We start from the raw sequence: 72,089 nt of genomic DNA, 5'->3' as shown, positions 1-72,089 counted from the left end.
TTATTATAATGGAGTTGATAGTGACAACCATCCACCAGTAGATTTATTATAATGGAGTTGATAGTGACAACCATCCCCATCCACCAGTAGATTTATTATAATGGAGTTGATAGTGACAACCATCCACCAGTAGATTTATTATAATGGAGTTGATAGTGACAACCATCCACCAGTAGATTTATTATAATGGAGTTGATAGTGACAACCATCCACCAGTAGATTTATTATAATGGAGTTGATAGTGACAACCATCCCCATCCACCAGTAGATGTATTATAATGGAGTTGATAGTGACAACCATCCCATCCACCAGTAGATTTATTATAATGGAGTTGATAGTGACAACCATCCCCATCCACCAGTAGATTTATTATAATGGAGTTGATAGTGACAACCATCCCCATCCACCAGTAGATTTATTATAATGGAGTTGATAGTGACAACCATCCACCAGTAGATTTATTATAATGGAGTTGATAGTGACAACCATCCCCATCCACCAGTAGATTTATTATAATGGAGTTGATAGTGACAACCATCCACCAGTAGATTTATTATAATGGAGTTGATAGTGACAACCATCCACCAGTAGATTTATTATAATGGAGTTGATAGTGACAACCATCCACCAGTAGATTTATTATAATGGAGTTGATAGTGACAAACATCCCCATCCACCAGTAGATTTATTATAATGGAGTTGATAGTGACAACCATCCCATCCACCAGTAGATTTATTATAATGGAGTTGATAGTGACAACCATCCCATCCACCAGTAGATTTATTATAATGGAGTTGATAGTGACAACCATCCACCAGTAGATTTATTATAATGGAGTTGATAGTGACAACCATCCCCATCCACCAGTAGATTTATTATAATGGAGTTGATAGTGACAACCATCCCCATCCACCAGTAGATTTATTATAATGGAGTTGATAGTGACAACCATCCCCATCCACCAGTAGATTTATTATAATGGAGTTGATAGTGACAACCATCCACCAGTAGATTTATTATAATGGAGTTGATAGTGACAAACATCCCCATCCACCAGTAGATTTATTATAATGGAGTTGATAGTGACAACCATCCCCATCCACCAGTAGATTTATTATAATGGAGTTGATAGTGACAACCATCCCCATCCACCAGTAGATTTATTATAATGGAGTTGATAGTGACAATACATCCACCAGTAGATTTATTATAATGAAGTTGATAGTGACAACCATCCCCATCCACCAGTAGATTTATTATAATGGAGTTGATAGTGACAACCATCCCCATCCACCAGTAGATTTATTATAATGGAGTTGATAGTGACAAACATCCACCAGTAGATTTATTATAATGGAGTAGATAGTGACAACCATCCACCAGTAGATTTATTATAATAGAGTTGATATTGACAAACATCCCCATCCACCAGTAGATTTATTATAATGGAGTTGATAGTGACAACCATCCCCATCCACCAGTAGATTTATTATAATGGAGTTGATAGTGACAACCATCCCATCCACCAGTAGATTTATTATAATGGAGTTGATAGTGACAAACATCCCCATCCACCAGTAGATTTATTATAATGGAGTTGATAGTGACAACCATCCACCAGTAGATTTATTATAATGGAGTTGATAGTGACAACCATCCCCATCCACCAGTAGATTTATTATAATGGAGTTGATAGTGACAACCATCCACCAGTAGATTTATTATAATGGAGTTGATAGTGACAACCATCCACCAGTAGATGTATTATAATGGAGTTGATAGTGACAACCATCCACCAGTAGATTTATTATAATGGAGTTGATAGTGACAAACATCCCCATCCACCAGTAGATTTATTATAATGGAGTTGATAGTGACAACCATCCCCATCCACCAGTAGATTTATTATAATGGAGTTGATAGTGACAACCATCCCCATCCACCAGTAGATTTATTATAATGGAGTTGATAGTGACAACCATCCACCAGTAGATTTATTATAATGGAGTTGATAGTGACAACCATCCCCATCCACCAGTAGATTTATTATAATGGAGTTGATAGTGACAACCATCCCCATCCACCAGTAGATTTATTATAATGGAGTTGATAGTGACAAACATCCACCAGTAGATTTATTATAATGGAGTAGATAGTGACAACCATCCACCAGTAGATTTATTATAATAGAGTTGATAGTGACAAACATCCCCATCCACCAGTAGATTTATTATAATGGAGTTGATAGTGACAACCATCCCCATCCACCAGTAGATTTATTATAATGGAGTTGATAGTGACAACCATCTCCCAGTAGATTTATTATAATGGAGTTGATAGTGACAACACCCAGTAGATTTATTATAATGGAGTTGATAGTGACAACCATCCACCAGTAGATTTATTATAATGGAGTTGATAGTGACAACCATCCCCATCCACCAGTAGATTTATTATAATGGAGTTGATAGTGACAACCATCCACCAGTAGATTTATTATAATGGAGTAGATAGTGACAACCATCCACCAGTAGATTTATTATAATGGAGTTGATAGTGACAAACATCCCCATCCACCAGTAGATTTATTATAATGGAGTTGATAGTGACAACCATCCCCATCCACCAGTAGATTTATTATAATGGAGTTGATAGTGACAACCATCCACCAGTAGATTTATTATAATGGAGTTGATAGTGACAACCATCCCCATCCACCAGTAGATTTATTATAATGGAGTTGATAGTGACAACCATCCCCATCCACCAGTAGATTTATTATAATGGAGTTGATAGTGACAACCATCCCCATCCCCAGTAGATTTATTATAATGGAGTTGATAGTGACAACCATCCCCATCCACCAGTAGATTTATTATAATGGAGTTGATAGTGACAACCATCCCCATCCACCAGTAGATTTATTATAATGGAGTTGATAGTGACAACCATCCACCAGTAGATTTATTATAATGGAGTTGATAGTGACAACCATCCACCAGTAGATTTATTATAATAGGGTTGATAGTGACAACCATCCACCAGTAGATTTATTATAATGGAGTTGATAGTGACAAACATCCCCATCCACCAGTAGATGTATTATAATGGAGTTGATAGTGACAACCATCCCATCCACCAGTAGATTTATTATAATGGAGTTGACAGTGACAACCATCCCCATCCCCCAGTAGATGTATTATAATGGAGTTGATAGTGACAAGCATCCACCAGTAGATTTATTATAATGAAGTTGATAGTGACAACCATCCCCATCCACCAGTAGATTTATTATAATGGAGTTGATAGTGACAACCATCCCCATCCACCAGTAGATTTATTATAATGGAGTTGATAGTGACAAACATCCACCAGTAGATTTATTATAATGGAGTAGATAGTGACAACCATCCACCAGTAGATTTATTATAATAGAGTTGATAGTGACAAACATCCCCATCCACCAGTAGATTTATTATAATGGAGTTGATAGTGACAACCATCCCCATCCACCAGTAGATTTATTATAATGGAGTTGATAGTGACAACCATCCCCATCCACCAGTAGATTTATTATAATGGAGTTGATAGTGACATACATCCACCAGTAGATTTATTATAATGAAGTTGATAGTGACAACCATCCCCATCCACCAGTAGATTTATTATAATGGAGTTGATAGTGACAACCATCCCCATCCACCAGTAGATTTATTATAATGGAGTTGATAGTGACAAACATCCACCAGTAGATTTATTATAATGGAGTAGATAGTGACAACCATCCACCAGTAGATTTATTATAATAGAGTTGATAGTGACAAACATCCCCATCCACCAGTAGATTTATTATAATGGAGTTGATAGTGACAACCATCCCCATCCACCAGTAGATTTATTATAATGGAGTTGATAGTGACAACCATCCCACCAGTAGATTTATTATAATGGAGTTGATAGTGACAAACATCCCCATCCACCAGTAGATTTATTATAATGGAGTTGATAGTGACAACCATCCCCATCCACCAGTAGATTTATTATAATGGAGTTGATAGTGACAACCATCCCCATCCACCAGTAGATTTATTATAATGGAGTTGATAGTGACAACCATCCACCAGTAGATTTATTATAATGGAGTTGATAGTGACAACCATCCCCATCCACCAGTAGATTTATTATAATGGAGTTGATAGTGACAACCATCCACCAGTAGATTTATTATAATGGAGTTGATAGTGACAACCATCCACCAGTAGATGTATTATAATGGAGTTGATAGTGACAACCATCCACCAGTAGATTTATTATAATGGAGTTGATAGTGACAAACATCCCCATCCACCAGTAGATTTATTATAATGGAGTTGATAGTGACAACCATCCCCATCCACCAGTAGATTTATTATAATGGAGTTGATAGTGACAACCATCCCCATCCCCCAGTAGATGTATTATAATGGAGTTGATAGTGACAAGCATCCACCAGTAGATTTATTATAATGAAGTTGATAGTGACAACCATCCCCATCCACCAGTAGATTTATTATAATGGAGTTGATAGTGACAACCATCCCCATCCACCAGTAGATTTATTATAATGGAGTTGATAGTGACAAACATCCACCAGTAGATTTATTATAATGGAGTAGATAGTGACAACCATCCACCAGTAGATTTATTATAATAGAGTTGATAGTGACAAACATCCCCATCCACCAGTAGATTTATTATAATGGAGTTGATAGTGACAACCATCCCCATCCACCAGTAGATTTATTATAATGGAGTTGATAGTGACAACCATCCCCATCCACCAGTAGATTTATTATAATGGAGTTGATAGTGACAAACATCCACCAGTAGATTTATTATAATGGAGTTGATAGTGACAACCATCCACCAGTAGATTTATTATAATGGAGTTGATAGTGACAAACATCCCCATCCACCAGTAGATTTATTATAATGGAGTTGATAGTGACAACCATCCCCATCCACCAGTAGATTTATTATAATGGAGTTGATAGTGACAACCATCCCCATCCACCAGTAGATTTATTATAATGGAGTTGATAGTGACAAACATCCACCAGTAGATTTATTATAATGGAGTTGATAGTGACAACCATCCCCATCCACCAGTAGATTTATTATAATGGAGTTGATAGTGACAACCATCCCCATCCACCAGTAGATTTATTATAATGGAGTTGATAGTGACAAACATCCACCAGTAGATTTATTATAATGGAGTTGATAGTGACAACCATCCCCATCCACCAGTAGATTTATTATAATGGAGTTGATAGTGACAACCATCCCCATCCACCAGTAGATTTATTATAATGGAGTTGATAGTGACAAACATCCACCAGTAGATTTATTATAATGGAGTTGATAGTGACAACCATCCACCAGTAGATTTATTATAATAGAGTTGATATTGACAAACATCCCCATCCACCAGTAGATTTATTATAATGGAGTTGATAGTGACAACCATCCCCATCCACCAGTAGATTTATTATAATGGAGTTGATAGTGACAACCATCCCCATCCACCAGTAGATTTATTATAATGGAGTTGATAGTGACAACCATCCCCATCCACCAGTAGATTTATTATAATGGAGTTGATAGTGACAACCATCCACCAGTAGATTTATTATAATGGAGTTGATAGTGACAACCATCCCCATCCACCAGTAGATTTATTATAATGGAGTTGATAGTGACAACCATCCACCAGTAGATTTATTATAATGGAGTTGATAGAGACAACCATCGACCAGTAGATGTATTTTAATAGGGTTGATAGTGACAACCATCCACCAGTAGATTTATTATAATGGAGTTGATAGTGACAAACATCCCCATCCACCAGTAGATGTATTATAATGGAGTTGATAGTGACAACCATCCCATCCACCAGTAGATTTATTATAATGGAGTTGACAGTGACAACCATCCCCATCCCCCAGTAGATGTATTATAATGGAGTTGATAGTGACAAGCATCCACCAGTAGATTTATTATAATGAAGTTGATAGTGACAACCATCCCCATCCACCAGTAGATTTATTATAATGGAGTTGATAGTGACAACCATCCCCATCCACCAGTAGATTTATTATAATGGAGTTGATAGTGACAAACATCCACCAGTAGATTTATTATAATGGAGTAGATAGTGACAACCATCCACCAGTAGATTTATTATAATAGAGTTGATAGTGACAAACATCCCCATCCACCAGTAGATTTATTATAATGGAGTTGATAGTGACAACCATCCCCATCCACCAGTAGATTTATTATAATGTAGTTGATAGTGACAACCATCCCCATCCACCAGTAGATTTATTATAATGGAGTTGATAGTGACAAACATCCACCAGTAGATTTATTATAATGGAGTTGATAGTGACAACCATCCCCATCCACCAGTAGATTTATTATAATGGAGTTGATAGTGACAACCATCCCCATCCACCAGTAGATTTATTATAATGGAGTTGATAGTGACAAACATCCACCAGTAGATTTATTATAATGGAGTAGATAGTGACAACCATCCACCAGTAGATTTATTATAATAGAGTTGATATTGACAAACATCCCCATCCACCAGTAGATTTATTATAATGGAGTTGATAGTGACAACCATCCCCATCCACCAGTAGATTTATTATAATGGAGTTGATAGTGACAACCATCCACCAGTAGATGTATTATAATGGAGTTGATAGTGACAAACATCCCCATCCACCAGTAGATTTATTATAATGGAGTTGATAGTGACAACCATCCCCATCCACCAGTAGATTTATTATAATGGAGTTGATAGTGACAACCATCCCCATCCCCCAGTAGATGTATTATAATGGAGTTGATAGTGACAACCATCCACCAGTAGATTTATTATAATGGAGTTGATAGTGACAACCATCCCCATCCACCAGTAGATTTATTATAATGGAGTTGATAGTGACAACCATCCACCAGTAGATTTATTATAATGGAGTTGATAGTGACAACCATCCCCATCCACCAGTAGATTTATTATAATGGAGTTGATAGTGACAACCATCCCCATCCACCAGTAGATTTATTATAATGGAGTTGATAGTGACAACCATCCACCAGTAGATTTATTATAATGGAGTTGATAGTGACAACCATCCACCAGTAGATTTATTATAATGGAGTTGATAGTGACAAACATCCCCATCCACCAGTAGATTTATTATAATGGAGTTGATAGTGACAACCATCCCCATCCACCAGTAGATTTATTATAATGGAGTTGATAGTGACAACCATCCCCATCCACCAGTAGATTTATTATAATGGAGTTGATAGTGACAACCATCCACCAGTAGATTTATTATAATGAAGTTGATAGTGACAACCATCCCCATCCACCAGTAGATTTATTATAATGGAGTTGATAGTGACAACCATCCCCATCCACCAGTAGATTTATTATAATGGAGTTGATAGTGACAAACATCCACCAGTAGATTTATTATAATGGAGTAGATAGTGACAACCATCCACCAGTAGATTTATTATAATAGAGTTGATAGTGACAAACATCCCCATCCACCAGTAGATTTATTATAATGGAGTTGATAGTGACAACCATCCCCATCCACCAGTAGATTTATTATAATGGAGTTGATAGTGACAACACATCCACCAGTAGATTTATTATAATGGAGTTGATAGTGACAACACCCATCCACCAGTAGATTTATTATAATGGAGTTGATAGTGACAACCATCCCCATCCACCAGTAGATTTATTATAATGGAGTTGATAGTGACAACCATCCCCATCCACCAGTAGATTTATTATAATGGAGTTGATAGTGACAACCATCCACCAGTAGATTTATTATAATGGAGTTGATAGTGACAACCATCCCCATCCACCAGTAGATTTATTATAATGGAGTTGATAGTGACAACACATCCACCAGTAGATTTATTATAATGGAGTTGATAGTGACAACCATCCCCATCCACCAGTAGATTTATTATAATGGAGTTGATAGTGACAACCATCCCCATCCACCAGTAGATTTATTATAATGGAGTTGATAGTGACAAACATCCACCAGTAGATTTATTATAATGGAGTTGATAGTGACAACCATCCACCAGTAGATTTATTATAATGGAGTTGATAGTGACAAACATCCCCATCCACCAGTAGATTTATTATAATGGAGTTGATAGTGACAACCATCCCCATCCACCAGTAGATTTATTATAATGGAGTTGATAGTGACAACCATCCCCACCCCAGTAGATTTATTATAATGGAGTTGATAGTGACAAACATCCCCATCCACCAGTAGATTTATTATAATGGAGTTGATAGTGACAACCATCCCCATCCACCAGTAGATTTATTATAATGGAGTTGATAGTGACAACCATCCCCATCCACCAGTAGATTTATTATAATGGAGTTGATAGTGACAAACATCCACCAGTAGATTTATTATAATGGAGTAGATAGTGACAACCATCCACCAGTAGATTTATTATAATGGAGTTGATAGTGACAACACCCCATCCACCAGTAGATTTATTATAATGGAGTTGATAGTGACAACCATCCACCAGTAGATTTATTATAATGGAGTTGATAGTGACAAACATCCCCATCCACCAGTAGATTTATTATAATGGAGTTGATAGTGACAACCATCCCCATCCACCAGTAGATTTATTATAATGGAGTTGATAGTGACAACCATCCACCCAGTAGATGTATTATAATGGAGTTGATAGTGACAACATCCCCATCCACCAGTAGATTTATTATAATGGAGTTGATAGTGACAACCATCCCCATCCACCAGTAGATTTATTATAATGGAGTTGATAGTGACAACCATCCCCATCCCCAGTAGATTTATTATAATGGAGTTGATAGTGACAACCATCCCCATCCACCAGTAGATTTATTATAATGGAGTTGATAGTGACAACCATCCCCATCCACCAGTAGATTTATTATAATGGAGTTGATAGTGACAACCATCCACCAGTAGATTTATTATAATGGAGTTGATAGTGACAACAATCCACCAGTAGATTTATTATAATGGAGTTGATAGTGACAACCATCCCCATCCACCAGTAGATTTATTATAATGGAGTTGATAGTGACAACCATCCCCATCCACCAGTAGATTTATTATAATGGAGTTGATAGTGACAAACATCCACCAGTAGATTTATTATAATGGAGTAGATAGTGACAACCATCCACCAGTAGATTTATTATAATAGAGTTGATATTGACAAACATCCCCATCCACCAGTAGATTTATTATAATGGAGTTGATAGTGACAACCATCCCCATCCACCAGTAGATTTATTATAATGGAGTTGATAGTGACAACCATCCCCATCCACCAGTAGATGTATTATAATGGAGTTGATAGTGACAACCATCCACCAGTAGATTTATTATAATGGAGTTGATAGTGACAACCATCCCCATCCACCAGTAGATTTATTATAATGGAGTTGATAGTGACAACCATCCACCAGTAGATTTATTATAATGGAGTTGATAGTGACAACCATCCACCAGTAGATTTATTATAATGGAGTTGATAGTGACAACCATCCCCATCCACCAGTAGATTTATTATAATGGAGTTGATAGTGACAACCATCCCCATCCACCAGTAGATTTATTATAATGGAGTTGATAGTGACAAACATCCACCAGTAGATTTATTATAATGGAGTAGATAGTGACAACCATCCACCAGTAGATTTATTATAATAGAGTTGATAGTGACAAACATCCCCATCCACCAGTAGATTTATTATAATGGAGTTGATAGTGACAACCATCCCCATCCACCAGTAGATTTATTATAATGGAGTTGATAGTGACAACCATCCCCATCCACCAGTAGATGTATTATAATGGAGTTGATAGTGACAACCATCCCCATCCACCAGTAGATTTATTATAATGGAGTTGATAGTGACAACCATCCCCATCCACCAGTAGATTTATTATAATGGAGTTGATAGTGACAACCATCCCCATCCACCAGTAGATTTATTATAATGGAGTTGATAGTGACAACCATCCACCAGTAGATTTATTATAATGGAGTGATAGTGACAACATCCACCAGTAGATTTATTATAATGGAGTTGATAGTGACAACCATCCCCATCCACCAGTAGATTTATTATAATGGAGTTGATAGTGACAACCATCCCCATCCACCAGTAGATTTATTATAATGGAGTTGATAGTGACAAACATCCACCAGTAGATTTATTATAATGGAGTTGATAGTGACAACCATCCACCAGTAGATTTATTATAATGGAGTTGATAGTGACAAACATCCCCATCCACCAGTAGATTTATTATAATGGAGTTGATAGTGACAACCATCCCCATCCACCAGTAGATTTATTATAATGGAGTTGATAGTGACAACCATCCCCATCCACCAGTAGATTTATTATAATGGAGTTGATAGTGACAACCATCCCCATCCACCAGTAGATTTATTATAATGGAGTTGATAGTGACAACCATCCACCAGTAGATTTATTATAATGGAGTTGATAGTGACAACCATCCACCAGTAGATTTATTATAATGGAGTTGATAGTGACAAACATCCCCATCCACCAGTAGATTTATTATAATGGAGTTGATAGTGACAACCATCCCCATCCACCAGTAGATTTATTATAATGGAGTTGATAGTGACAACCATCCACCAGTAGATTTATTATAATGGAGTTGATAGTGACAAACATCCCCATCCACCAGTAGATTTATTATAATGGAGTTGATAGTGACAACCATCCCCATCCACCAGTAGATTTATTATAATGGAGTTGATAGTGACAACCATCCCCATCCACCAGTAGATTTATTATAATGGAGTTGATAGTGACAACCATCCCCATCCACCAGTAGATTTATTATAATGGAGTTGATAGTGACAACCATCCACCAGTAGATTTATTATAATGGAGTTGATAGTGACAACCATCCACCAGTAGATTTATTATAATGGAGTTGATAGTGACAACCATCCACCAGTAGATTTATTATAATGGAGTTGATAGTGACAAACATCCCCATCCACCAGTAGATTTATTATAATGGAGTTGATAGTGACAACCATCCCCATCCACCAGTAGATTTATTATAATGGAGTTGATAGTGACAACCATCCACCAGTAGATTTATTATAATGGAGTTGATAGTGACAACCATCCACCAGTAGATTTATTATAATGGAGTTGATAGTGACAAACATCCCCATCCACCAGTAGATTTATTATAATGGAGTTGATAGTGACAACCATCCCCATCCACCAGTAGATTTATTATAATGGAGTTGATAGTGACAACCATCCCCATCCACCAGTAGATTTATTATAATGGAGTTGATAGTGACAACCATCCCCATCCACCAGTAGATTTATTATAATGGAGTTGATAGTGACAACCATCCACCAGTAGATTTATTATAATGGAGTTGATAGTGACAACCATCCACCAGTAGATTTATTATAATGGAGTTGATAGTGACAACCATCCACCAGTAGATTTATTATAATGGAGTTGATAGTGACAAACATCCCCATCCACCAGTAGATTTATTATAATGGAGTTGATAGTGACAACCATCCCCATCCACCAGTAGATTTATTATAATGGAGTTGATAGTGACAACCATCCACCAGTAGATTTATTATAATGGAGTTGATAGTGACAACCATCCACCAGTAGATTTATTATAATGGAGTTGATAGTGACAACCATCCCCATCCACCAGTAGATTTATTATAATGGAGTTGATAGTGACAACCATCCCCATCCACCAGTAGATTTATTATAATGGAGTTGATAGTGACAAACATCCACCAGTAGATTTATTATAATGGAGTAGATAGTGACAACCATCCACCAGTAGATTTATTATAATAGAGTTGATATTGACAAACATCCCCATCCACCAGTAGATTTATTATAATGGAGTTGATAGTGACAACCATCCCCATCCACCAGTAGATTTATTATAATGGAGTTGATAGTGACAACCATCCCACCAGTAGATGTATTATAATGGAGTTGATAGTGACAACCATCCCCATCCACCAGTAGATTTATTATAATGGAGTTGATAGTGACAACCATCCCCATCCACCAGTAGATTTATTATAATGGAGTTGATAGTGACAACCATCCCCATCCCCCAGTAGATTTATTATAATGGAGTTGATAGTGACAACCAATCCACCAGTAGATTTATTATAATGGAGTTGATAGTGACAACCATCCCCATCCACCAGTAGATTTATTATAATGGAGTTGATAGTGACAACCATCCACCAGTAGATTTATTATAATGGAGTTGATAGTGACAACCATCCACCAGTAGATTTATTATAATGGAGTTGATAGTGACAACCATCCCCATCCACCAGTAGATTTATTATAATGGAGTTGATAGTGACAACCATCCCCATCCACCAGTAGATTTATTATAATGGAGTTGATAGTGACAACCATCCCCATCCACCAGTAGATTTATTATAATGGAGTTGATAGTGACAACCATCCCCATCCACCAGTAGATTTATTATAATGGAGTTGATAGTGACAACCATCCACCAGTAGATTTATTATAATGGAGTTGATAGTGACAACCATCCACCAGTAGATTTATTATAATGGAGTTGATAGTGACAAACATCCCCATCCACCAGTAGATTTATTATAATGGAGTTGATAGTGACAACCATCCCCATCCACCAGTAGATTTATTATAATGGAGTTGATAGTGACAACCATCCCCCAGTAGATGTATTATAATGGAGTTGATAGTGACAAACATCCCCATCCACCAGTAGATTTATTATAATGGAGTTGATAGTGACAACCATCCCCATCCACCAGTAGATTTATTATAATGGAGTTGATAGTGACAACCATCCCCATCCACCAGTAGATTTATTATAATGGAGTTGATAGTGACAAACATCCACCAGTAGATTTATTATAATGGAGTAGACAGTGACAACCATCCACCAGTAGATTTATTATAATGGAGTTGATAGTGACAAACATCCACCAGTAGATTTATTATAATGGAGTAGATAGTGACAACCATCCACCAGTAGATTTATTATAATAGAGTTGATATTGACAAACATCCCCATCCACCAGTAGATTTATTATAATGGAGTTGATAGTGACAACCATCCCCATCCACCAGTAGATTTATTATAATGGAGTTGATAGTGACAACCATCCCCCAGTAGATGTATTATAATGGAGTTGATAGTGACAAACATCCCCATCCACCAGTAGATTTATTATAATGGAGTTGATAGTGACAACCATCCCCATCCACCAGTAGATTTATTATAATGGAGTTGATAGTGACAACCATCCCCATCCCCCAGTAGATGTATTATAATGGAGTTGATAGTAACAACCAACCACCAGTAGATTTATTATAATGGAGTTGATAGTGACAACCATCCCCATCCACCAGTAGATTTTTTATAATGGAGTTGATAGTGACAACCATCCACCAGTAGATTTATTATAATGGAGTTGATAGTGACAACAATCCACCAGTAGATTTATTATAATGGAGTTGATAGTGACAACCATCCCCATCCACCAGTAGATTTATTATAATGGAGTTGATAGTGACAACCATCCCCATCCACCAGTAGATTTATTATAATGGAGTTGATAGTGACAAACATCCACCAGTAGATTTATTATAATGGAGTAGATAGTGACAACCATCCACCAGTAGATTTATTATAATAGAGTTGATATTGACAAACATCCCCATCCACCAGTAGATTTATTATAATGGAGTTGATAGTGACAACCATCCCCATCCACCAGTAGATTTATTATAATGGAGTTGATAGTGACAACCATCCCCATCCCCCAGTAGATGTATTATAATGGAGTTGATAGTAACAACCATCCACCAGTAGATTTTTTATAATGGAGTTGATAGTGACAACCATCCCCATCCACCAGTAGATTTTTTATAATGGAGTTGATAGTGACAACCATCCACCAGTAGATTTATTATAATGGAGTTGATAGTGACAACAATCCACCAGTAGATTTATTATAATGTAGTTGATAGTGACAACCATCCCCATCCACCAGTAGATTTATTATAATGGAGTTGATAGTGACAACCATCCCCATCCACCAGTAGATTTATTATAATGGAGTTGATAGTGACAAACATCCACCAGTAGATTTATTATAATGGTTTAGATAGTGACAACCATCCACCAGTATATTTATTATAATAGAGTTGATATTGACAAACATCCCCATCCACCAGTAGATTTATTATAATGGAGTTGATAGTGACAACCATCCCCATCCACCAGTAGATTTATTATAATGGAGTTGATAGTGACAACCATCCCCATCCACCAGTAGATTTATTATAATGGAGTTGATAGTGACAACCATCCCCATCCACCAGTATATTTATTATAATGGAGTTGATAGTGACAACCATCCACCAGTAGATTTATTATAATGGAGTTGATAGTGACAACCATCCACCAGTAGATTTATTATAATGGAGTTGATAGTGACAACCATCCACCAGTAGATTTATTATAATGGAGTTGATAGTGACAAACATCCCCATCCACCAGTAGATTTATTATAATGGGGTTGATAGTGACAACCATCCCCATCCACCAGTAGATTTATTATAATGGAGTTGATAGTGACAACCATCCACCAGTAGATTTATTATAATGGGGGTGATAGTGACAAACATCCACCAGTAGATTTATTATAATGGTGTTGATAGTGACAACCATCCCCATCCACCAGTAGATTTATTATAATGGAGTTGATAGTGACAACCATCCCCATCCACCAGTAGATTTATTATAATGGAGTTGATAGTGACAAACATCCACCAGTAGATTTATTATAATGGAAGTAGATAGTGACAACCATCCACCAGTAGATTTATTATAATAGAGTTGATATTGACAAACATCCCCATACACCAGTAGATTTATTATAATGGAGTTGATAGTGACAACCATCCCCATCCACCAGTAGATTTATTATAATGGAGTTGATAGTGACAACCATTCCCCAGTAGATGTATTATAATGGAGTTGATAGTGACAAACATCCCCATCCACCAGTAGATTTATTATAATGGAGTTGATAGTGACAACCATCCCCATCCACCAGTAGATTTATTATAATGGAGTTGATAGTGACAACCATCCCCATCCCCCAGTAGATGTATTATAATGGAGTTGATAGTAACAACCAACCACCAGTAGATTTATTATAATGGAGTTGATAGTGACAACCATCCCCATCCACCAGTAGATTTTTTATAATGGAGTTGATAGTGACAACCATCCACCAGTAGATTTATTATAATGGAGTTGATAGTGACAACAATCCACCAGTAGATTTATTATAATGGAGTTGATAGTGACAACCATCCCCATCCACCAGTAGATTTATTATAATGGAGTTGATAGTGACAACCATCCCCATCCACCAGTAGATTTATTATAATGGAGTTGATAGTGACAAACATCCACCAGTATATTTATTATAATGGAGTAGATAGTGACAACCATCCACCAGTAGATTTATTATAATAGAGTTGATATTGACAAACATCCCCATCCACCAGTAGATTTATTATAATGGAGTTGATAGTGACAACCATCCCCATCCACCAGTAGATTTATTATAATGGAGTTGATAGTGACAACCATCCCCATCCACCAGTATATTTACTATAATGGAGTTGATAGTGACAACCATCCCCATCCACCAGTAGATTTATTATAATGGAGTTGATAGTGACAACCATCCACCAGTAGATTTATTATAATGGAGTTGATAGTGACAAACATCCCCATCCACCAGTAGATTTATTACAATGGAGTTGATAGTGACAAACATCCACCAGTAGATTTATTATAATGGTTTAGATAGTGACAACCATCCACCAGTATATTTATTATAATAGAGTTGATATTGACAAACATCCCCATCCACCAGTAGATTTATTATAATGGAGTTGATAGTGACAACCATCCCCATCCACCAGTAGATTTATTATAATGGAGTTGATAGTGACAACCATCCCCATCCACCAGTAGATTTATTATAATGGAGTTGATAGTGACAACCATCCCCATCCACCAGTATATTTATTATAATGGAGTTGATAGTGACAACCATCCACCAGTAGATTTATTATAATGGAGTTGATAGTGACAACCATCCACCAGTAGATTTATTATAATGGAGTTGATAGTGACAACCATCCCCATCCACCAGTAGATTTATTATAATGGAGTTGATAGTGACAACCATCCCCATCCACCAGTATATTTACTATAATGGAGTTGATAGTGACAACCATCCCCATCCACCAGTAGATTTATTATAATGGAGTTGATAGTGACAACCATCCACCAGTAGATTTATTATAATGGAGTTGATAGTGACAAACATCCCCATCCACCAGTAGATTTATTACAATGGAGTTGATAGTGACAAACATCCACCAGTAGATTTATTATAATGGTTTAGATAGTGACAACCATCCACCAGTATATTTATTATAATAGAGTTGATATTGACAAACATCCCCATCCACCAGTAGATTTATTATAATGGAGTTGATAGTGACAACCATCCCCATCCACCAGTAGATTTATTATAATGGAGTTGATAGTGACAACCATCCCCATCCACCAGTAGATTTATTATAATGGAGTTGATAGTGACAACCATCCCCATCCACCAGTATATTTATTATAATGGAGTTGATAGTGACAACCATCCACCAGTAGATTTATTATAATGGAGTTGATAGTGACAACCATCCACCAGTAGATTTATTATAATGGAGTTGATAGTGACAACCATCCACCAGTAGATTTATTATAATGGAGTTGATAGTGACAAACATCCCCATCCACCAGTAGATTTATTATAATGGGGTTGATAGTGACAACCATCCCCATCCACCAGTAGATTTATTATAATGGAGTTGATAGTGACAACCATCCACCAGTAGATTTATTATAATGGTTTAGATAGTGACAACCATCCACCAGTATATTTATTATAATAGAGTTGATATTGACAAACATCCCCATCCACCAGTAGATTTATTATAATGGAGTTGATAGTGACAACCATCCCCATCCACCAGTAGATTTATTATAATGGAGTTGATAGTGACAACCATCCCCATCCACCAGTAGATTTATTATAATGGAGTTGATAGTGACAACCATCCCCATCCACCAGTATATTTATTATAATGGAGTTGATAGTGACAACCATCCACCAGTAGATTTATTATAATGGAGTTGATAGTGACAACCATCCACCAGTAGATTTATTATAATGGAGTTGATAGTGACAACCATCCACCAGTAGATTTATTATAATGGAGTTGATAGTGACAAACATCCCCATCCACCAGTAGATTTATTATAATGGGGTTGATAGTGACAACCATCCCCATCCACCAGTAGATTTATTATAATGGAGTTGATAGTGACAACCATCCACCAGTAGATTTATTATAATGGGGGTGATAGTGACAAACATCCACCAGTAGATTTATTATAATGGTGTTGATAGTGACAACCATCCCCATCCACCAGTAGATTTATTATAATGGAGTTGATAGTGACAACCATCCCCATCCACCAGTAGATTTATTATAATGGAGTTGATAGTGACAAACATCCACCAGTAGATTTATTATAATGGAGTAGATAGTGACAACCATCCACCAGTAGATTTATTATAACAGAGTTGATATTGACAAACATCCCCATCCACCAGTAGATTTATTATAATGGAGTTGATAGTGACAACCATCCCCATCCACCAGTAGATTTATTATAATGGAGTTGATAGTGACAACCATCCCCCAGTAGATGTATTATAATGGAGTTGATAGTGACAAACATCCCCATCCACCAGTAGATTTATTATAATGGAGTTGATAGTGACAACCATCCCCATCCACCAGTAGATTTATTATAATGGAGTTGATAGTGACAACCATCCCCATCCCCCAGTAGATGTATTATAATGGAGTTGATAGTAACAACCAACCACCAGTAGATTTATTATAATGGAGTTGATAGTGACAACCATCCCCATCCACCAGTAGATTTTTTATAATGGAGTTGATAGTGACAACCATCCACCAGTAGATTTATTATAATGGAGTTGATAGTGACAACAATCCACCAGTAGATTTATTATAATGGAGTTGATAGTGACAACCATCCCCATCCACCAGTAGATTTATTATAATGGAGTTGATAGTGACAACCATCCCCATCCACCAGTAGATTTATTATAATGGAGTTGATAGTGACAAACATCCACCAGTATATTTATTATAATGGAGTTGATAGTGACAACCATCCCCATCCACCAGTAGATTTATTATAATGGAGTTGATAGTGACAACCATCCCCATCCACCAGTAGATTTATTATAATGGAGTTGATAGTGACAACCATCCACCAGTAGATTTATTATAATGGAGTTGATAGTGACAACAATCCACCAGTAGATTTATTATAATGGAGTTGATAGTGACAACCATCCCCATCCACCAGTAGATTTATTATAATGGAGTTGATAGTGACAACCATCCCCATCCACCAGTAGATTTATTATAATGGAGTTGATAGTGACAAACATCCCCATCCACCAGTAGATTTATTATAATGGAGTTGATAGTGACAACCATCCCCATCCACCAGTAGATTTATTATAATGGAGTTGATAGTGACAACCATCCCCATCCACCAGTAGATTTATTATAATGGAGTTGATAGTGACAACCATCCCCATCCACCAGTAGATTTATTATAATGGAGTTGATAGTGACAACCATCCCCATCCACCAGTAGATTTATTATAATGGAGTTGATAGTGACAACCATCCCATCCACCAGTAGATTTATTATAATGGAGTTGATAGTGACAACCATCCCCATCCACCAGTAGATTTATTATAATGGAGTTGATAGTGACAACCATCCCCATCCACCAGTAGATTTATTATAATGGAGTTGATAGTGACAACCATCCACCAGTAGATTTATTATAATGGAGTTGATAGTGACAACCATCCACCAGTAGATTTATTATAATGGAGTTGATAGTGACAACCATCCACCAGTAGATTTATTATAATGGAGTTGATAGTGACAAACATCCCCATCCACCAGTAGATTTATTATAATGGAGTTGATAGTGACAACCATCCACCAGTAGATTTATTATAATGGGGTTGATAGTGACAAACATCCACCAGTAGATTTATTATAATGGTGTTGATAGTGACAACCATCCCCATCCACCAGTAGATGTATTATAATGGAGTTGATAGTGACAACCATCCCCATCCACCAGTAGATTTATTATAATGGAGTTGATAGTGACAACCATCCCCATCCACCAGTAGATTTATTATAATGGAGTTGATAGTGACAACCATCCCCATCCACCAGTAGATTTATTATAATGGAGTTGATAGTGACAACCATCCACCAGTAGATTTATTATAATGGGGTTGATAGTGACAACACATCCACCAGTAGATTTATTATAATGGAGTTGATAGTGACAACCATCCCCATCCACCAGTAGATTTATTATAATGGAGTTGATAGTGACAACCATCCCCATCCACCAGTAGATTTATTATAATGGAGTTGATAGTGACAAACATCCACCAGTAGATTTATTATAATGGAGTAGATAGTGACAACCATCCACCAGTAGATTTATTATAATAGAGTTGATATTGACAAACATCCCCATCCACCAGTAGATTTATTATAATGGAGTTGATAGTGACAACCATCCCCATCCACCAGTAGATTTATTATAATGGAGTTGATAGTGACAACCATCCCCCAGTAGATGTATTATAATGGAGTTGATAGTGACAAACATCCACATCCACCAGTATATTTATTATAATGGTGTTGATAGTGACAACCATCCCCATCCACCAGTAGATGTATTATAATGGAGTTGATAGTGACAACCATCCACCAGTAGATTTATTATAATGGAGTTGATAGTGACAACCATCCCCATCCACCAGTAGATTTTTTATAATGGAGTTGATAGTGACAACCATCCACCAGTAGATTTATTATAATGGAGTTGATAGTGACAACCATCCACCAGTAGATTTATTATAATGGAGTTGATAGTGACAACCATCCCCATCCACCAGTAGATTTATTATAATGGAGTTGATAGTGACAACCATCCCCATCCACCAGTAGATTTATTATAATGGAGTTGATAGTGACAAACATCCCCATCCACCAGTAGATTTATTATAATGGTGTTGATAGTGACAACCATCCCCATCCACCAGTAGATTTATTATAATGGATGATAGTGACAACCATCCCCATCCACCAGTAGATTTATTATAATGGAGTTGATAGTGACAACCATCCCCATCCACCAGTAGATTTATTATAATGGAGTTGATAGTGACAACCATCCCCATCCACCAGTAGATTTATTATAATGGGGTTGATAGTGACAACCATCCCATCCACCAGTAGATTTATTATAATGGAGTTGATAGTGACAACCATCCCCATCCACCAGTAGATGTATTATAATGGAGTTGATAGTGACAACCATCCCCATCCACCAGTAGATTTATTATAATGGAGTTGATAGTGACAACCATCCACCAGTAGATTTATTATAATGGAGTTGATAGTGTCAACCATCCACCAGTAGATTTATTATAATGGAGTTGATAGTGACAACCATCCACCAGTAGATTTATTATAATGGAGTTGATAGTGACAAACATCCCCATCCACCAGTAGATTTATTATAATGGAGTTGATAGTGACAACCATCCACCAGTAGATTTATTATAATGGGGTTGATAGTGACAAACATCCACCAGTAGATTTATTATAATGGTGTTGATAGTGACAACCATCCCCATCCACCAGTAGATTTATTATAATGTAGTTGATAGTGACAACCATCCCCATCCACCAGTAGATTTATTATAATGGAGTTGATAGTGACAACCATCCCCATCCACCAGTAGATGTATTATAATGGAGTTGATAGTGACAACCATCCCCATCCACCAGTAGATTTATTATAATGGAGTTGATAGTGACAACCATCCACCAGTAGATTTATTATAATGGGGTTGATAGTGACAAACATCCACCAGTAGATTTATTATAATGGTGTTGATAGTGACAACCATCCCCATCCACCAGTAGATTTATTATAATGGAGTTGATAGTGACAACCATCCCCATCCACCAGTAGATTTATTATAATGGAGTTGATAGTGACAAACATCCACCAGTAGATTTATTATAATGGAGTAGATAGTGACAACCATCCACCAGTAGATTTATTATAATAGAGTTGATATTGACAAACATCCCCATCCACCAGTAGATTTATTATAATGGAGTTGATAGTGACAACCATCCCCATCCACCAGTAGATTTATTATAATGGAGTTGATAGTGACAACCATCCCCCAGTAGATGTATTATAATGGAGTTGATAGTGACAAACATCCACATCCACCAGTATATTTATTATAATGGTGTTGATAGTGACAACCATCCCCATCCACCAGTAGATGTATTATAATGGAGTTGATAGTGACAACCATCCACCAGTAGATTTATTATAATGGAGTTGATAGTGACAACCATCCCCATCCACCAGTAGATTTATTATAATGGAGTTGATAGTGACAACCATCCCCATCCACCAGTATATTTATTATAATGGAGTTGATAGTGACAACCATCCACCAGTAGATTTATTATAATGGAGTTGATAGTGACAACCATCCACCAGTAGATTTATTATAATGGAGTTGATAGTGACAACCATCCCCATCCACCAGTAGATTTATTATAATGGAGTTGATAGTGACAACCATCCCCATCCACCAGTATATTTACTATAATGGAGTTGATAGTGACAACCATCCCCATCCACCAGTAGATTTATTATAATGGAGTTGATAGTGACAACCATCCACCAGTAGATTTATTATAATGGAGTTGATAGTGACAAACATCCCCATCCACCAGTAGATTTATTACAATGGAGTTGATAGTGACAAACATCCACCAGTAGATTTATTATAATGGTTTAGATAGTGACAACCATCCACCAGTATATTTATTATAATAGAGTTGATATTGACAAACATCCCCATCCACCAGTAGATTTATTATAATGGAGTTGATAGTGACAACCATCCCCATCCACCAGTAGATTTATTATAATGGAGTTGATAGTGACAACCATCCCCATCCACCAGTAGATTTATTATAATGGAGTTGATAGTGACAACCATCCCCATCCACCAGTATATTTATTATAATGGAGTTGATAGTGACAACCATCCACCAGTAGATTTATTATAATGGAGTTGATAGTGACAACCATCCACCAGTAGATTTATTATAATGGAGTTGATAGTGACAACCATCCACCAGTAGATTTATTATAATGGAGTTGATAGTGACAAACATCCCCATCCACCAGTAGATTTATTATAATGGGGTTGATAGTGACAACCATCCCCATCCACCAGTAGATTTATTATAATGGAGTTGATAGTGACAACCATCCACCAGTAGATTTATTATAATGGTTTAGATAGTGACAACCATCCACCAGTATATTTATTATAATAGAGTTGATATTGACAAACATCCCCATCCACCAGTAGATTTATTATAATGGAGTTGATAGTGACAACCATCCCCATCCACCAGTAGATTTATTATAATGGAGTTGATAGTGACAACCATCCCCATCCACCAGTAGATTTATTATAATGGAGTTGATAGTGACAACCATCCCCATCCACCAGTATATTTATTATAATGGAGTTGATAGTGACAACCATCCACCAGTAGATTTATTATAATGGAGTTGATAGTGACAACCATCCACCAGTAGATTTATTATAATGGAGTTGATAGTGACAACCATCCACCAGTAGATTTATTATAATGGAGTTGATAGTGACAAACATCCCCATCCACCAGTAGATTTATTATAATGGGGTTGATAGTGACAACCATCCCCATCCACCAGTAGATTTATTATAATGGAGTTGATAGTGACAACCATCCACCAGTAGATTTATTATAATGGGGGTGATAGTGACAAACATCCACCAGTAGATTTATTATAATGGTGTTGATAGTGACAACCATCCCCATCCACCAGTAGATTTATTATAATGGAGTTGATAGTGACAACCATCCCCATCCACCAGTAGATTTATTATAATGGAGTTGATAGTGACAAACATCCACCAGTAGATTTATTATAATGGAGTAGATAGTGACAACCATCCACCAGTAGATTTATTATAACAGAGTTGATATTGACAAACATCCCCATCCACCAGTAGATTTATTATAATGGAGTTGATAGTGACAACCATCCCCATCCACCAGTAGATTTATTATAATGGAGTTGATAGTGACAACCATCCCCCAGTAGATGTATTATAATGGAGTTGATAGTGACAAACATCCCCATCCACCAGTAGATTTATTATAATGGAGTTGATAGTGACAACCATCCCCATCCACCAGTAGATTTATTATAATGGAGTTGATAGTGACAACCATCCCCATCCCCCAGTAGATGTATTATAATGGAGTTGATAGTAACAACCAACCACCAGTAGATTTATTATAATGGAGTTGATAGTGACAACCATCCCCATCCACCAGTAGATTTTTTATAATGGAGTTGATAGTGACAACCATCCACCAGTAGATTTATTATAATGGAGTTGATAGTGACAACAATCCACCAGTAGATTTATTATAATGGAGTTGATAGTGACAACCATCCCCATCCACCAGTAGATTTATTATAATGGAGTTGATAGTGACAACCATCCCCATCCACCAGTAGATTTATTATAATGGAGTTGATAGTGACAAACATCCACCAGTATATTTATTATAATGGAGTTGATAGTGACAACCATCCCCATCCACCAGTAGATTTATTATAATGGGGTTGATAGTGACAACCATCCCATCCACCAGTAGATTTATTATAATGGAGTTGATAGTGACAACCATCCACCAGTAGATTTATTATAATGGAGTTGATAGTGACAACAATCCACCAGTAGATTTATTATAATGGAGTTGATAGTGACAACCATCCCCATCCACCAGTAGATTTATTATAATGGAGTTGATAGTGACAACCATCCCCATCCACCAGTAGATTTATTATAATGGAGTTGATAGTGACAAACATCCCCATCCACCAGTAGATTTATTATAATGGTGTTGATAGTGACAACCATCCCCATCCACCAGTAGATTTATTATAATGGATGATAGTGACAACCATCCCCATCCACCAGTAGATTTATTATAATGGAGTTGATAGTGACAACCATCCCCATCCACCAGTAGATTTATTATAATGGAGTTGATAGTGACAACCATCCCCATCCACCAGTAGATTTATTATAATGGGGTTGATAGTGACAACCATCCCATCCACCAGTAGATTTATTATAATGGAGTTGATAGTGACAACCATCCCCATCCACCAGTAGATGTATTATAATGGAGTTGATAGTGACAACCATCCCCATCCACCAGTAGATTTATTATAATGGAGTTGATAGTGACAACCATCCACCAGTAGATTTATTATAATGGAGTTGATAGTGTCAACCATCCACCAGTAGATTTATTATAATGGAGTTGATAGTGACAACCATCCACCAGTAGATTTATTATAATGGAGTTGATAGTGACAAACATCCCCATCCACCAGTAGATTTATTATAATGGAGTTGATAGTGACAACCATCCACCAGTAGATTTATTATAATGGGGTTGATAGTGACAAACATCCACCAGTAGATTTATTATAATGGTGTTGATAGTGACAACCATCCCCATCCACCAGTAGATGTATTATAATGTAGTTGATAGTGACAACCATCCCCATCCACCAGTAGATTTATTATAATGGAGTTGATAGTGACAACCATCCCCATCCACCAGTAGATGTATTATAATGGAGTTGATAGTGACAACCATCCCCATCCACCAGTAGATTTATTATAATGGAGTTGATAGTGACAACCATCCACCAGTAGATTTATTATAATGGGGTTGATAGTGACAAACATCCACCAGTAGATTTATTATAATGGTGTTGATAGTGACAACCATCCCCATCCACCAGTAGATTTATTATAATGGAGTTGATAGTGACAACCATCCGCATCCACCAGTAGATTTATTATAATGGAGTTGATAGTGACAAACATCCACCAGTAGATTTATTATAATGGAGTAGATAGTGACAACCATCCACCAGTAGATTTATTATAATAGAGTTGATATTGACAAACATCCCCATCCACCAGTAGATTTATTATAATGGAGTTGATAGTGACAACCATCCCCATCCACCAGTAGATTTATTATAATGGAGTTGATAGTGACAACCATCCCCCAGTAGATGTATTATAATGGAGTTGATAGTGACAAACATCCACATCCACCAGTATATTTATTATAATGGTGTTGATAGTGACAACCATCCCCATCCACCAGTAGATGTATTATAATGGAGTTGATAGTGACAACCATCCACCAGTAGATTTATTATAATGGAGTTGATAGTGACAACCATCCCCATCCACCAGTAGATTTTTTATAATGGAGTTGATAGTGACAACCATCCACCAGTAGATTTATTATAATGGAGTTGATAGTGACAACCATCCACCAGTAGATTTATTATAATGGAGTTGATAGTGACAACCATCCCCATCCACCAGTAGATTTATTATAATGGAGTTGATAGTGACAACCATCCCCATCCACCAGTAGATTTATTATAATGGAGTTGATAGTGACAAACATCCCCATCCACCAGTAGATTTATTATAATGGTGTTGATAGTGACAACCATCCCCATCCACCAGTAGATTTATTATAATGGATGATAGTGACAACCATCCCCATCCACCAGTAGATTTATTATAATGGAGTTGATAGTGACAACCATCCCCATCCACCAGTAGATTTATTATAATGGAGTTGATAGTGACAACCATCCCCATCCACCAGTAGATTTATTATAATGGGGTTGATAGTGACAACCATCCCATCCACCAGTAGATTTATTATAATGGAGTTGATAGTGACAACCATCCCCATCCACCAGTAGATGTATTATAATGGAGTTGATAGTGACAACCATCCCCATCCACCAGTAGATTTATTATAATGGAGTTGATAGTGACAACCATCCACCAGTAGATTTATTATAATGGAGTTGATAGTGTCAACCATCCACCAGTAGATTTATTATAATGGAGTTGATAGTGACAACCATCCACCAGTAGATTTATTATAATGGAGTTGATAGTGACAAACATCCCCATCCACCAGTAGATTTATTATAATGGAGTTGATAGTGACAACCATCCACCAGTAGATTTATTATAATGGGGTTGATAGTGACAAACATCCACCAGTAGATTTATTATAATGGTGTTGATAGTGACAACCATCCCCATCCACCAGTAGATTTATTATAATGTAGTTGATAGTGACAACCATCCCCATCCACCAGTAGATTTATTATAATGGAGTTGATAGTGACAACCATCCCCATCCACCAGTAGATGTATTATAATGGAGTTGATAGTGACAACCATCCCCATCCACCAGTAGATTTATTATAATGGAGTTGATAGTGACAACCATCCACCAGTAGATTTATTATAATGGGGTTGATAGTGACAAACATCCACCAGTAGATTTATTATAATGGTGTTGATAGTGACAACCATCCCCATCCACCAGTAGATTTATTATAATGGAGTTGATAGTGACAACCATCCCCATCCACCAGTAGATTTATTATAATGGAGTTGATAGTGACAAACATCCACCAGTAGATTTATTATAATGGAGTAGATAGTGACAACCATCCACCAGTAGATTTATTATAATAGAGTTGATATTGACAAACATCCCCATCCACCAGTAGATTTATTATAATGGAGTTGATAGTGACAACCATCCCCATCCACCAGTAGATTTATTATAATGGAGTTGATAGTGACAACCATCCCCCAGTAGATGTATTATAATGGAGTTGATAGTGACAAACATCCACATCCACCAGTATATTTATTATAATGGTGTTGATAGTGACAACCATCCCCATCCACCAGTAGATGTATTATAATGGAGTTGATAGTGACAACCATCCACCAGTAGATTTATTATAATGGAGTTGATAGTGACAACCATCCCCATCCACCAGTAGATTTTTTATAATGGAGTTGATAGTGACAACCATCCACCAGTAGATGTATTATAATGGAGTTGATAGTGACAACCATCCACCAGTAGATTTATTATAATGGAGTTGATAGTGACAAACATCCCCATCCACCAGTAGATTTATTATAATGGAGTTGATAGTGACAACCATCCCCATCCACCAGTAGATTTATTATAATGGAGTTGATAGTGACAACCATCCACCAGTAGATTTATTATAATGGGGTTGATAGTGACAAACATCCACCAGTAGATTTATTATAATGGTGTTGATAGTGACAACCATCCCCATCCACCAGTAGATTTATTATAATGGAGTTGATAGTGACAACCATCCCCATCCACCAGTAGATTTATTATAATGGAGTTGATAGTGACAACCATCCCCATCCACCAGTAGATGTATTATAATGGAGTTGATAGTGACAACCATCCCCATCCACCAGTAGATTTATTATAATGGAGTTGATAGTGACAACCATCCACCAGTAGATTTATTATAATGGAGTTGATAGTGACAACCATCCACCAGTAGATTTATTATAATGGAGTTGATAGTGACAACCATCCACCAGTAGATTTATTATAATGGAGTTGATAGTGACAAACATCCCCATCCACCAGTAGATTTATTATAATGGAGTTGATAGTGACAACCATCCCCATCCACCAGTAGATTTATTATAATGGAGTTGATAGTGACAACCATCCACCAGTAGATTTATTATAATGGGGTTGATAGTGACAAACATCCACCAGTAGATTTATTATAATGGTGTTGATAGTGACAACCATCCCCATCCACCAGTAGATTTATTATAATGGAGTTGATAGTGACAACCATCCCCATCCACCAGTAGATTTATTATAATGGAGTTGATAGTGACAAACCATCCACCAGTAGATTTATTATAATGGAGTAGATAGTGACAACCATCCACCAGTAGATTTATTATAATAGAGTTGATATTGACAAACATCCCCATCCACCAGTAGATTTATTATAATGGAGTTGATAGTGACAACCATCCCCATCCACCAGTAGATTTATTATAATGGAGTTGATAGTGACAACCATCCCCCAGTAGATGTATTATAATGGAGTTGATAGTGACAAACATCCACATCCACCAGTATATTTATTATAATGGTGTTGATAGTGACAACCATCCCCATCCACCAGTAGATGTATTATAATGGAGTTGATAGTGACAACCATCCACCAGTAGATTTATTATAATGGAGTTGATAGTGACAACCATCCCCATCCACCAGTAGATTTATTATAATGGAGTTGATAGTGACAACCATCCACCAGTAGATTTATTATAATGGAGTTGATAGTGACAACCATCCCCATCCACCAGTAGATTTATTATAATGGAGTTGATAGTGACAACCATCCACCAGTAGATTTATTATAATGGAGTTGATAGTGACAACCATCCACCAGTAGATTTATTATAATGGAGTTGATAGTGACAACCATCCACCAGTAGATTTATTATAATGGAGTTGATAGTGACAAACATCCCCATCCACCAGTAGATTTATTATAATGGAGTTGATAGTGACAACCATCCCCATCCACCAGTAGATTTATTATAATGGAGTTGATAGTGACAACCATCCACCAGTAGATTTATTATAATGGGGTTGATAGTGACAAACATCCACCAGTAGATTTATTATAATGGTGTTGATAGTGACAACCATCCCCATCCACCAGTAGATTTATTATAATGGAGTTGATAGTGACAACCATCCCCATCCACCAGTAGATTTATTATAATGGAGTTGATAGTGACAAACATCCACCAGTAGATTTATTATAATGGAGTAGATAGTGACAACCATCCACCAGTAGATTTATTATAATAGAGTTGATATTGACAAACATCCCCATCCACCAGTAGATTTATTATAATGGAGTTGATAGTGACAACCATCCCCATCCACCAGTAGATTTATTATAATGGAGTTGATAGTGACAACCATCCCCCAGTAGATGTATTATAATGGAGTTGATAGTGACAAACATCCACATCCACCAGTATATTTATTATAATGGTGTTGATAGTGACAACCATCCCCATCCACCAGTAGATGTATTATAATGGAGTTGATAGTGACAACCATCCACCAGTAGATTTATTATAATGGAGTTGATAGTGACAACCATCCCCATCCACCAGTAGATTTATTATAATGGAGTTGATAGTGACAACCATCCACCAGTAGATGTATTATAATGGAGTTGATAGTGACAACCATCCACCAGTAGATTTATTATAATGGAGTTGATAGTGACAAACATCCCCATCCACCAGTAGATTTATTATAATGGAGTTGATAGTGACAACCATCCCCATCCACCAGTAGATTTATTATAATGGAGTTGATAGTGACAACCATCCACCAGTAGATTTATTATAATGGAGTTGATAGTGACAACCATCCCCATCCACCAGTAGATGTATTATAATGGAGTTGATAGTGACAACCATCCCCATCCACCAGTAGATTTATTATAATGGAGTTGATAGTGACAACCATCCACCAGTAGATTTATTATAATGGAGTTGATAGTGACAACCATCCACCAGTAGATTTATTATAATGGAGTTGATAGTGACAAACATCCCCATCCACCAGTAGATTTATTATAATGGAGTTGATAGTGACAAACATCCCCATCCACCAGTAGATTTATTATAATGGAGTTGATAGTGACAACCATCCCCATCCACCAGTAGATTTATTATAATGGAGTTGATAGTGACAACCATCCCCATCCACCAGTAGATTTATTATAATGGAGTTGATAGTGACAACCATCCCCATCCACCAGTAGATTTATTATAATGGAGTTGATAGTGACAACCATCCCCATCCACCAGTAGATTTATTATAATGGAGTTGATAGTGACAACCATCCCCATCCACCAGTAGATTTATTATAATGGAGTTGATAGTGACAACCATCCCCATCCACCAGTAGATGTATTATAATGGAGTTGATAGTGACAACCATCCCCATCCACCAGTAGATTTATTATAATGGAGTTGATAGTGACAACCATCCACCAGTAGATTTATTATAATGGAGTTGATAGTGACAACCATCCACCAGTAGATTTATTATAATGGAGTTGATAGTGACAACCATCCACCAGTAGATTTATTATAATGGAGTTGATAGTGACAAACATCCCCATCCACCAGTAGATTTATTATAATGGAGTTGATAGTGACAACCATCCCCATCCACCAGTAGATTTATTATAATGGAGTTGATAGTGACAACCATCCCCATCCACCAGTAGATTTATTATAATGGAGTTGATAGTGACAACCATCCCCATCCACCAGTAGATTTATTATAATGGAGTTGATAGTGACAACCATCCCCATCCACCAGTAGATTTATTATAATGGAGTTGATAGTGACAACCATCCCCATCCACCAGTAGATTTATTATAATGGAGTTGATAGTGACAACCATCCCCATCCACCAGTAGATTTATTATAATGGAGTTGATAGTGACAACCATCCACCAGTAGATTTATTATAATGGAGTTGATAGTGACAACCATCCACCAGTAGATTTATTATAATGGAGTTGATAGTGACAACCATCCACCAGTAGATTTATTATAATGGAGTTGATAGTGACAAACATCCCCATCCACCAGTAGATTTATTATAATGGAGTTGATAGTGACAACCATCCCCATCCACCAGTAGATTTATTATAATGGAGTTGATAGTGACAACCATCCACCAGTAGATTTATTATAATGGGGTTGATAGTGACAAACATCCACCAGTAGATTTATTATAATGGTGTTGATAGTGACAACCATCCCCATCCACCAGTAGATTTATTATAATGGAGTTGATAGTGACAACCATCCCCATCCACCAGTAGATTTATTATAATGGAGTTGATAGTGACAACCATCCCCATCCACCAGTAGATGTATTATAATGGAGTTGATAGTGACAACCATCCCCATCCACCAGTAGATTTATTATAATGGAGTTGATAGTGACAACCATCCACCAGTAGATTTATTATAATGGAGTTGATAGTGACAACCATCCACCAGTAGATTTATTATAATGGAGTTGATAGTGACAACCATCCACCAGTAGATTTATTATAATGGAGTTGATAGTGACAAACATCCCCATCCACCAGTAGATTTATTATAATGGAGTTGATAGTGACAACCATCCCCATCCACCAGTAGATTTATTATAATGGAGTTGATAGTGACAACCATCCACCAGTAGATTTATTATAATGGGGTTGATAGTGACAAACATCCACCAGTAGATTTATTATAATGGAGTTGATAGTGACAACCATCCCCATCCACCAGTAGATTTATTATAATGGAGTTGATAGTGACAACCATCCCCATCCACCAGTAGATTTATTATAATGGAGTTGATAGTGACAAACATCCACCAGTAGATTTATTATAATGGAGTAGATAGTGACAACCATCCACCAGTAGATTTATTATAATAGAGTTGATATTGACAAACATCCCCATCCACCAGTAGATTTATTATAATGGAGTTGATAGTGACAACCATCCCCATCCACCAGTAGATTTATTATAATGGAGTTGATAGTGACAACCATCCCCCAGTAGATGTATTATAATGGAGTTGATAGTGACAAACATCCCCATCCACCAGTATATTTATTATAATGGAGTTGATAGTGACAACCATCCCCATCCACCAGTAGATGTATTATAATGGAGTTGATAGTGACAACCATCCACCAGTAGATTTATTATAATGGAGTTGATAGTGACAACCATCCACCAGTAGATTTATTATAATGGAGTTGATAGTGACAAACATCCCCATCCACCAGTAGATTTATTATAATGGAGTTGATAGTGACAACCATCCCCATCCACCAGTAGATTTATTATAATGGAGTTGATAGTGACAACCATCCACCAGTAGATTTATTATAATGGAGTTGATAGTGACAACCATCCACCAGTAGATTTATTATAATGGAGTTGATAGTGACAAACATCCCCATCCACCAGTAGATTTATTATAATGGAGTTGATAGTGACAACCATCCCCATCCACCAGTAGATTTATTATAATGGAGTTGATAGTGACAACCATCCACCAGTAGATTTATTATAATGGAGTTGATAGTGACAACCATCCCCATCCACCAGTAGATTTATTATAATGGAGTTGATAGTGACAACCATCCCCATCCACCAGTAGATTTATTATAATGGAGTTGATAGTGACAACCATCCACCAGTAGATTTATTATAATGGAGTTGATAGTGACAACCATCCACCAGTAGATTTATTATAATGGAGTTGATAGTGACAAACATCCCCATCCACCAGTAGATTTATTATAATGGAGTTGATAGTGACAAACATCCCCATCCACCAGTAGATTTATTATAATGGAGTTGATAGTGACAACCATCCCCATCCACCAGTAGATTTATTATAATGGAGTTGATAGTGACAACCATCCCCATCCACCAGTAGATTTATTATAATGGAGTTGATAGTGACAACCATCCCCATCCACCAGTAGATTTATTATAATGGAGTTGATAGTGACAACCATCCCCATCCACCAGTAGATTTATTATAATGGAGTTGATAGTGACAACCATCCCCATCCACCAGTAGATTTATTATAATGGAGTTGATAGTGACAACCATCCCCATCCACCAGTAGATTTATTATAATGGAGTTGATAGTGACAACCATCCCCATCCACCAGTAGATGTATTATAATGGAGTTGATAGTGACAACCATCCCCATCCACCAGTAGATTTATTATAATGGAGTTGATAGTGACAACCATCCACCAGTAGATTTATTATAATGGAGTTGATAGTGACAACCATCCACCAGTAGATTTATTATAATGGAGTTGATAGTGACAAACATCCCCATCCACCAGTATATTTATTATAATGGAGTTGATAGTGACAACCATCCCCATCCACCAGTAGATTTATTATAATGGAGTTGATAGTGACAACCATCCACCAGTAGATTTATTATAATGGAGTTGATAGTGACAAACATCCACCAGTAGATTTATTATAATGGAGTTGATAGTGACAACCATCCCCATCCACCAGTAGATTTATTATAATGGAGTTGATAGTGACAACCATCCCCATCCACCAGTAGATTTATTATAATGGAGTTGATAGTGACAACCATCCCCATCCACCAGTAGATGTATTATAATGGAGTTGATAGTGACAACCATCCCCATCCACCAGTAGATTTATTATAATGGAGTTGATAGTGACAACCATCCACCAGTAGATTTATTATAATGGAGTTGATAGTGACAACCATCCACCAGTAGATTTATTATAATGGAGTTGATAGTGACAACCATCCACCAGTAGATTTATTATAATGGAGTTGATAGTGACAACCATCCACCAGTAGATTTATTATAATGGAGTTGATAGTGACAACCATCCACCAGTAGATTTATTATAATGGAGTTGATAGTGACAACCATCCACCAGTAGATTTATTATAATGGAGTTGATAGTGACAAACATCCCCATCCACCAGTATATTTATTATAATGGAGTTGATAGTGACAACCATCCCCATCCACCAGTAGATTTATTATAATGGAGTTGATAGTGACAACCATCCACCAGTAGATTTATTATAATGGAGTTGATAGTGACAAACATCCACCAGTAGATTTATTATAATGGAGTTGATAGTGACAACCATCCCCATCCACCAGTAGATTTATTATAATGGAGTTGATAGTGACAACCATCCCCATCCACCAGTAGATTTATTATAATGGAGTTGATAGTGACAACCATCCCCATCCACCAGTAGATTTATTATAATGGAGTTGATAGTGACAACCATCCCCATCCACCAGTAGATTTATTATAATGGAGTTGATAGTGACAACCATCCACCAGTAGATTTATTATAATGGAGTTGATAGTGACAACCATCCACCAGTAGATTTATTATAATGGAGTTGATAGTGACAACCATCCACCAGTAGATTTATTATAATGGAGTTGATAGTGACAAACATCCCCATCCACCAGTAGATTTATTATAATGGAGTTGATAGTGACAACCATCCCCATCCACCAGTAGATTTATTATAATGGAGTTGATAGTGACAACCATCCACCAGTAGATTTATTATAATGGAGTTGATAGTGACAACCATCCACCAGTAGATTTATTATAATGGAGTTGATAGTGACAACCATCCCCATCCACCAGTAGATTTATTATAATGGAGTTGATAGTGACAACCATCCCCATCCACCAGTAGATTTATTATAATGGAGTTGATAGTGACAACCATCCACCAGTAGATTTATTATAATGGAGTTGATAGTGACAACCATCCACCAGTAGATTTATTATAATGGAGTTGATAGTGACAAACATCCCCATCCACCAGTAGATTTATTATAATGGAGTTGATAGTGACAACCATCCCCATCCACCAGTAGATTTATTATAATGGAGTTGATAGTGACAACCATCCACCAGTAGATTTATTATAATGGAGTTGATAGTGACAACCATCCCCATCCACCAGTAGATTTATTATAATGGAGTTGATAGTGACAACCATCCCCATCCACCAGTAGATTTATTATAATGGAGTTGATAGTGACAACCATCCACCAGTAGATTTATTATAATGGAGTTGATAGTGACAACCATCCACCAGTAGATTTATTATAATGGAGTTGATAGTGACAAACATCCCCATCCACCAGTAGATTTATTATAATGGAGTTGATAGTGACAACCATCCCCATCCACCAGTAGATTTATTATAATGGAGTTGATAGTGACAACCATCCACCAGTAGATTTATTATAATGGAGTTGATAGTGACAACCATCCACCAGTAGATTTATTATAATGGAGTTGATAGTGACAAACATCCCCATCCACCAGTAGATTTATTATAATGGAGTTGATAGTGACAACCATCCCCATCCACCAGTAGATTTATTATAATGGAGTTGATAGTGACAACCATCCACCAGTAGATTTATTATAATGGAGTTGATAGTGACAACCATCCCCATCCACCAGTAGATTTATTATAATGGAGTTGATAGTGACAACCATCCCCATCCACCAGTAGATTTATTATAATGGAGTTGATAGTGACAACCATCCACCAGTAGATTTATTATAATGGAGTTGATAGTGACAACCATCCACCAGTAGATTTATTATAATGGAGTTGATAGTGACAAACATCCCCATCCACCAGTAGATTTATTATAATGGAGTTGATAGTGACAACATCCCCATCCACCAGTAGATTTATTATAATGGAGTTGATAGTGACAACCATCCCCATCCACCAGTAGATTTATTATAATGGAGTTGATAGTGACAACCATCCCCATCCACCAGTAGATTTATTATAATGGAGTTGATAGTGACAACCATCCCCATCCACCAGTAGATTTATTATAATGGAGTTGATAGTGACAACCATCCACCAGTAGATTTATTATAATGGAGTTGATAGTGACAACCATCCACCAGTAGATTTATTATAATGGAGTTGATAGTGACAACCATCCCCATCCACCAGTAGATGTATTATAATGGAGTTGATAGTGACAACCATCCCCATCCACCAGTAGATTTATTATAATGGAGTTGATAGTGACAACCATCCCCATCCACCAGTAGATTTATTATAATGGAGTTGATAGTGACAACCATCCACCAGTAGATTTATTATAATGGAGTTGATAGTGACAACCATCCACCAGTAGATTTATTATAATGGAGTTGATAGTGACAAACATCCCCATCCACCAGTAGATTTATTATAATGGAGTTGATAGTGACAACCATCCCCATCCACCAGTAGATTTATTATAATGGAGTTGATAGTGACAACCATCCACCAGTAGATTTATTATAATGGAGTTGATAGTGACAACACATCCACCAGTAGATTTATTATAATGGAGTTGATAGTGACAACCATCCCCATCCACCAGTAGATTTATTATAATGGAGTTGATAGTGACAACCATCCACCAGTAGATTTATTATAATGGAGTTGATAGTGACAACCATCCACCAGTAGATTTATTATAATGGAGTTGATAGTGACAACCATCCCATCCCCAGTAGATTTATTATAATGGAGTTGATAGTGACAACCATCCCCATCCACCAGTAGATTTATTATAATGGAGTTGATAGTGACAACCATCCACCAGTAGATTTATTATAATGGAGTTGATAGTGACAACCATCCCCATCCACCAGTAGATTTATTATAATGGAGTTGATAGTGACAACCATCCACCAGTAGATTTATTATAATGGAGTTGATAGTGACAACCATCCACCAGTAGATTTATTATAATGGAGTTGATAGTGACAACCATCCACCAGTAGATTTATTATAATGGAGTTGATAGTGACAACCATCCCCATCCACCAGTAGATTTATTATAATGGAGTTGATAGTGACAACCATCCCCATCCACCAGTAGATTTATTATAATGGAGTTGATAGTGACAACCATCCCCATCCACCAGTAGATTTATTATAATGGAGTTGATAGTGACAACCATCCCCATCCACCAGTAGATTTATTATAATGGAGTTGATAGTGACAACCATCCACCAGTAGATTTATTATAATGGAGTTGATAGTGACAACCATCCACCAGTAGATTTATTATAATGGAGTTGATAGTGACAAACATCCCCATCCACCAGTAGATTTATTATAATGGAGTTGATAGTGACAACCATCCCCATCCACCAGTAGATTTATTATAATGGAGTTGATAGTGACAACCATCCCCATCCACCAGTAGATTTATTATAATGGAGTTGATAGTGACAACCATCCACCAGTAGATTTATTATAATGGAGTTGATAGTGACAACCATCCCCATCCACCAGTAGATTTATTATAATGGAGTTGATAGTGACAACCATCCACCAGTAGATTTATTATAATGGAGTTGATAGTGACAACCATCCACCAGTAGATTTATTATAATGGAGTTGATAGTGACAACCATCCACCAGTAGATTTATTATAATGGAGTTGATAGTGACAACCATCCCCATCCACCAGTAGATTTATTATAATGGAGTTGATAGTGACAACCATCCCATCCACCAGTAGATTTATTATAATGGAGTTGATAGTGACAACCATCCAACCAGTAGATTTATTATAATGGAGTTGATAGTGACAACCATCCACCAGTAGATTTATTATAATGGAGTTGATAGTGACAACCATCCACCAGTAGATTTATTATAATGGAGTTGATAGTGACAACCATCCACCAGTAGATTTATTATAATGGAGTTGATAGTGACAACCATCCACCAGTAGATTTATTATAATGGAGTTGATAGTGACAAACATCCCCATCCACCAGTAGATTTATTATAATGGATTGATAGTGACAACCATCCGCATCCCCCAGTAGATGTATTATAATGGAGTTGATAGTGACAACCATCCACCAGTAGATTTATTATAATGAAGTTGATAGTGACAACCATCCCCATCCACCAGTAGATTTATTATAATGGAGTTGATAGTGACAACCATCCACCAGTAGATTTATTATAATGGAGTTGTTGGTGACAAACATCCACCAGTAGATTTATTATAATGGAGTAGATAGTGAAAACCATCCACCAGTAGATTTATTATAATAGAGTTGATAGTGACAACCATCCCCATCCACCAGTAGATTTATTATAATGAAGTTGATAGTGACAACCATCCCCATCCACCAGTAGATTTATTATAATGGAGTTGATAGTGACAACCATCCCCATCCACCAGTAGATTTATTATAATGGAGTTGATAGTGACAACCATCCACCAGTAGATTTATTATAATGGAGTTGTTGGTGACAAACATCCACCAGTAGATTTATTATAATGGAGTAGATAGTGAAAACCATCCACCAGTAGATTTATTATAATAGAGTTGATAGTGACAACCATCCCCATCCACCTGTAGATTTATTATAATGGAGTTGATAGTGACAACCATCCACCAGTAGATTTATTATAATGGAGTTGATAGTGACAAACATTCACCAGTAGATATATTATAATGGAGTTGATAGTGACAACCATCCCAATCCCCCAGTAGATGTATTATAATGGAGTTGATAGTGACAACCATCCCCATCCACCAGTAGATTTATTATAATGGAGTTGATAGTGACAACCATCCACCAGTAGATTTATTATAATGGAGTTGAAAGAGACAACCATCCCCATCCACCAGTAGATGTATTATATTGGAGTTGATAGTGACAACTATCCACCAGTAGATTTATTATAATGGAGTTGAAAGAGACAACCATCCCCATCCACCAGTAGATTTATTATAATGGAGTTGATAGTGACAACTATCCACCAGTAGATTTATTATAATGGAGTTGAAAGAGACAACCATCCACCAGTAGATTTATTATAATGGAGTTGATAGTGACAACCATCCACCAGTAGATTTATTATAATGGGGTTGATAGTGACCACCATCCACCAGTTGATTTATTATAATGGAGTTGATAGTGACAAACATCCCCATCCACCAGTATATTTATTATAATGGGGTTGATAGTGACAACCATCCCCATCCACCTGTAGATTTATTATAATGGAGTTGATAGTGACAACCATCCACCAGTAGATTTATTATAATGGAGTTGATAGTGACAAACATTCACCAGTAGATTTATTATAATGGAGTTGATAGTGACAACCATCCCAATCCCCCAGTAGATGTATTATAATGGAGTTGATAGTGACAACCATCCCCATCCACCAGTAGATTTATTATAATGGAGTTGATAGTGACAACCATCCACCAGTAGATTTATTATAATGGAGTTGAAAGAGACAACCATCCCCATCCACCAGTAGATTTATTATAATGGAGTTGATAGTGACAACCATCCACCAGTAGATTTATTATAATGGAGTTGAAAGAGACAACCATCCACCAGTAGATGTATTATAATGGAGTTGATAGTGACAACCATCCACCAGTAGATTTATTATAATGGAGTTGATAGTGACAAACATCCCCATCCACCAGTATATTTATTATAATGGAGTTGATAGTGACAACCATCCCCATCCCCCAGTAGATGTATTATAATGGAGTTGATAGTGACAACCATCCACCAGTAGATTTATTATAATGGAGTTGATAGTGACAACCATCCCCATCCACCAGTAGATTTATTATAATGGAGTTGATAGTGACAACCATCCACCAGTAGATTTATTATAATGGAGTTGATAGTGACAACCATCCACCAGTAGATGTATTATAATGGAGTTGATAGTGACAAACATCCCCATCCACCAGTAGATTTATTATAATGGAGTTGATAGTGACAACCATCCACCAGTAGATTTATTATAATGGAGTTGATAGTGACAACCATCCACCAGTAGATTTATTATAATGGAGTTGATAGTGACAAACATCCCCATCCACCAGTAGATTTATTATAATGGAGGTTGATAGTGACAACCATCCCTATCCAGCAGTAGATTTATTATAATGGAGTTTATAGTGACAACCATCCACCAGTAGATTTATTATAATGGAGTTGATAGTGACAACCATCCCCATCCACCAGTAGATTTATTATAATGGAGTTGATAGTGACAACCATCCACCAGTAGATTTATTATAATGGAGTTGATAGAGACAACCATCCACCAGTAGATGTATTAAAATGGAGTTGATAGTGACAACCATCCACCAGTAGATTTATTATAATGGAGTTGATAGTGACAAACATCCCCATCCACCAGCAGATGTATTATAATGGAGTTGATAGTGACAACCATCCCCATCCACCAGTAGATTTATTATAATGGATTGATAGTGACAACCATCCGCATCCCCCAGTAGATGTATTATAATGGAGTTGATAGTGACAACCATCCACCAGTAGATTTATTATAATGAAGTTGATAGTGACAACCATCCCCATCCACCAGTAGATTTATTATAATGGAGTTGATAGTGACAACCATCCCCATCCACCAGTAGATTTATTATAATGGAGTTGATAGTGACAACCATCCACCAGTAGATTTATTATAATGGAGTTGTTGGTGACAAACATCCACCAGTAGATTTATTATAATGGAGTAGATAGTGAAAACCATCCACCAGTAGATTTATTATAATAGAGTTGATATTGACAAACATCCCCATCCACCAGTAGATTTATTATAATGGAGTTGATAGTGACAACCATCCCCATCCACCAGTAGATTTATTATAATGGAGTTGATAGTGACAACCATCCCCATCCACCAGTAGATTTATTATAATGGAGTTGATAGTGACAACCATCCACCAGTAGATTTATTATAATGGGGTTGATAGTGACAACCATCCACCAGTAGATTTATTATAATGGGGTTGATAGTGACAACCATCCACCAGTAGATTTATTATAATGTGGTTGATAGTGACAACCATCCACCAGTAGATTTATTATAATGGAGTTGATAGTGACAACCATCCACCAGTAGATTTATTATAATGGAGTTGATAGTGACAACCATCCCCATCCACCAGTAGATTTATTATAATGGAGTTGATAGTGACAACCATCCCCCAGTAGATGTATTATAATGGAGTTGATTGTGACAAACATCCCCATCCACCAGTATATTTATTATAATGGAGTTGATAGTGACAACCATCCCCATCCACCAGTAGATTTATTATAATGGGGTTGATAGTGACAACCATCCCCATCCCCCAGTAGATGTATTATAATGGAGTTGATAGTGACAACCATCCACCAGTAGATTTATTATAATGGAGTTGATAGTGACAACCATCCCCATCCACCAGTAGATTTTTTATAATGGAGTTGTTAGTGACAACCATCCACCAGTAGATGTATTATAATGGAGTTGATAGTGACAACCATCCACCAGTAGATGTATTATAATAGGGTTGATAGTGACAACCATCCACCAGTAGATTTATTATAATGGAGTTGATAGTGACAAACATCCCCATCCACCAGTAGATGTATTATAATGGAGTTGATAGTGACAACCATCCCCATCCACCAGTAGATGTATTATAATGGAGTTGATAGTGACAACCATCCCCATCCCCCAGTAGATGTATTATAATGGAGTTGATAGTGACAACCATCCCCATCCACCAGTAGATTTATTATAATGGAGTTGATAGTGACAACCATCCACCAGTAGATTTATTATAATGGAGTTGATAGTGACAACCATCCACCAGTAGATTTATTATAATGGAGTTGATAGTGACAACCATCCACCAGTAGATTTATTATAATGGAGTTGATAGTGACAACCATCCACCAGTAGATTTATTATAATGGAGTTGATAGTGACAACCATCCACCAGTAGATTTATTATAATGGGGTTGATAGTGACAACCATCCACCAGTTGATTTATTATAATGGAGTTGATAGTGACAAACATCCCCATCCACCAGTATATTTATTATAATGGAGTTGATAGTGACAACCATCCCCATCCACCTGTAGATTTATTATAATGGAGTTGATAGTGACAACCATCCACCAGTAGATTTATTATAATGGAGTTGATAGTGACAAACATCCACCAGTAGATTTATTATAATGGAGTTGATAGTGACAACCATCCCCATCCACCAGTAGATTTATTATAATGGAGTTGATAGTGACAAACATCCCCATCCACCAGTAGATTTATTATAATGGAGTTTATAGTGACAACCATCCCCATCCACCAGTAGATTTATTATAATGGAGTTGATAGTGACAACCATCCACCAGTAGATTTATTATAATGGAGTTGATAGTGACAACCATCCACCAGTAGATTTATTATAATGGAGTTGATAGTGACAAACATCCACCAGTAGATTTATTATAATGGAGTTGATAGTGACAACCATCCCCATCCACCAGTAGATTTATTATAATGGAGTTGATAGTGACAAACATCCCCATCCACCAGTAGATTTATTATAATGGAGTTTATAGTGACAACCATCCCCATCCACCAGTAGATTTATTATAATGGAGTTGATAGTGACAACCATCCACCAGTAGATTTATTATAATGGAGTTGATAGTGACAACCATCCACCAGTAGATTTATTATAATGGAGTTGATAGTGACAACCATCCACGAGTTGATTTATTATAATGGAGTTGATAGTGACAAACATCCCCATCCACCAGTAGATTTATTATAATGGAGTTGATAGTGACAACCATCCCCATCCACCAGTAGATTTATTATAATGGAGTTTATAGTGACAACCATCCACCAGTAGATGTATTATAATGGAGTTGATAGTGACAACCATCGCCCTAAATGTTATAGTTGCCATTCTAAATGTTACAGCTTCTAGGATCTCCAACACTTGATATTTATTGTCTGATTTGATCATGTGACATTAGAGCTTAATGGGGAAACAAGTTGAACCATCTATCCAGCAACATCAACAGTTATCACAAAGAGATCATTCCACACTCTGTGTTCTACTACCCAGGTCTGGTGTTGGAGATCATTCTACACTCTGTGTTCTACTACCCAGGTCTGGTGTTGGAGATCATTCCACACTCTATGGATCTCCTGCATGTATTTTCTGATGTTTAATCAGGTATCTTGAATCAGAGTATCTTTTTTCACACTGATCACAGCCATAAGGTTTCTCTCCTGTGTGTGTTCTCTGGTGTGATATCAAGTTGCCTGATGTAGTAAAACCTTTCCCACATACAGCACAGCCATAAGGTTTCTCTCCTGTGTGGATTCGCTTGTGGCGTATTAAAGTCCCAATAAAAGTGAAACTCTTCCCACAGTCGGAGCAGTGGTGAGGCCTCTCTCGAGTGTGTGTTAGCTTGTGTATAGTCAGGCTTCCTGACTGAGTGAATTTCTTCCCACATTGATCACAGCTATAAGGTTTCTCTCCAGTGTGAGTTCTCTGGTGTGAAGCCAGAGTACCGATTTGAGTGAATTTCTTCCCACACTGATCACAGACATACGGCTTGGCACGCGTGTGCGTTCTCTGGTGTGATTTTAAATGTTCTGACCTAACAAAACATTTGCCACAGTCAGAGCAGAGGAAAGGTCTTTCTCCAGTGTGGATACGCCGGTGTACAGTCAGAGATGCTGACGTAACACAATAATTCCCACACACGTCACAGTTATAAGGCTTCTCTCCTGAACATTTTCTCTGGTGTTGTTTTAGACTGCTCGATGAAACAAATCTCTTCCCACGGTTGGAGCAGTGGTATGGCTCTCTGGAATGCGTGTGGTTGTGTGTTCTCTGGTGTAAAATCAGTTCACTCGAGGTGGTGAAGGTCATTCCACATGCATCACAGCAATAGATTCTCTCTCCAGTGTGAATTCCTTGCTGATATTGTAATGACTGTGATGTTGAAAAACTCTTCCCACAGTCAGAAAAGAGGTGAGGTTTATTTCCTGTGTTTACTCGCTGGTGTATTTTAAGTTCCGATAAAGATTTGCAAAGTTTCCCACAATCAGAGCAGCAGTGAGATTTCTTTCCTGTGGGTCTCTGCTGGTGTTTCTGGAGGTTTCCTGATGTGGAGAGACTCTTCTCTGCCTCGTCAGCATCACGATGTTGTTGAGGCTCTCCGGAGGATCCAAGATAGTCACGTCTCTCTCCTGTGTGAACGACAAAGTCAGACAGTCGCTGTAATTTGTCATTGTCATGAATGTTTAAAACGCTTTTAACAAAAATGTCTTCTAACATTAATAAGAAGGTGAAGTGAACAACAGTCGTTTTTTTTGTCTTCATTTTTCATGCATTAGTAATGTCGATGATTTTATTCTTACAATAAAGTTATTATTATTATATAGAGGGAGAGAGGGGACTGTATTATTATTATATAGAGGGAGAGAGGGGACTGTATTATTATTATATAGAGGGAGAGAGGGGACTGTATTATTATTATATAGAGGGAGAGAGGGGACTGTATTATTATTATTATATAGAGGGAGAGAGGGGACTGTATTATTATTATATAGAGGGAGAGAGGGGACTGTATTATTATTATTATATAGAGGGAGAGAGGGGACTGTATTATTATTATATAGAGGGAGAGAGGGGACTGTATTATTATTATTATTATATAGAGGGAGAGAGGGGACTGTATTATTATTATATAGAGGGAGAGAGGGGACTGTATTATTATTATATAGAGGGAGAGAGGGGACTGTATTATTATTATTATATAGAGGGAGAGAGGGGACTGTATTATTATTATATAGAGGGAGAGAGGGGACTGTATTATTATTATTATTATATAGAGGGAGAGAGGGGACTGTATTATTATTATTATATAGAGGGAGAGAGGGGACTGTATTATTATATAGAGGGAGAGAGGGGACTGTATTATTATTATATAGAGGGAGAGAGGGGACTGTATTATTATTATATAGAGGGAGAGAGGGGACTGTATTATTATTATACAGAGGGAGAGAGGGGACTGTATTATTATATAGAGGGAGAGATGGGACTGTATTATTATATAGAGGGAGAGAGGGGACTGTATTATTATATAGAGGGGACTGTATTATAATACAACAGACAGAAACACTGTAAATACGAATCAATAAATCATCACATAATTAAAGGGCCAATCCAGGATTGGGACAAAAAAAAAAAAACTTTTGAAATGAATACTATACAGTGCATTCGGAAAAGTATTCAGACTTTTCCCACCTTTTGTTACGTTACAGCCTTTTTTCTAAAATGGATTAAATTGGAATTTTACCACAGGTGGACTCCAATCAAGTTGTAGAAACATCAAGGATGATCAATGGAAACAGGATGCACCTGAGCTCAATTTCAAGTCTCATAGCAAAGGGACTGAATACTTACGTAAATAAATGTAAATAAGGTATGTTTTCTTTCTGAAAACCTGGTTTTGCTTTGTCATTATGGGGTATTGTGATGTCATTATGGGGTATTGTTATGTCATTATGGGGTATTGTGACGTCATTATGGGGTATTTAGTGTAGATTGATGATTTATCAATTTTAGAATAAGGCTGAAACGTAACTAAACGTTGGATCAGAATACTTTCCGAATGCCAATGTATATACTGTAGGTCTGTCTATTAAACCTCTAGGCGCTAGGGGGCAGTATTTTCACGGCCGGATGAAAAACTTACCCAATTTAAACAGGTTACTACTCCGGCCCAGAAAATAGAATATGCATATTATTAGTAGATTTGGATAGAAAACACTCTGAAGTTTCTAAAACTGTTTGAATGGTGTCTCTAAATATAACAGAACTCATATGGCAGGCAAAAACCTGAGAAAAAATACAAGCAGGAAATGAAAATTTTGTGGCTGTACTATTTTCAAGTCATTGGTAATAAATTACACAGTGACAAAGGATTCATTTTGCACTTCCTATGTCTTCCACTAGATGTCAACAATCTTTATAAAGTCGTTTGAAGCGTCTATGATGAACAGAGACCGAATGAGAATGAAGGGAAGTTGACGTCCCTGGGAGGTCGTCACTTCATTATTGCGCGCACATGCGCGTTCATGTGAGGCGAGACATTTTTCAAAACTTGTTTCAAGACACAGGAGAGGTCGGGTTGAAATATTACTGATGTTTCACGTTAAAAATGTACCAAAAGATTGATGGTAAACAACGTTTGACATGTTTGAACGAACGTAAATAGATTTTTTTTTTTACTTTTCGTCATGACTTTTCCCTCCCATTTTGAGTAGCCCACCGAATGCGCTAACAACACGGAACAGCATGGAGTTATTTGGACATAAATTATGAACTTTGTCGAAAGAAACAACATTTGTTGTGGACCTGGGATTCCTGAAAGTGCCTTCTGATGAAGATTATTAAAAGTAAGGAAATATTGCTAATGTTATTCATGGTTTTAGATGATTCCAACATAGCGGCTAGCTGTATAGCCTAGTGTATTTTTCTGACCAGAGTACTCAGATTATTGCAAAGTATGCTTTCCCAGTAAAGTTATTTTGAAATCTGTCAATTCTTTGAATAACAGTTTAATACTTTAACCACGTTTTATAATGAGTATTTTTTTTGTAAATTCACTGGCAGTTTTGGGGGAGACACATTTTCTCAAAGACACACGCCGATGTAGAATGCTGTTTTTGGATATAAATATGAACTTGATAGAACAAAAATGCATGTATTGTCTAACATAATGTCCTAGGAGTGTCATCTGATGAAGATTGTCAAAGGTTAGTGCATAATTTTAGCTGTTTTTCTGCTTTTGGTGACGCCTGTCCTTGAATTGAAAATGGATGTGTGTACTTTTTTGGCTATGTACTCTCCTAACATAATCTAACTTTATGCTTTCGCCGTAAAGCCTCTTTGAAAATCGGACAATGTGGTTCTATTAAGGAGATGTTTATCTTTTAAATGGTGTAAAATAGTTGATTGTTTGAGAAATTGAAATTATTAGATTTTTGATGTTTTGAATTTCCCGCCTTGCTAGCAATCCCGTCAGTGGGATTAGGTTACCCTCGATCCCCAACAGGTTATTAATAAAAGGGACCAATGAGAGACACTGGGATCAACATTTCAGTCTGTCTATTAATAAAGGGACTAATGAGAGACACTGGGATCTACATTTCAGTCCGTCTATTAACCAAGGGACCAATGAGAGACACTGGGATCTACATTTCAGTCCGTCTATTAATAATAAAGGGACCAATGAGAGACACTGGGATCAACGTTTCAGTCTGTCTATTAATAAAGGGACCAATGAGAGACACTGGGATCAACGTTTCAGTCTGTCTATTAATAAAGGGACCAATGAGTTTGAAACCAAAAACTATTTTATGCAGTTAGGAACAAGATGAAGGAAAAAGGAAAACTGCACACCGCTCTTGATAGTATCACTGATCTTTAATAAGCTTTACGTATCGGCCTCACGGACTCATCAGAGCTTTACGTATCGGCCTCACGGCCTTCGTCAGAGCTTTACCTATCGGCCTCACGGCCTTCGTCGGAGCTTTACGTATCGGCCTCACGGCCTTCGTCAGAGCTTTACCTATCGGCCTCACGGCCTTCATCAAAGATCGGCTATGAAAAAGCCAACTGACACTCTTGTGTTACTGACTTGTTGCACCCTCGACAACTACTATGATTATTATAATTTGACAAATCTGGTGATTTATGAACATTTGAACATCTAGGCCATGTGCTGTTATAATCTCCACCCGGCACAGCCAGAAGAGGACTGGCCACCCCTCATAGCCTGGTTCCTCTCTAGGTTTCTTCCTAGGTTTTGGCCTTTGTAGGGAGTTTTTCCTAGCCACCGTGCTTCTACACCTGCATTGCTTGCTGTTTGGGGTTTTAGGCTGGGTTTCTGTACAGCACTTTGAGATATCAGCTGATGTAAGAAGGGCTATATAAATAAATTAGATTTGATTTAAATAAGACATATTACAGAACTTACTTTGATGTGTCAAATCTCCCTCTTCCTCCTCTTCTCCTCCTCCTCCTCTTCCTCTTGTAGTTCCACTCAGCCTCAGTGTTTTCCTGCAGTCCACCAGCCTCACAGACACCCTCTTCAGACCCAGCAGTAAGGTGATACCAGAAAAGGTACGACCCGGGGACTCTGAGAGGGTGGAGGGGGGCATGCTAGCGTTGTCCTGGTAACCATAAAGAGGGAAACACAGACACATATCACTACGGATTCTATCATTCACTGTCCTTAAGAACTTTACAGAAACCCGGCCTAGAGAGACCACGCTGTATGCTAGACCAGACACTCACTGTTGTTCTTAAGAACCGCTGTACCAACTAGACCAGGCCGAGCTGTACCAATTAGACCAGACCGAGCTGGACCAATTAGACCAGACCGAGCTGGACCAATTAGACCAGACCGAGCTGTACCAACTAGACCAGACCGAGCTGTACCAACTAGACCAGACCGAGCTGGACCATCTAGACCAGACCGAGCTGTACCAACTAGACCAGACCCGAGCTGTACCAACTAGACCAGACCGAGCTGTACCAACTAGACCAGACCGAGCTGTACCAACTAGACTAGACCGAGCTGGACCATCTAGACCAGACCGAGCTGTACCAACTAGACCAGACCGAGCGGTACCAACTAGACCAGACCGAGCTGTACCAACTAGACCAGACCGAGCTGTACCAACTAGACCAGACCGAGCTGTACCAACTAGACCCGAGCTGGACCAACTAGACCAGACCGAGCTGTACATACTAGACCAGACCGAGCTGTACCAACTACACCAGGCCGAGCTGGAACAACTAGACCAAGCTGTAGCAACTAGACCAGACCGAGCTGTACCAACTAGAACAGCCCGAGCTGTACCAACTAGACCAGACCGAGCTGTAGCAACTAGACCAGACCGAGCTGCACCAACTAGACCAGACCGAGCTGTACCAACTAGACCAGACCGAGCTGTAGCAACCAGACCAGACCGAGCTGTACCAACTAGACCAGACCGAGCTGTACCAACTAGACCAGCCCGAGCTGTACCAACTAGACCAGACCGAGCTGTACCAACTAGACCAGACCGAGCTGCACCAACTAGACCAGACCGAGCTGTACCAACTAGACCAGACCGAGCTGCAACAACTAGACCAGACCGAGCTGCACCAACTAGACCAGACCGAGCTGTAGCAACTAGACCAGACCGAGCTGCAGCAACTAGACCAGACCGAGCTGTAGCAACTAGACCAGACCGAGCTGTACCAACTAGACCAGACCGAGCTGTACCAACTAGACCAGACCGAGCTGAACCAACTAGACCAGACCCGAGCTGGACCAACTAGACCCAGACCGAGCTGAACCAACTAGACCAGAACCGAGCAACTAGACCAGACCGAGCTGTACCAACTAGACCACACCGAGCTGTACCAACTAGACCAGACCGAGCTGTACCAACTAGACCAGACCGAGCTGTAGCAACTAGACCAGACCCGAGCTGGACCAACTAGACCCAGACCGAGCTGAACCAACTAGACCAGACCCGAGCAACTAGACCAGACCGAGCTGTACCAACTAGACCAGACCGAGCTGTACCAACTAGACCAGACCGAGCTGTACCAACTAGACCAGACCGAGCTGTACCAACTAGACCAGACCAAGCTGTAGCAACTAGACCAGACCGAGCTGAACCAACTAGACCGAGCTGTAGCAACTAGACCAGACCGAGCTGAACCAACTAGACCAGACCGAGCTGTACCAACTAGACCAGACCGAGCTGTACCAACTAGACCAGACCCGAGCTGTACCAACTAGACCAGACCGAGCTGTACCAACTAGACCAGACCGAGCTGTAGCAACTAGACCAGACCGAGCTGGACCAACTAGACCAGCCCGAGCTGAACCAACTAGACCGAGCTGTAGCAACTAGACCAGACCGAGCTGCACCAACTAGACCAGCCCGAGCTGGACCAACTAGACCAGACCGAGCTGTAGCAACTAGACCAGACCGAGCTGTACCAACTAGACCAGACAGAGCTGTAGCAACTAGACCAGACAGAGCTGTAGCAACTAGACCAGACCGAGCTGTAGCAACTAGACCAGACCGAGCTGTAGCAACTAGACCAGACCGAGCTGTACCAACTAGACCAGACCGAGCTGTACCAACTAGACCAAGCTGTAGCAACTAGACCAGACCGAGCTGTACCAACTAGACCAGACCGAGCTGTAGCAACTAGACCAGACCGAGCTGTACCAACTAGACCAGACCGAGCTGTAGCAACTAGACCGAGCTGTACCAACTAGACCAGACCGAGCTGTAGCAACTAGACCAGACCGAGCTGTAGCAACTAGACCAGACCGAGCTGTAGCAACTAGACCAGACCGAGCTGTAGCAACTAGACCAGACCGAGCTGCACCAACTAGACCAGACCGAGCTGTACCAACTAGACCAGACCGAGCTGTAGCAACCAGACCAGACCGAGCTGTAGCAACTAGACCAGACCGAGCTGTAGCAACTAGACCAGACCGAGCTGGACCAACTAGACCAGACCGAGCTGTACCAACTAGACCAGCCCGAGCTGTACCAACTAGACCAGCCCGAGCTGTACCAACTAGACCAGCCCGAGCTGTAGCAACTAGACCAGACCGAGCTGTAGCAACTAGACCAGACCGAGCTGTAGCAACTAGACCAGACCGAGCTGTAGCGACTAGACCAGACCGAGCTGTAGCAACTAGACCAGACCAAGCTGTACCAAGTAGACCCAGACCGAGCTGAACCAACTAGACTAGACCCGAGCAACTAGACCAGACCGAGCTGTACCAACTAGACCAGACCGAGCTGTACCAACTAGACCAGACCGAGCTGTACCAACTAGACCAGACCGAGCTGTAGCAACTAGACCAGACCCGAGCTGGACCAACTAGACCCAGACCGAGCTGAACCAACTAGACCAGACCCGAGCAACTAGACCAGACCGAGCTGTACCAACTAGACCAGACCGAGCTGTACCAACTAGACCAGACCGACCTGTAGCAACTAGACCAGACCGAGCTGTAGCAACGAGACCAGAACGAGCTGAACCAACTAGACCGAGCTGTAGCAACTAGACCAGACCGAGCTGAACCAACTAGACCAGACCGAGCTGTACCAACTAGACCAGACCGAGGTGTACCAACTAGACCAGACCGAGCTGTAGCAACTAGACCAGACCGAGCTGAACCAACTAGACCAGACCGAGCTGTACCAACTAGACCAGACCGAGCTGTACCAACTAGACCAGACAGAGCTGTACCAACTAGACCAGACCGAGCTGTACCAACTAGACCAGACCGAGCTGTACCAACTAGACCAGACCGAGCTGTAGCAACTAGACCAGACCGAGCTGGACCAACTAGACCAGCCCGAGCTGAACCAACTAGACCGAGCTGTAGCAACTAGACCAGACTGAGCTGCACCAACTAGACCAGCCCGAGCTGTAGCAACTAGACCAGACCGAGCTGTACCAACTAGACCAGACAGAGCTGTACCAACTAGACCAGACAGAGCTGTACCAACTAGACCAGACCGAGCTGTAGCAACTAGACCAGACCGTGCTGTAGCAACTAGACCAGACCGAGCTGTACCAACTAGACCAGACCGAGCTGTACCAACTAGACCAAGCTGTAGCAACTAGACCAGACCGAGCTGTACCAACTAGACCAGACCGAGCTGTACCAACTAGACCAGACCGAGCTGTAGCAACTAGACCGACCTGTACCAACTAGACCAGACCGAGCTGTAGCAACTAGACCAGACCGAGCTGTAGCAACTAGACCAGACCGAGCTGAACCAACTAGACCAGACCGAGCTGTACCAACTAGACCAGACCGAGCTGTAGCAACTAGACCAGACCGAGCTGAAGCAACTAGACCAGACCGAGCTGTAGCAACTAGACCAGACCGAGCTGTACCAACTAGACCAGACCGAGCTGTTGCAACTAGACCAGACCGAGCTGTAGCAACTAGACCAGACCGAGCTGAACCAACTAGACCAGACCGAGCTGTACCAACTAGACCAGACCGAGCTGTAGCAACTAGACCAGACCGAGCTGCACCAACTAGACCAGACCGAGCTGCAGCAACTAGACCAGACCGAGCTGTACCAACTAGACCAGACCGAGCTGCACCAACTAGACCAGACCGAGCTGTAGCAACTAGACCAGACCGAGCTGTACCAACTAGACCAGACCGAGCTGGACCAACTAGACCAGACCGAGCTGCACCAACTAGACCAGAACGAGCTGTACCAACTAGACCGAGCTGGACCAACTAGACCAAGCTGTAGCAACTAGACCGAGCTGTAGCAGCTAGACCAGACCGAGCTGTAGCAAATAGACCAGACCGAGCTGTACCAACTAGACCAGACCGAGCTGAACCAACTAGACCAAGCTGTAGCTACTAGACCAGACCGAGCTGGACCAACTAGACCCAGACCGAGCTGAACCAACTAGACCAGAACCGAGCAACTAGACCAGACCGAGCTGTACCAACTAGAACACACCGAGCTGTACCAACTAGACCAGACCGAGCTGTACCAACTAGACCAGACCGAGCTGTAGCAACTAGACCAGACCCGAGCTGGACCAACTAGACCCAGACCGAGCTGAACCAACTAGACCAGACCCGAGCAACTAGACCAGACCGAGCTGTACCAACTAGACCAGACCGAGCTGTACCAACTAGACCAGACCGAGCTGTACCAACTAGACCAGACCGAGCTGTACCAACTAGACCAGACCAAGCTGTAGCAACTAGACCAGACCGAGCTGAACCAACTAGACCGAGCTGTAGCAACTAGACCAGACCGAGCTGAACCAACTAGACCAGACCGAGCTGTACCAACTAGACCAGACCGAGCTGTACCAACTAGACCAGACCCGAGCTGTACCAACTAGACCAGACCGAGCTGTACCAACTAGACCAGACCGAGCTGTAGCAACTAGACCAGACCGAGCTGGACCAACTAGACCAGCCCGAGCTGAACCAACTAGACCGAGCTGTAGCAACTAGACCAGACCGAGCTGCACCAACTAGACCAGCCCGAGCTGTACCAACTAGACCAGACCGAGCTGTACCAACTAGACCAGACCGAGCTGTACCAACTAGACCAGACCGAGCTGTACCAACTAGACCAAGCTGTAGCAACTAGACCAGACCGAGCTGTACCAACTAGACCAGACCGAGCTGTAGCAACTAGACCAGACCGAGCTGTACCAACTAGACCAGACCGAGCTGTAGCAACTAGACCGAGCTGTACCAACTAGACCAGACCGAGCTGTAGCAACTAGACCAGACCGAGCTGTAGCAACTAGACCAGACCGAGCTGTAGCAACTAGACCAGACCGAGCTGTAGCAACTAGACCAGACCGAGCTGCACCAACTAGACCAGACCGAGCTGTACCAACTAGACCAGACCGAGCTGTAGCAACCAGGCCAGACCGAGCTGTAGCAACTAGACCAGACCGAGCTGTAGCAACTAGACCAGACCGAGCTGGACCAACTAGACCAGACCGAGCTGTACCAACTAGACCAGCCCGAGCTGTACCAACTAGACCAGCCCGAGCTGTACCAACTAGACCAGCCCGAGCTGTAGCAACTAGACCAGACCGAGCTGTAGCAACTAGACCAGACCGAGCTGTAGCAACTAGACCAGACCGAGCTGTAGCGACTAGACCAGACCGAGCTGTAGCAACTAGACCAGACCGAGCTGTACCAAGTAGACCCAGACCGAGCTGAACCAACTAGACTAGACCCGAGCAACTAGACCAGAACGAGCTGTACCAACTAGACCAGACCGAGCTGTACCAACTAGACCAGACCGAGCTGTAGCAACTGAGACGCCAGACCCGAGCTGGACCAACTAGACCCAGACCGAGCTGAACCAACTAGACCAGACCCGAGCAACTAGACCAGACCGAGCTGTACCAACTAGACCAGACCGAGCTGTACCAACTAGACCAGACCGAGCTGTACCAACTAGACCAGACCGACCTGTAGCAACTAGACCAGACCGAGCTGTAGCAACGAGACCAGAACGAGCTGAACCAACTAGACCGAGCTGTAGCAACTAGACCAGACCGAGCTGAACCAACTAGACCAGACCGAGCTGTACCAACTAGACCAGACCGAGCTGTACCAACTAGACCAGACCGAGCTGTAGCAACTAGACCGACCTGTACCAACTAGACCAGACCGAGCTGTACCAACTAGACCAGACCGAGCTGTAGCAACTAGACCAGACCGAGCTGTAGCAACTAGACCAGACCGAGCTGTAGCAACTAGACCAGACCGAGCTGAACCAACTAGACCAGACCGAGCTGTACCAACTAGACCAGACCGAGCTGTAGCAACTAGACCAGACCGAGCTGTAGCAACTAGACCAGACCGAGCTGTACCAACTAGACCAGACCGAGCTGTACCAACTAGACCAGACCGAGCTGTAGCAACTAGACCAGACCGAGCTGTAGCAACGAGACCAGAACGAGCTGAACCAACTAGACCGAGCTGTAGCAACTAGACCAGACCGAGCTGAACCAACTAGACCAGACCGAGCTGTACCAACTAGACCAGACCGAGCTGTACCAACTAGACCAGACCGAGCTGTAGCAACTAGACCGACCTGTACCAACTAGACCAGACCGAGCTGTACCAACTAGACCAGACCGAGCTGTAGCAACTAGACCAGACCGAGCTGTAGCAACTAGACCAGACCGAGCTGTAGCAACTAGACCAGACCGAGCTGAACCAACTAGACCAGACCGAGCTGTACCAACTAGACCAGACCGAGCTGTAGCAACTAGACCAGACCGAGCTGTAGCAACTAGACCAGACCGAGCTGTAGCAACTAGACCAGACCGAGCTGTTGCAACTAGACCAGACCGAGCTGTAGCAACTAGACCAGACCGAGCTGAACCAACTAGACCAGACCGAGCTGTACCAACTAGACCAGACCGAGCTGTAGCAACTAGACCAGACCGAGCTGCACCAACTAGACCAGACCGAGCTGCAGCAACTAGACCAGACCGAGCTGTACCAACTAGACCAGACCGAGCTGCACCAACTAGACCAGACCGAGCTGTAGCAACTAGACCAGACCGAGCTGTACCAACTAGACCAGACCGAGCTGGACCAACTAGACCAGACCGAGCTGCACCAACTAGACCAGAACGAGCTGTACCAACTAGACCGAGCTGGACCAACTAGACCAAGCTGTAGCAACTAGACCGAGCTGTAGCAGCTAGACCAGACCGAGCTGTAGCAACTAGACCAGACCGAGCTGTACCAACTAGACCAGACCGAGCTGAACCAACTAGACCAAGCTGTAGCTACTAGACCAGACCGAGCTGTACCAACTAGACCAGACCGAGCTGTACCAACTAGACCAGACCGAGCTGTACCAACTAGACCAAGCTGTAGCTACTAGACCAGACCGAGCTGTACCAACTAGACCAGACCGAGCTGTAGCAACGAGACCAGACCGAGCTGTAGCAACTAGACCAGACCCGAGCTGGACCAACTAGACCCAGACCGAGCTGAACCAACTAGACCAGACCCGAGCTGTAGCAACTAGACCAGACCGAGGTGTAGCAACTAGACCAGAGCGAGCTATACCAACTAGACCAGACCGAGCTGTACCAACTAGACCAGACCGAGCTGAACCAACTAGACCAGGCCGAGCTGGACCAACTAGACCAAGCTGTAGCAACTAGACCAGACCGAACTGTACCAACTAGACCAGACCGAGCTGGACCAACTAGACCAGCCCGAGCTGAACCAACTAGACCGAGCTGTAGCAACTAGACCAGACCGAGCTGCACCAACTAGACCAGCCCGAGCTGTAGCAACTAGACCAGACCGAGCTGTACCAACTAGACCAGACAGAGCTGTACCAACTAGACCAGACCGAGCTGTAGCAACTAGACCAGACCAAGCTGTAGCAACTAGACCAGACCGAGCTGTACCAACTAGACCAGACCGAGCTGTACCAACTAGACCAGACCGAGCTGTACCAACTAGACCAAGCTGTAGCAACTAGACCAGACCGAGCTGTAGCAACTAGACCAGACCGAGCTGTAGCAACTAGACCAGACCGAGCTGTACCAACTAGACCAGACCGAGCTGTAGCAACTAGACCGAGCTGTACCAACTAGACCAGACCGAGCTGTAGCAACTAGACCAGACCGAGCTGTAGCAACTAGACCAGACCGAGCTGCACCAACTAGACCAGACAGAGCTGTACCAACTAGACCAGGCGCGAGCTGGACCAACTAGACCAAGCTGTAGCAACTACACCAGACCGAGCTGTACCAACTAGACCAGACCGAGCTGCACCAACTAGACCAGACCGAGCTGTACCAACTAGACCAGACCGAGCTGTAGCAACCAGACCAGACCGAGCTGTACCAACTAGACCAGACCGAGCTGTAGCAACTAGACCAGACCGAGCTGGACCAACTAGACCAGACCGAGCTGTACCAACTAGACCAGCCCGAGCTGTACCAACTAGACCAGACCGAGCTGCACCAACTAGACCAGACCGAGCTGTAGCAACTAGACCAGACCGAGCTGTAGCTACTAGACCAGACCGAGCTGTAGCAAGTAGACCAGACCGAGCTGTAGCAACTAGACCAGACCGAGCTGTAGCAACTAGACCAGACCGAGCTGTACCAAGTAGACCAGACCGAGCTGTACCAACTAGACCAGACCGAGCTGAACCAACTAGACCAGACCCGAGCAACTAGACCAGACCGAGCTGTACCAACTAGACCAGACCGAGCTGTACCAACTAGACCAGACCGAGCTGTACCAACTAGACCAGACCGAGCTGTAGCAACTAGACCAGACCCGAGCTGGACCAACTAGACCCAGACCGAGCTGAACCAACTAGACCAGACCCGAGCAACTAGACCAGACCGAGCTGTACCAACTAGACCAGACCGAGCTGTACCAACTAGACCAGACCGAGCTGTACCAACTAGACCAGACCGACCTGTAGCAAATAGACCAGACCGAGCTGTAGCAACGAGACCAGACTGAGCTGAACCAACTAGACCGAGCTGTAGCAACTAGACCAGACCGAGCTGTACCAACTAGACCAGACCGAGCTGTACCAACTAGACCAGACCGAGCTGTACCAACTAGACCAGACCAAGCTGTAGCAACTAGACCAGACCGAGCTGGACCAACTAGACCAGCCCGAGCTGAACCAACTAGACCGAGCTGTAGCAACTAGACCAGACCGAGCTGCACCAACTAGCCCAGCCCGAGCTGTAGCAACTAGACCAGACCGAGCTGTACCAACTAGACCAGACAGAGCTGTACCAACGAGACCAGACCGAGCTGTAGCAACTAGACCAGACCGAGCTGTACCAACTAGACCAGACCGAGCTGTACCAACTAGACCAAGCTGTAGCAACTAGACCAGACCGAGCTGGACCAACTAGACCAGACCGAGCTGTAGCAACTAGACCAGACCGAGCTGTACCAACTAGACCAGACCGAGCTGTAGCAACTAGACCGACCTGTACCAACTAGACCAGACCGAGCTGTAGCAACTAGACCAGACCGAGCTGTAGCAACTAGACCAGACCGAGCTGTACCAACTAGACCAGACCGAGCTGTAGCAACTAGACCAGACCGAGCTGTAGCAACTAGACCAGACCGAGCTGTACCAACTAGACCAGACCGAGCTGTACCAACTAGACCAGCCCGAGCTGTAGCAACTAGACCAGACCGAGCTGGACCAACTAGACCAGCCCGAGCTGTACCAACTAGACCAGCCCGAGCTGTACCAACTAGACCAGACCGAGCTGCACCAACTAGACCAGACCGAGCTGTAGCAACTAGACCAGACCGAGCTGTAGCAACTAGACCAGACCGAGCTGGACCAACTAGACCCAGACCGAGCTGAACCAACTAGACCAGACCCGAGCAACTAGACCAGACCGAGCTGTACCAACTAGACCAGACCGAGCTGTACCAACTAGACCAGACCGAGCTGTACCAACTAGACCAGACCGAGCTGTAGCAACTAGACCAGACCCGAGCTGGACCAACTAGACCCAGACCGAGCTGAACCAACTAGACCAGACCCGAGCAACTAGACCAGACCGAGCTGTACCAACTAGACCAGACCGAGCTGTACCAACTAGACCAGACCGAGCTGTACCAACTAGACCAGACCGACCTGTAGCAACTAGACCAGACCGAGCTGTAGCAACGAGACCAGACCGAGCTGAACCAACTAGACCGAGCTGTAGCAACTAGACCAGACCGAGCTGAACCAACTAGACCAGACCGAGCTGTACCAACTAGACCAGACCGAGCTGTACCAACTAGACCAGACCGAGCTGTACCAACTAGACCAGACCGAGCTGTACCAACTAGACCAGACCGAGCTGTAGCAACTAGACCAGACCGAGCTGGACCAACTAGACCAGCCCGAGCTGAACCAACTAGACCGAGCTGCACCAACTAGACCAGCCCGAGCTGTAGCAACTAGACCAGACCGAGCTGTACCAACTAGACCAGACAGAGCTGTACCAACTAGACCAGACCGAGCTGTAGCAACTAGACCAGACCGAGCTGTAGCAACTAGACCAGACCGAGCTGTACCAACTAGACCAGACCGAGCTGTACCAACTAGACCAGACCGAGCTGTACCAACTAGACCAAGCTGTAGCAACTAGACCAGATCGAGCTGTACCAACTAGACCGAGATGTAGCAACTAGACCAGACCGAGCTGTACCAACTAGACCAGACCGAGATGTAGCAACTAGACCAGACCGAGCTGTACCAACTAGACCAGACCGAGCTGTAGCAACTAGACCGACCTGTACCAACTAGACCAGACCGAGCTGTACCAACTAGACCAGACCGAGCTGTAGCAACTAGACCAGACCGAGCTGTAGCAACTAGACCAGACCGAGCTGAACCAACTAGACCAGACCGAGCTGAACCAACTAGACCAGACCGAGCTGTACCAACTAGACCAGACCGAGCTGTACCAACTAGACCAGCCCGAGCTGTAGCAACTAGACCAGACCGAGCTGCACCAACTAGACCAGCCCGAGCTGTAGCAACTAGACCAGACCGAGCTGTACCAACTAGACCAGACCGAGCTGTAGCAGCTAGACCAGACCGAGCTGTAGCAACTAGACCAGACCGAGCTGAACCAACTAGACCAGACCGAGCTGTACCAACTAGACCAGACCGAGCTGTACCAACTAGACCAGACCGAGCTGCACCAACTAGACCAGACCGAGCTGCACCAACTAGACCAGACCGAGCTGCAGCAACTAGACCAGACCGAGCTGTACCAACTAGACCAGACCGAGCTGCACCAACTAGACCAGACCGAGCTGTAGCAACTAGACCAGACCGAGCTGAACCAACTAGACCAGACCGAGCTGAACCAACTAGACCAGACCGAGCTGTAGCAACTAGACCAGACCGAGCTGTAGCAACTAGACCAGACCAAGCTGTAGCTACTAGACCAGACCGAGCTGTACCAACTAGACCAGACCGAGCTGTACCAACTAGACCAAGCTGTAGCTACTAGACCAGACCGAGCTGTACCAACTAGACCAGACCGAGCTGTAGCAACGAGACCAGACCGAGCTGTAGCAACTAGACCAGACCCGAGCTGGACCAACTAGACCCAGACCAAGCTGAACCAACTAGACCAGACCCGAGCTGTACCAACCAGACACGAGCTGGACCAACTAGACCAGACCCGAGCTGGACCAACTAGACCAGACCGAGCTGTACCAACTAGACCAGACCGAGCTGCACCAACTAGACCAGACCGAGCTGGACCAACTAGACCAAGCTGTACCAACTAGACCAGACCGAGCTGGACCAACTAGATCAGACCCGAGCTGTAGCAACTAGACCAGACCGAGCTGTACCAACTAGACCAGACCGAGCAGTAGCAACTAGACCAAGCTGTGACAACAAGACCAGACCCGAGCTGTAGCAACTAGACCAGACCGAGCTGTACCAACTAGACCAGACCGAGCTGCACCAACTAGACCAGACCGAGCTGAACCAACTAGACCAGACCGAGCTGTAGCAACTAGACCAGACCGAGCTGTACCAACTAGACCAGACCGAGCTGAACCAACTAGACCAGACCGAGCTGTACCAACTAGACCAGACCGAGCTGTACCAACTAGACCAGACCGAGCTGTAGCAACTAGACCAGACCGAGCTGGACCAACTAGACCAGACCGAGCTGGACCAACTAGACCAGACCGAGCTGCACCAACTAGACCAAGCTGTACCAACTAGACCAGACCCGAGCTGGACCAACTAGACCAGACCCGAGCTGGACCAACTAGACCAGACTGAGCTGGACCAACTAGACCAGACCGAGCTGGACCAACTAGACCAGACCGAGCTGGACCAACTAGATCAGACCCGAGCTGTAGCAACTAGACCAGACCAACTGTAGCAACTAGACCAGACCGAGCTGTAGCAACTAGACCAAGCTGTACCAACTAGACCAGACCCGAGCTGGACCAACTAGACCAGACCGAGTTGGACCAACTAGACCAGACCGAGCTGCACCAACTAGACCAGACCGAGCTGTACCAACTAGACCAGACCGAGCTGTACCAACTAGACCAGACCGAGCTGTACCAACTAGACCAGACTGAGCTGTACCAACTAGACCACACCCGAGCTGGACCAACTAGACCAGACCCGAGCTGGACCAACTAGACCAGACCCGAGCTGGACCAACTAGACCAGACTGAGGTGCACCAACTAGACCAGACCGAGCTTTACCAACTAGACCAAGCTGTACCAACTAGACCAAGCTGTAGCAACTAGACCAGACCCGAGCTGTAGCAACTAGAACGAGCTGGACCAACTAGACCAAGCTGTAGCAACTAGACCAGACCGAGCTGTACCAACTAGACCAAGCTGTACCAACTAGACCAGACCGAGCTGTAGCAACTAGACCAGACCGAGCTGTACCAACTAGACCAGACCGAGCTGTACCAACTAGACCAGACCGAGCTGTACCAACTAGACCAGACCGAGCTGTACCAACTAGACCAGACCGAGCTGTACCAACTAGACCAGACCGAGCTGTACCAACTAGACCAGACCGAGCTGGACCAACTAGACCAGACCGAGCTGTAGCAACTAGACCAGACCGAGCTGTACCAACCAGACCGAGCTGTACCAACTAGACCAGACCCGAGCTGTAGCAAGTAGACCAGACCGAGCTGTAGCAACCAGACCAGACCGAGCTGTAGCAACCAGACCAGACCGAGCTGTAGCAACTAGACCAGACCGAGCTGAACCAACTAGACCAGACCGAGCTGTACCAACTAGACCAGCCCGAGCTGTACCAACGAGACCGAGCTGTAGCAACGAGACCAGACCGAGCTGTACCAACTAGACCAGACCGAGCTGTACCAACTAGACCAGACCGAGCTGTACCAACTAGACCAGACCGAGCTGTACCAACTAGACCAGACCGAGCTGTACCAACTAGACCAGACCGAGCTGTAGCAACCAGACCAGACCGAGCTGTAGCAACCAGACCAGACCGAGCTGTAGCAACTAGACCAGACCGAGCTGAACCAAACTAGACCAGACCGAGCTGTACCAACTAGACCAGCCCGAGCTGTACCAACGAGACCGAGCTGTAGCAACGAGACCAGACCGAGCTGTACCAACTAGACCAGACCGAGCTGTACCAACTAGACCAGACCGAGCTGTACCAACTAGACCAGACCGAGCTGTACCAACTAGACCAGACCAAGCTGTAGCAACCAGACCAGACCGAGCTGTACCAACTAGACCAGACCGAGCTGAACCAACTAGACCAGACCGAGCTGTACCAACTAGACCAGACCGAGCTGGACCAACTAGACCAGACCGAGCTGTACCAACTAGACCAGACCCGAGCTGAACCAACTAGACCAGACCCGAGCTGTACCAACCAGACACGAGCTGGACCAACTAGACCAGACCCGAGCTGGACCAACTAGACCAGACCCGAGCTGGACCAACTAGACCAGACCGAGCTGGACCAACTAGACCAGACCGAGCTGCACCAACTAGACCAGACCGAGCTGTAGCAACTAGACCAGACCGAGCTGTAGCAACTAGACCAGACCGAGCTGTACCAACTAGACCAGACCGAGCTGCACCAACTAGACCAGACCGAGCTGGACCAACTAGACCAAGCTGTACCAACTAGACCAGACCGAGCTGTACAAACTAGACCAGACCGAGCTGTACCAACTAGACCAGACCCGAGCTGTAGCAACTAGACCAGACCGAGCTGTACCAACTAGAACAGACCGAGCTGTACCAACTAGACCAGACCGAGCTGTACCAACTAGACCAGACCCGAGCTGTAGCAACTAGACCAGACCGAGCTGTACCAACTAGACCAGACCGAGCTGCACCAACTAGACCAGACCGAGCTGTACCAACTAGACCAGACCGAGCTGTACCAACTAGACCAGACCGAGCTGGACCAACTAGATCAGACCAGAGCTGGACCAACTAGACCAGACCGAGCTGTACCAACTAGACCAGACCAAGCTGTACCAACTAGACCAGACCGAGCTGCACCAACCAGACCAAGCTGTACCAACTAGACCAGACCCGAGCTGGACCAACTAGACCAGACTGAGCCTGACCAACTAGACCAGACCGAGGTGTACCAACTAGACCAGACCGAGCTGGACCAACTAGATCAGACCCGAGCTGTAGCAACTAGACCAGATCGAGCTGTACCAACTAGACCAGACCGAGCTGTAGCAACTAGACCAGACCGAGCTGTAGCAACTAGACCAGACCGAGCTGCACCAACTAGACCAGACCGAGCTGCACCAACTAGACCAGACCGAGCTGGACCAACTAGACCAGACCGAGCTGGACCAACTAGACCAGACCGAGCTGCACCAACTAGACCAGACCGAGCTGCACCAACTAGACCAAGCTGTACCAACTAGACCAGACCCGAGCTGGACCAACTAGACCAGACCTGAGCTGGACCAACTAGACCAGACCCGAGCTGGACCAACTAGACCAGACCCGAGCTGGACCAACTAGACCAGACCGAGCTGGACCAACTAGACCAGACCGAGCTGTACCAACTAGACCAGACCGAGCTGGACCAACTAGACCAGACCGAGCTGGACCAACTAGACCAGACCGAGCTGTACCAACTAGACCAGACCGAGCTGTACCAACTAGACCAGACCGAGCTGTAGCAACTAGACCAGACCGAGCTGTACCAACTAGACCAGACCGAGCTGCAGCAACTAGACCAGACCGAGCTGCACCAACTAGACAAGACCGAGCTGCACCAACTAGACCAGACCCGAGCTGCACCAACTAGACCAGAACGAGCTGTACCAACTAGACCAAGCTGTACCAACTAGACCGAGCTGTAGCAACTAGACCAGACCCGAGCTGTAGCAACTAGACCGAGCTGGACCAACTAGACCAAGGTGTAGCAACTAGACCAGACCGAGCTGTACCAACTAGACCAAGCTGTACCAACTAGACCAGACCCGAGCTGTAGCAACTAGACCAGACCGAGCTGTACCAACTAGACCAGACCGAGCTGTACCAACTAGACCGAGCTGTACCAACTAGACCAGACCGAGCTGTAGCAACTAGACCAGACCGAGCTGTACCAACTAGACCAGACCGAGCTGCACCAACTAGACCAGACCGAGCTGCACCAACTAGACCAGACCGAGCTGCACCAACTAGACCAAGCTGTAGCAACTAGACCAGACCCGAGCTGGACCAACTAGACCAGACCGAGCTGCACCAACTAGACCAGACCGAGCTGTACCAACTAGACCAGACCGAGCTGTACCAACTAGACCAGACCGAGCTGTACCAACTAGACCAGACCGAGCTGTACCAACTAGACCAGACCGAGCTGCACCAACTAGACCAGACCGAGCTGCACCAACTAGACCAAGCTGTACCAACTAGACCAGACCGAGCTGGACCAACTAGATCAGACCCGAGCTGTAGCAACTAGACCAGACCGAGCTGTACCAACTAGACCAGACCGAGCAGTAGCAACTAGACCAAGCTGTGACAACAAGACCAGACCCGAGCTGTAGCAACTAGACCAGACCGAGCTGTACCAACTAGACCAGACCGAGCTGCACCAACTAGACCAGACCGAGCTGAACCAACTAGACCAGACCGAGCTGTAGCAACTAGACCAGACCGAGCTGTACCAACTAGACCAGACCGAGCTGAACCAACTAGACCAGACCGAGCTGTACCAACTAGACCAGACCGAGCTGTACCAACTAGACCAGACCGAGCTGTAGCAACTAGACCAGACCGAGCTGGACCAACTAGACCAGACCGAGCTGGACCAACTAGACCAGACCGAGCTGCACCAACTAGACCAAGCTGTACCAACTAGACCAGACCCGAGCTGGACCAACTAGACCAGACCCGAGCTGGACCAACTAGACCAGACTGAGCTGGACCAACTAGACCAGACCGAGCTGGACCAACTAGATCAGACCCGAGCTGTAGCAACTAGACCAGACCAACTGTAGCAACTAGACCAGACCGAGCTGTAGCAACTAGACCAAGCTGTACCAACTAGACCAGACCCGAGCTGGACCAACTAGACCAGACCGAGTTGGACCAACTAGACCAGACCGAGCTGCACCAACTAGACCAGACCGAGCTGTACCAACTAGACCAGACCGAGCTGTACCAACTAGACCAGACCGAGCTGTACCAACTAGACCAGACTGAGCTGTACCAACTAGACCACACCCGAGCTGGACCAACTAGACCAGACCCGAGCTGGACCAACTAGACCAGACCCGAGCTGGACCAACTAGACCAGACTGAGGTGCACCAACTAGACCAGACCGAGCTTTACCAACTAGACCAAGCTGTACCAACTAGACCAAGCTGTAGCAACTAGACCAGACCCGAGCTGTAGCAACTAGAACGAGCTGGACCAACTAGACCAAGCTGTAGCAACTAGACCAGACCGAGCTGTACCAACTAGACCAAGCTGTACCAACTAGACCAGACCGAGCTGTAGCAACTAGACCAGACCGAGCTGTACCAACTAGACCAGACCGAGCTGTACCAACTAGACCAGACCGAGCTGTACCAACTAGACCAGACCGAGCTGTACCAACTAGACCAGACCGAGCTGTACCAACTAGACCAGACCGAGCTGTACCAACTAGACCAGACCGAGCTGTACCAACTAGACCAGACCGAGCTGTAGCAACTAGACCAGACCGAGCTGTACCAACCAGACCGAGCTGTACCAACTAGACCAGACCCGAGCTGTAGCAAGTAGACCAGACCGAGCTGTAGCAACCAGACCAGACCGAGCTGTAGCAACCAGACCAGACCGAGCTGTAGCAACTAGACCAGACCGAGCTGAACCAACTAGACCAGACCGAGCTGTACCAACTAGACCAGCCCGAGCTGTACCAACGAGACCGAGCTGTAGCAACGAGACCAGACCGAGCTGTACCAACTAGACCAGACCGAGCTGTACCAACTAGACCAGACCGAGCTGTACCAACTAGACCAGACCGAGCTGTACCAACTAGACCAGACCGAGCTGTACCAACTAGACCAGACCGAGCTGTAGCAACCAGACCAGACCGAGCTGTAGCAACCAGACCAGACCGAGCTGTAGCAACTAGACCAGACCGAGCTGAACCAAACTAGACCAGACCGAGCTGTACCAACTAGACCAGCCCGAGCTGTACCAACGAGACCGAGCTGTAGCAACGAGACCAGACCGAGCTGTACCAACTAGACCAGACCGAGCTGTACCAACTAGACCAGACCGAGCTGTACCAACTAGACCAGACCGAGCTGTAGCAACCAGACCAGACCGAGCTGTACCAACTAGACCAGACCGAGCTGAACCAACTAGACCAGACCGAGCTGTACCAACTAGACCAGACCGAGCTGGACCAACTAGACCAGACCGAGCTGTACCAACTAGACCAGACCCGAGCTGAACCAACTAGACCAGACCCGAGCTGTACCAACCAGACACGAGCTGGACCAACTAGACCAGACCCGAGCTGGACCAACTAGACCAGACCCGAGCTGGACCAACTAGACCAGACCGAGCTGGACCAACTAGACCAGACCGAGCTGCACCAACTAGACCAGACCGAGCTGTAGCAACTAGACCAGACCGAGCTGTAGCAACTAGACCAGACCGAGCTGTACCAACTAGACCAGACCGAGCTGCACCAACTAGACCAGACCGAGCTGGACCAACTAGACCAAGCTGTACCAACTAGACCAGACCGAGCTGTACAAACTAGACCAGACCGAGCTGTACCAACTAGACCAGACCCGAGCTGTAGCAACTAGACCAGACCGAGCTGTACCAACTAGAACAGACCGAGCTGTACCAACTAGACCAGACCGAGCTGTACCAACTAGACCAGACCCGAGCTGTAGCAACTAGACCAGACCGAGCTGTACCAACTAGACCAGACCGAGCTGCACCAACTAGACCAGACCGAGCTGTACCAACTAGACCAGACCGAGCTGTACCAACTAGACCAGACCGAGCTGGACCAACTAGATCAGACCAGAGCTGGACCAACTAGACCAGACCGAGCTGTACCAACTAGACCAGACCAAGCTGTACCAACTAGACCAGACCGAGCTGCACCAACCAGACCAAGCTGTACCAACTAGACCAGACCCGAGCTGGACCAACTAGACCAGACTGAGCCTGACCAACTAGACCAGACCGAGGTGTACCAACTAGACCAGACCGAGCTGGACCAACTAGATCAGACCCGAGCTGTAGCAACTAGACCAGATCGAGCTGTACCAACTAGACCAGACCGAGCTGTAGCAACTAGACCAAGCTGTACCAACTAGACCAGACCCGAGCTGGACCAACTAGACCAGACCGAGCTGGACCAACTAGACCAGACCGAGCTGGACCAACTAGACCAGACCGAGCTGCACCAACTAGACCAGACCGAGCTGCACCAACTAGACCAAGCTGTACCAACTAGACCAGACCCGAGCTGGACCAACTAGACCAGACCTGAGCTGGACCAACTAGACCAGACCCGAGCTGGACCAACTAGACCAGACCCGAGCTGGACCAACTAGACCAGACCGAGCTGGACCAACTAGACCAGACCGAGCTGTACCAACTAGACCAGACCGAGCTGGACCAACTAGACCAGACCGAGCTGGACCAACTAGACCAGACCGAGCTGTACCAACTAGACCAGACCGAGCTGTACCAACTAGACCAGACCGAGCTGTAGCAACTAGACCAGACCGAGCTGTACCAACTAGACCAGACCGAGCTGCAGCAACTAGACCAGACCGAGCTGCACCAACTAGACAAGACCGAGCTGCACCAACTAGACCAGACCCGAGCTGCACCAACTAGACCAGAACGAGCTGTACCAACTAGACCAAGCTGTACCAACTAGACCGAGCTGTAGCAACTAGACCAGACCCGAGCTGTAGCAACTAGACCGAGCTGGACCAACTAGACCAAGGTGTAGCAACTAGACCAGACCGAGCTGTACCAACTAGACCAAGCTGTACCAACTAGACCAGACCCGAGCTGTAGCAACTAGACCAGACCGAGCTGTACCAACTAGACCAGACCGAGCTGTACCAACTAGACCGAGCTGTACCAACTAGACCAGACCGAGCTGTAGCAACTAGACCAGACCGAGCTGTACCAACTAGACCAGACCGAGCTGCACCAACTAGACCAGACCGAGCTGCACCAACTAGACCAAGCTGTAGCAACTAGACCAGACCCGAGCTGGACCAACTAGACCAGACCGAGCTGCACCAACTAGACCAGACCGAGCTGTACCAACTAGACCAGACCGAGCTGTACCAACTAGACCAGACCGAGCTGTACCAACTAGACCAGACCGAGCTGTACCAACTAGACCAGACCGAGCTGCACCAACTAGACCAGACCGAGCTGCACCAACTAGACCAAGCTGTACCAACTAGACCAGAACCGAGCTGGACCAACTAGACCAGAACCGAGCTGTACCAACTAGACCAGCCCGAGCTGTACCAACGAGACCATCCCGAGCTGTACCAACTAGACCAGACCGAGCTGTACCAACTAGACCAGACCGAGCTGTACCAACTAGACCAGACCGAGCTGTACCAACTAGACCAGACCGAGCTGCACCAACTAGACCAGACTTAGCTATACCAACTAGACCAGACCGAGCAGTAGCAACTAGACCAGACCGAGCTGAACCAACTAGACCGAGCTGTAGCAGCTAGACCAGACCGAGCTGTACCAACTAGACCGAGCTGTACCAACTAGACCAGACCGAGCTGTACCAACTAGACCAGACCCGAGCTGTACCAACTAGACCAGACCCGAGCTGTACCAACTAGAACAGACCGAGCTGTACCAACTAGACCAGACCGAGCTGTACCAACTAGACCAAGCTGTAGCTACTAGACCAGACCGAGCTGTACCAACTAGACCAGACCGAGCTGCACCAACTAGACCAGACCGAGCTGTAGCAACGAGACCAGACCGAGCTGTAGCAACGAGACCAGACCGAGCTGCACCAACTAGACCAGACCCGAGCTGCACCAACTAGACCAGACCCGAGCTGTACCAACTAGACCAGACAGTTGTGATGTTAGGTTAGTACCATGTGGTGTTCTGATCCGGATAAACTCTTCTCGGCCTCGTCAGCATCATGTTGTTGTTGAGGATCCCCACAGGATCCACGATATTCACGTCTCTCTCCTGTGTGAATAAGAAAGTCACACAGATTGCCATGTAAAAATGTTATTGCCACAGTAAAAATCAACCATTTTGTCCATCTGGTGTCTGTGACAGCTATTACAAAATCCTACAGGGACTGACTAAACAACTAGTCTTGTGAATCAAGTTAAGTTGACTATTTTGGTTAGAAGCATTCGTAATTTTTTTGCAAAGTTTTCATTAATTTTTTATAAGAAATGAGAAAACCCAACAAACAAAAAACCTTTAAACGGATGACAACTGATCTTGTCTCATCCTATCAAGCTTCAGAGATCATCTGCACAAAGGGAATACTTCTTTTCTAAATTCAAATTCAAGATTTTCTTCATCTCTAAATCCAGAATACTTCCTGATTTCTTTACAAAACATTTTTTATCAAAAAAACATAAAATCTCTCAAATCATCATATAAAATGTACAATAAAATGTTCAGATGCAGTTTATTCTCTACCTCCTCTGAAATCACAGACCGTACATAGACGAATTAAGAGGGGGGACTATGCCATCGAACCGACCTCTTTCTATTACCAGGGGCAGTATCCCGGGTTCTCAACAAGGTCACACAAGGACCTTCTGTTTCAGGTTAGGTGAGAGGTGACAAGGTTCTGGAACGTGGCGGGTTTCGATCTGGTTCTGAGTTGAGAGTTCTGAGAGTTCTGAGAGTTTTGAGAGTTTTGAGAGTTCTGAGAGTTGAGAGTTCTGAGAGTTGAGAGTTCTGAGTGACCGTGTGACCAATAAAATTTGATCACTAACTGTTACTCAAAAAGAGTTCTGACATTCTTGACGAGGTCACGAGGGTTTCGGTTAAGGTTGCTACAATAGCTTTCTCTATGAATTTGAGAGAGTGGTTACATTTCTCCAGCCACCACCAACCTCAGTTGTTTACCAAAACTTGTGACAGGGCGGCCATTTTGTTTCTGTTCTAATCCCAGGTTGCCCCTTTAAAAAAAGCCACATCAATCAATCAATCAATCAATCAATCAGAGGTTCAAACAATAAAGCAGTCAACCTGCCACTGTAGTAGTGCAATGGATTTAGACTGTGGTTTTCTACTGTAAAATGTTGTTTTCTACTGTAAAATGTATAACCAAACAAAAAAACATTCATTTACACTGAGACTGTGGTTTTGTACTGTAAAATGTACAACCAAACAAAAAAACATTCATTTACACTGAGACTGTGGTTTTCTACTGTAAAATGTATAACCAAACAAAAAAACATTGATTTACACTGAGACTGTGGTTTTCTACTGTAAAATGTATAACCAAACAAAAAAACATTGATTTACACTGAGACTGTAGTTTTCTACTGTAAAATGTATAACCAAACAAAAAAAACATTGATTTACACTGAGACTGTGGTTTTCTACTGTAAAATGTATAACCAAACAAAAAAACATTGATTTATTCAAACTCTAATTTTGATGTAAAAGTTTAACAAACCATACAACTCTGAACAGTAAGTACATAAAAAAAAAACTAAAGAACATTTACTGTAAAAACTGCAGACGAAGTTTGTTAACAGAACTACGGTAAAAGTCTCCCTTTGTCTTCCCTGTGGCTCAGTTGGTAGAGCATGGTGTTTGCAACGCCAGCATGGTGTGTGCAACGCCAGGGTTGTGGGTTCGATTCCCATGGGGGGCCAGTACAAAAAAAAAAAAAAAAAAAAAAAAAAAAAAAAAAAATGCATGAAATGTATGCATTCACTACTGTAAGTTGCTCTGGATAAGAGCGTCTGCTAAATGACTAAAATGTAAAAATGTAAATGTAGTTCTGTTAACAAACGTTGTATCTGCACAGTTCCTTCCTGTAAATGTGTTTTTTTGTTCAAACGAGTCCTTATAGTTTAAAATAGCAACAACAACAAAAATTTGGGTGAGGGGGGGTTACTTTACCATGGAATTATCCATTCGTAATAACCTGACAGATGGGGCTGGAGAAATGTATCCACTCCAAATGCATAGACAAACCTATGGATGCAAGGACAGACCATCCACGACATCATTATAGTAAAGTAATATAATATAATATAATACAGTAATAACATTTATAGTGTTTCCCCATGTTGAGCCAATACAGCGTTTGGGATACGACAGTTGAACTAAGGAATGTGCTATATCCTTCAAGTATCAATGACTATATAAGTCCAAATGTGGATGCAACAACTGCAGATCGCCCCTTTAATACCCCACACATCAGTTCAACAACAGCAGATCGCCCCTTTAAAACCCCACACACACACACACACACATCAGTTCAACAACTGCAGAGCACCCCTTTAAAACCACACACACACATCAGTTCAACAACTGCAGATCGCCCCTTTAAAACCCCACACACACATCAGTTCAACAACTGCAGACCGCCCCTTTAAAACCCCACACATCAGTTCAACAACTGCAGATCACCCCTTTAAAACCCCACACATCAGTTCAACAACTGCAGATCTCCCCTTTAAAACCCCCCCCACACACACATCAGTTCAACAACTGCAGAGCACCCCTTTAATACCCCACACATCAGTTCAACAACTGCAGATTGCCCCTTTAAAACCACACACACACATCAGTTCAACAACTGCAGATCACCCCTTTAAAACCCCCACACACATCAGTTCAACAACTGCAGATCGCCTGTCGTGGACGAATCAGAATTAGTTGGGTAACATAGATAATTAAGATGTTTTATTAGTATAATATGCTTATTTGAGATACTTGTCATTAGAAAGTGTCCATTGGACTCTGGTGTCTTTTCTGTTGCACATCTACCTTAGCTGTGGCTCAGACACTTGGGGCCCAAAGAGGGGAGAGGTCAGATTTGTCTTCATATGTGAATGTGTCTTTACTTATTCTTAAACCATGTGAAGGGATGGCGCGATTAATGGGGAACCAATGACTTGTCTCCACAATGTCTGTGAGCAAGTCACTCCCTCCTTTTCTTTCTTGTGGGGAGGATGATGGCAGTAAATGGACCCTTGTATGTCCTCTCTTAGATCTCGCACTTATCCTGTGATAATATATGGCCTAGAGGCTCACTCCCCAGTGAGCCTGTCCAGGAGTAGGGTCAAGAGGGGGTTTGCTTGAGATGGGAGTATCTAGAGTTGACAATTGATATATGCCATTGGATGAAATG

General features: G+C 42.2%; 1 protein-coding gene across 1 annotated transcript; it reads right to left on the bottom strand.

The window, feature by feature from the left end:
- Window positions 1-42,530: 42,530 nt before the first annotated feature.
- On the bottom strand, window positions 42,531-68,941 carry LOC123725371 (uncharacterized). The gene is made up of 3 exons (XM_045690494.2): window positions 68,844-68,941; window positions 48,111-48,306; window positions 42,531-44,313 (listed from the first exon to the last, which is right to left on the bottom strand). Exons 1-3 carry the CDS (start codon window positions 68,844-68,846, stop codon window positions 43,250-43,252), a joined length of 1,263 nt encoding a protein of 420 aa, XP_045546450.2. The 5' UTR covers window positions 68,847-68,941; the 3' UTR covers window positions 42,531-43,249.
- Window positions 68,942-72,089: the final 3,148 nt, after the last annotated feature.

The sequence above is a fragment of the Salmo salar genome, chromosome 12 (assembly GCF_965601325.2).
Source record: "Salmo salar chromosome 12, fSalSal1, whole genome shotgun sequence".
Lineage (NCBI taxonomy): Eukaryota > Metazoa > Chordata > Actinopteri > Salmoniformes > Salmonidae > Salmo > Salmo salar.
Note: the sequence above shows the minus strand (reverse complement) of the source record. Positions and strands in the feature narration are given on the sequence as shown.

Bases quoted from the DNA above. Each gene is read 5' to 3' on its own strand.
- LOC123725371 (XM_045690494.2), bottom strand. The intron at 44,314-48,110 runs GTAAGTTCTGTA...TCGTTCACACAG, and splicing joins GGGAGATTTGACACATCAAA to GAGAGAGACGTGACTATCTT.